The sequence below is a fragment of the Xenopus laevis genome, chromosome 2L (genome assembly GCF_017654675.1).
Source record: "Xenopus laevis strain J_2021 chromosome 2L, Xenopus_laevis_v10.1, whole genome shotgun sequence".
NCBI classification, from domain to species: domain Eukaryota; kingdom Metazoa; phylum Chordata; class Amphibia; order Anura; family Pipidae; genus Xenopus; species Xenopus laevis.
Window position 1 is genome coordinate 7,184,489 of NC_054373.1, and position 72,089 is coordinate 7,256,577.

At 41.6% G+C, this 72,089-nt stretch overlaps 1 protein-coding gene and 1 long non-coding RNA gene across 3 annotated transcripts; one reads left to right on the forward strand and one right to left on the reverse strand.

Moving 5' to 3' along the window:
• Nucleotides 1–5,729: 5,729 nt before the first annotated feature.
• LOC121399798 lies at nt 5,730–30,947 on the reverse strand. Of its 2 annotated transcripts, none has more exons than XR_005965269.1 (3): nt 30,863–30,947; nt 10,741–10,908; nt 5,730–5,818 (listed from the first exon to the last, which is right to left on the reverse strand). It is a non-coding gene; the product is annotated as an uncharacterized LOC121399798 (long non-coding RNA). The 2 variants fall into 2 exon arrangements; XR_005965270.1 differs by having other exon boundaries at nt 5,734–5,818; nt 10,746–10,908.
• Nucleotides 30,857–48,307, forward strand: nectin1l2.3.L (nectin cell adhesion molecule 1 like 2 gene 3 L homeolog). Its single transcript, XM_018245851.2, has 8 exons — nt 30,857–30,991; nt 32,145–32,474; nt 34,475–34,774; nt 37,029–37,134; nt 38,225–38,379; nt 39,757–39,879; nt 40,666–40,728; nt 47,904–48,307. The coding sequence occupies exons 1-8, from the start codon at nt 30,925–30,927 to the stop codon at nt 47,927–47,929; spliced, it is 1,170 nt and encodes a 389-aa protein (XP_018101340.1). The 5' UTR covers nt 30,857–30,924; the 3' UTR covers nt 47,930–48,307.
• The last annotated feature ends 23,782 nt before the right edge of the window (nt 48,308–72,089 follow it).

Genomic DNA, 72,089 nt, shown 5'->3' on the forward strand with positions numbered 1-72,089 from the left:
TGTATCTAATTACTGTAGTTCTCTTAAAAGGATTCTGTCATAAATTTTATGGTGTTGTTTTTATCTCTATATGACTGTTTACGCTGCAAATAGTTTACTCTAAAATATAATATTTAATTGCTGTGTATTTTGCTGTAATATTGGTATGTAGGTGCATCTCAGGTCATTTTGCCTGGTCATGTGCTTCCAGAAAGAGCCTGCACTTTAGGATGGAACTGCTTTCTGGCAGGCTGTTGTTTCTCCTACTCAGTGTAACTGAATGTGTCTCAGTGGGACCTGGATTTTACTATTGAGTGCTGTTCTTAGATCTACCAGGCAGCTGTTATCTTGTGTTAGGGAGCTGCTATCTGGTTACCTTCCCATTGTTGTTAGGTTGCTGGGGGGGGGGGAGGTTGGGGGTGATATCACTCTAACTTGCAGTACAACAGTAAAGAGTGATTGAAGTTTATCAGAACACAAGTCACATGACTGGGGACAGTTGGGAAACTGACAATATGTCTAGCTCCATGTAAGAATTCAAAATTAAATATAAAAAAATCAGTTTGCTCTTTTGAGAAATTGATTTCAGTTCAGAATTCTGCTGGAGCAGCGCTATTAACTGATGCTTTCTGAAATTTTTTTTTTCCCATGAGAGTATCCCTTTAAAAGAGACACTCCTTTTTTAAAAAAAATCCTACCCCCTACCCCACATAGACCCTCCCCCCCCCAGCCTAGCTGCTACCCTGGGCTAATGCCCCTTACTTTTTACTTACCCCTCAGTGCAGATTCAGGGATTGGAGTTCAAGGCAGCCATCTTCCGGGTCTTCTTCTGGTGATTGGGCAATTTACGTCAATTTCGGCGTATGCGCAGTTGTCGCTAATCATGAAATTGCTCCAACTGCACATGCGCTGTCATGCCGGTCTCATTATCAGATTACCGAAGACCAGGAAGATGGCTGCCGTGAATACCGATCCCTGAATCTGCACTGAGGGGTAAGTAAAAAGTTAGGGGCATTTGCCTGGTTTAGCAGCTAGGTTGGGGTGGAGGAAGGAGGGGGTCTATTTGGGGTAGGGTTTTTTTTAATAAGGGGTTTGCTTCTCCTTTTAAGTAGGCACAAGTTAAATATTTCTGTGTTTTGCTGTGAAAAAAAAAAATGTAGACTGGAACGTTTTGTAAAAGAAAGTCATATGGTTTGTAAAATGTTGTGCAAAAAAAAAAAACACCCGTTGAATTCAATTCATTCGGCCAATTTTTGTTGGTGAATCGAAACTGGTCAGGATTGCCCATCACTATTCTTGAGTTTGACTCCAATAACTGACTTTAGATAATAGGTGGGTATCAGTGGCGTAACTACCAAGGGGGCAGGGGGAGCAATTGCACCAGTGTCCGCTCCCCCTTGGGGCCCACCGGAGATTGCGATGCAGTGCAGTAGTCCCGCCGAAAATCACGGTAAAGGTGGCCATACACGGGCCGATAAAAGATGCAGACAGACCTAGTCGGCAGCTTATTGGCCCGTGTATGGGGCCCTCCGATGGGCTTCCCCGATCGAGATCTCGATCGGATGGGGCTAAAAATCCTGTTGGATCGCGGCTGCATCTGATAGTTGATGCGGCCCCGCGATCCGATCCGACCGGGGAGAGATCCGCTCGTTTGGCGACATTGCCAAATGAGTGGATCTCTCCATGTATGGCCACCTTTAGCCACGTGTCTAGAGGGGTGAGAGAGGGGCCCGGGTGCACATCCTGCACCAGGGCCCGGAAGACTCTAGTTACTTTACTGTTGGGTATTTTAATTAATGAGGGTGCACACGTGTAATGTCCATGCTATATGCTGGGGGATCATGAGTCCTGGCACCCCCTTATACCTCTCTTCTCTAGGCCCATCCCAATGTCAGACAGGACAGAGTTCCCTTACACTATAAGATATTCATCTTAGCTTTGCTCTTCAGTTAAAGCATAAAAGTACTGAGCAAGGGACATGCCCAATGCCTCTCTTGCATGAGAGCCCTGAGTGGCATAGGTTCATCCTTGCTGTATGGCTAATGTGTGCTTCACATGCGTTTGGTGGCAATTCATAATGAGACCTTTAAATTCCCCGTTATTCCCATGAGACTTGCTGGACGTGCCCTTGAGAGCTCCTGGGAACCTAAATTATCAATGTGGGAGCGGATTTATTTGTGCCATGTGAGCTGATGGTGGGAGCCACGGAATGGCAGGAATTTGCTGACCAGACCATAATAACATTTCCCCCATCCATGAGAAATTCTAGGAACCCAGAATGCACAGCTGTATCTTTTTTTTCCATAGATTCTACAGACAAAGAAACCAAACACCAAGGATAAGTGATGACTATAGAGTGCTATGTATGTCCACAAGCAGAGTGAGTGAGAGACATGACTGGCTGAGATAGGTGTTTGTGGCTTTTATAATAATAGCAGACAGTACGCTGCCTCTGAATGTTTATAATATCTAAATCTTTCTATGACTCAATTATAAATGCTTCATAAAGATTTAAATTATGGTATGGAAGCGCCATTTACCCAACTGTCTGGTGCCTTCCGCTGAACATAGACAACAATTCCCAGTCATTTTCAAATAGCAAAATAGCCCAAATTGTCCTACATTGGTCTTCCAGCCATAAAGCATAGTGTCTTAAAGGATCAGTAACACCAAAAACTGAAAGTGTTTTAAAGGAATTAAATTATAATGTACTGTTAAAATTGTGTTTGCTCTAAAAACACTACTATAGTTTATATAAACAAGCTGCTGTGTAGCTATAGGGCAGCCATTCAAGCACAGGATACACAGTAGATAACAGATAAGTACTACTATAGTTTATATAAACAAGCTGCTGTGTAGCCATGGGAGCAGCCATTCAAGCACAGGATACACAGTAGATAACAGATAAGTACTACTATAGTTTATATAAACAAGCTGCTGTGTAGCCAAGGGGGCAGCCATTCAAGCACAGGACACACAGTAGATAACAGATAAGTACTACTATAGTTTATATAAACAAGCTGCTGTGTAGCCAAGGGGGCAGCCATTCAAGCACAGGATACACAGTAGATAACAGATAAGTACTACTATAGTTTATATAAACAAGCTGCTGTGTAGCCATGGGGGCAGCCATTCAAGCACAGGATACACAGTAGATAACAGATGAGTACTACTATAGTTTATATAAACAAGCTGCTGTGTAGCCAAGGGGGCAGCCATTCAAGCACAGGATACACAGTAGATAACAGATAAGTACTACTATAGTTTATATAAACAAGCTGCTGTGTAGCCATGGGGGCAGCCATTCAAGCACAGGATACACAGTAGATAACCGATAAGTACTACTATAGTTTATATAAACAAGCTGCTGTGTAGCCATGGGGGCAGCCATTCAAGCACAGGATACACAGTAGATAACAGATAAGTACTACTATAGTTTATATAAACAACCTGCTGTGTAGCCATGGGGGCAGCCATTCAAGCACAGGACACACAGTAGATAACAGATAAGTACTACTATATTTTATATAAACAAGCTGCTGTGTAGCCAAGGGGGCAGCCATTCAAGCACAGGATACACAGTAGATAACAGATAAGTACTACTATAGTTTATATAAACAAGCTGCCGTGTAGCCAAGGGGCTGCCATTCAACTGTGACAGAAAATGACAGTGCTTAGTAAGGTTGTAAAATACACCATAGTATAGAAAGTACATAAACACTGTAAGGAACCACATGTAGGGGCCCATAGGGGGTTAATCTGCCCCTATGGCTTTAAGGCCCCAACCTTTGCTCAGTGTTATTGGCCAAGAGGTGATATGACAACTTCCTGCCACACTGCTATATAGTGTGAGTGTAAGGAGTGGCCTCTTCCTCTTTGGCCTCTGGATGCTGATCCAGCTGGGTGTGCCCAGGGGAGCCTGGGTGCAGCAAGGCCCAGAAAGTCATGTGTCCAAGTCAGGGACCAGGCAACCCCGTGAATGAGGAATAGAAAGTGACAGGTGAGCTCCCAGTACTAGTACACTCTAGGAGTGTAATATAGTAAGGTTTGAGCTAAATAAGAGCAGTTCTGAGCTCCAACATAGGAGTGATAGATTGGAGGTATCTCTCCCAGGCCATATTGCCTGTAGTATAGGGATCCCAGGAGAGAGGGAATCAGGAGATATGATTTGCCCTGAGGTTGATACAGAGACCACTATGTGAATATGTTGCAGAGGTGAAGGGGGATACCTGCCAAGTCTGTCCTAAGGTCAACATGTGTAAAGCTGCATGTGATGTGACTGCGCACTTTTCCTCTGATCCACTGGATGCAAGTAAACCTGGGGACATTGACTATGACTAATAAACAGTTCTTTGTTTGCATCATAAGAACCTCCTGGCGCCCAATAATTATTGTATGCAGAGTAGTCTGAGTGTTGTAGTTGTGTTACACCTTAAAGGGATAGCTTCCACTTAGCGAAGGCCCTGATCCTGATGTGTGAGTCCAATGTAACCCATGCTCATACCAATAGTTGGACAAGTTAACTATCTGTGGATAGGCCAGATTAGCGTTACACACATATACAGTTTAAATGCATTAACTGTGAGATAGACATTTGTATAAGAGTAAGACCTGAATGCTTGGGCAAGAGTGATCATTTGCTGGTATTACACAGGGTCATATGGTAAGGGTATGGTAGCCTAAGAAGGTGTCCAATATTGTGCAAAAACGGAGAACCACGGAAGCCAATGTTGAAAGGTAAACTGTATTAAACTGAAGCTGCTGATGAGGTGGCAGGGAGCCATGAAACGCGTTAAGCAGGCAGCACAAGTCACGTGACTGGGGGCACCTGGGAAACAATATGTCTAGTCCCATGTCATATTTCAAAATTAAATATTAAAAAATCAGTTTGCTCTTTTGAGAAACATATTTCAGTGCAGCATTATGCAGGAGCGGCACTATTAACTGATGTGTTTTTTTAAAAAAAAAACATGTTTTCCCATGACAGTATCCATTTAAAACCCACAGAAATGTGTTCAAACTCTCATAACCTGCCAAAATGTTGCTGATTTTGACAGAATGTAACAATTAGAATTATCCACGACTTCATTGTCCACAATGCCTTGTGCCCGTGTGTGGGGCTGTTTCTTTCCTGGTCTGCTTGTGCACAGAGCATGCAAGGCATTGTGGGAATTGTAGTCCTGGTAGTCAGGACAAGCAGTGGAAAGAATAGGAAGAAACAAGTTTTACTGCTGACTCTTATTGAATGCTTGGACTTTCGTAGCTGCAGAACTTTGAGAGCCAGTAATGACATACAAATTGTGGAACCCAGTGTAAGGTTATGCCTTGGAAATAAACCCCCTGATAGGTAATAAGGTTTTAATAGGAGCTGGCAGCAGCAGGAAAGGGCCAGGTACATTAGAGAGGGAACAGAGAGGAAGTGGGGGGTCCGGGGGGGGAGGGGAATAGAAAGAGGAGGAGGCATCCACCAGGCAGTGACATAGTTTGGGTTGTCCTGGGAAGCCTATATCTAAGTACAATGATAAATACAATGATAAGGGTAAAGGTGCTGTATACTGGCCAGCCGCCAATACATATAGGGTATAGTTCCTGTTTTCATGACATTAAAAAGAGGGAGACTCATTAGAAAGCAGGGTAACATCATCGCTAAAAACAGCAACCCCCCTCCCCCGCATATACATTTTTAAAAAATCTTTGGCTCTTCGGGACTTCGGCTCTTCAGAATTTGGGCTTTCGGGACATTGGCTCTTCAGAACTTCAGCTCTCCAGGACTTCGGCTCTTCGGCACAGCTTTTAGGCCCGGTACAACAGTACCCCATGTGCCTCCCTGATGGTGGCCCTGCATGGTGTGGGGGAATAGATGGTGCAAGCAAAAGACTTGTAAACTTTCAGTGGTAGCCAATTGTCAGTAATTCCTTTTGCTTTAGAGCCCTAAAGGTCAACAGCACATGGAGCATTTTGGTCATCAAACTTGCAATGGTCAAACACCCTTCTCTACCTGTAACCCATTCCCATTGCTTTAAGTAGTAAACAAAATCCCTATGGCAGGCGCTACAGGTTTTAGTAGGGGGGGTTGCCGTGTTTGGCGAGTCCACGTTGGGCGCAATGATTGACTTGCTATAAATACCTCCCCATCTGGCACACACAGACTGACTACATGAAACACAAGTTTGTTATTTCTTATCTATTGGAGCGATAACCATAAATGATTCTCTCACACACTGAGCAACATTCTCTGGCTATTTCATAAGCTGATTCAAGGGCAAGTTAAAGTACTGGATATAAAGCTGCTTTTGTTCTTTCACAGTAACAAAGATTACAGAGGTTTTCCCCCAGTACATCACACAGCATGAATATTGAATGTGTTTATTCTGAATTCATAGTTTTCTCATATCCATCTTTATGTCTAATAAAATGTATATTGCCATTCAGTTCAGTGGAAGGAACCATATGTTTTATCCTTACTGGCACTGACAGGTTAGATCTGCTGAAGGCAATGAGCCAAAACGGTCAGTTTCAGGTAGATATTCATAAATAATGAGCATGTGAGAACTGGAAAAAAAAAATTCCAGTGAAGCAAAATGTTGAAACCTTCATTTCTTTATAAAGAGATAGTGGGATGTGCGGCAAGGTGGGGAATGTAGGGAGTAGCAGGTCATGATTTACAGGGAATTTACAGAACTAAACCTGATGTGGCAGTTGCATCACTGATTTACTGTATTTTTATGGAATAACTTGGATATATAGTATGTGTATCAGTTGATCAGAATGAATTCCACCATGAACACCATTCTGGCCAACGGGGTGTTAGAGTTCAGTGGCTGGGAACCGGGCTCTAACACCACTCTGCTGAAAATTGTACCCATCAGTGTCAGACTAGGACACCAGGGGCCCACCCAAAAACCTTTGACCAGGGGCCCACCAATTAATCTTAGACAAGGGGCCCACTCTCAGTACTATTTTTCATACTCTCCTCACTCAACCTCTATTCTTCTAGTCTCTTTTCTTACATACTATACTCTGTTTTTCCCTCTATTTAGCCTCTCTGTTCTCATAGAAATAGGGAATGGCCATGAAATAGGCCAAATATTTAGCAGCATGAGGGGCCACTGACACCTGGGCCCACCGGGACTTTTCCTCGTATCCCGGTGGCCAGTCCGACACTGGTACCCATCATTACTTTTGTCAAGTCATTTAGTAAAGGCATTTAGTTTGAAATATTTATGACACTATGCTGAACTAATGCATACCTCCTATCTATTATATTGTGTCCGATACCCGGGGACCCTCATTCAGGCTGCGCACGTCAGGAGAGGGCTTGGGTCAGGTGCAGGTTTCTATGGAGAAGTTTATATCAGGGTTTTTGAATTTCTCCACAAATATTTGACCTGCGGGCAGCAGACTGTAGCCAAGAAACAGTAAATTGAAGGAAGCTGGATTATTTTCCATCTTGGCTGGATTCCTTATGGTATTAATATTTTAGAACAGAGGCTGGGCAAAAACAGCACAGGTGGTGACCTTATGGTGAATATACAAAGCTTCTTCTGTATAACTGTCTCACTTTCTTATGGTTCAACTGTAGAGCTTGAGGTTGTTGGATTATTTAAATTCTGCTTGGGTTCTGGAATGCTCAGAGACGTACTGGGGGTGTAAGTTCTTAAAGGAGAAATAAACCCTTAAAAGAAATATGGCTAAAAATGCAATTTTTCATATACTGCACTTACTGCACAAGGCTAAAGTTTGAGCTTGTCAATAGCAGCAATGATCCAGGACTTCAAACTTGTCACAGGGGGTCACCATCTTGGAAAGTGTCTGTGACACTCACATGCTCAGTGGGCTCTGATTGGCTGTTGAGAAGCTAAACTTAGGGCTCGTCACTAATTATCCAGCAGAAAATGAGCTTCCCTGGCTGTAATATAAGATGATGTTACAGGTTTGCTGATTATTAAATTCTGATGCTAATTGCACTGGTTTCTGTGCTGCCATGTAGTAATTATGTGTATTAATTACTAATCAGCCTTATATTGTGACATTTCTATTCTATGTGTACTGTATATTGTGAGTGGCTCCCTAAGTTCAGTAAGTGACAGTAGCACAGAGCATGTGCAGTGAATCAGCAGAAAAGAAGATGGGGAGCTACTGGGGCATCTTTGGAGACACAGATCTTTACTGGCTGCGTTGGTTGTGGTTGCCTTGGGCTGGTACAGAAGTACAAAACATCATGTACAACATTTCTACCTACTTTAGTTCTCCTTTAAGGACCATCCTCTAAGGGGCCTATTTATCATGCTGTGTAAAAAGTAGCTTGAAGCATTTATCGGTGATGTTGCCCATAGCTACCAATCAGCAATTAGGTCTCCATAGTTGGAAAACAAAAGCAAGGATCTGATTGGTTGCTTTGAGCAATATCACCAGTAATGCTTCAATCCACTTTTTTTACAGCATGATAAATACACCCCTAAATGTTGTTAGCGGCACCTATAAATACAGTGTTGTTGAATGCAGACAAGTACAGAAACATGGCCGTGCCATGCGATTGTTTGCACTTTGCACCAACACTTAGAAGGGGCCAATTCATCAAGGGTCGAATATCGAGGGTTAATTAACCCTCGATATTCGACTAGGAACTAAAATCCTTCGACTTCGAATATCGAAGTCGAAGGATTTAGCGCAAATTCTGCGATCGTACGATCGAAGGATAATTCCTTCGATCGAACGATTAAATCCTTCGAATCGTTCGATTCAAAGGATTTTAATCCAACAATTGAAGGAATATCCTTTGATCAAAAAAACTTAGGCAAGCCTATGGGGACCTTCCCCATAGGCTAACATTGACTTCGGTAGCTTTTAGCTGCCGAACTAGGGGGTCGAAGTTTTTTTTAAAGAGACAGTACTTCGACTATCGAATGGTCGAATAGTTGAACGATTTTTAGTTCGAATCCTTCGATTCGTAGTCGAAGGTCGAAGTAGCCCATTCGATGGTCGAAGTAGCCCAAAAAATGCTTCGAAATTCGAAGTTTTTTTACTTCGAATCCTTCACTCGAATTTAGTGAATCGGCCCCTTAGTAAGTGCACCCTAAGGTGTGGACAGTTTATTCCTTCTCTGAGAGCACAGAATGGAGGTCTAGTTAGTGTGTGTACAGAAAATTAAGGGCCTTAATTACAATAGGCAGGACAATGTGCAAAGTGCATCAAATGAGCTGAGCACCCATAGGCGCAGACTAAGACCTGGGTGTTTCTATTAAACACAGCAGCATTGTGTCTATGAGTGTTGGACTGGGGGAGGCACTTGTTGGGGGAGAAACAGACCCCCCTTGTACTCACCACTTGCTTATGACAGGAGCCCCTGTATGCTGTTGTAGTTTATTTTGCCACCTCTGAGCTTTCCGGAAAACCCAAGCAGAATATAAATAATCCAACAGCCTCCAGTTTTTGCATCTTCTTCCCGTATTCAGAACTGCATATAAACAAGCTCCTGACCAACAATAATAAGGATTCTGGGCTGAGCCTACAATTTTGTAGAAATCCAGTGCTGGGAAACTGCTCTTATCCGCCACCACAAAATCCAAGCTGTGTCTATGTTTAGGACATTTATTCTGGGATTTCACCTCAGGACCTAAAATGTAATATAGAATTCATTCCTTGTGTCCTTTGAATTCCTGTTGTCTATTGCAAAAGGACATGTCACTGTATTAGATGGGATCACAGGGGCCTTAATTAAATAGCAAGATAATACCCCAAGAAAAAATGAAATAATTATAAAAGTAAAAACAATATTTTATTAGGACATAGAGAGCCTGACGTGTTTTGTGCCTAATGGATCATGGGGCCCCAGTCTAATCAGCACAGGGGACATCTTGATACGCCGATGAAAACAGCATCCGAGGTCTGATGCATTTCATGTCACTGCACTTCCTCTGAGGAGGTCTCTGAGGAAGTGCAGTGACACGAAATGCATCAGATCTCGGATGCTGTTTTTATCAGTGTAGCAAGATGTATCAATAAAGTAACTATTTTTTACTTATAATCTGGAATTAAGCAATTCTTTGGAGAGGACCCTAGAGTGCGCCACTACAACGATCAGAGTGTGCAGTGGATACGCTCTTCTTAGTGACGGACTCAGGGCGGCAGCACCTGGGTCACAACACCAACTGGGTAAGATCCTTAACGGATGATTCATTTACCTTCAAGTGTGGGGAGATTCAACCGCTCCAAAGTATAAGCACCAGGTCCGGGGCTGGATGCACCTGGGCCATAAACTGGGAATGGTGAGCGGATCCCATGTTTATTATTGTTAATAAACATGGCTTAACAGATACGGGATTTATTTGGGAACCCCTAGTGTGGTGCTGGATTCATTGCTTAATCAGCACAGGTGCCCAATTTTGGATCTGGACCCATAGATGATAAGAATCACTGCCCTAACAGTTGAACGTTGGAGTTTTAATTCAACAGCACCCACAACAGACACCCCAAAATATTTTGAAATATACAAAAACAATAAAAACATGTTATATACATAATTCTATAGACTGGATACCCTGGCAAAATGCCCTTTCTTGTCCTAAATACCTGCCACTTTTTGTTTCGTGATTGAATTTATGAATTAAATAACTATTTGAAAGAAATAAAGAAAGAAAGAAGTCTATTGTGTGTTATTCACTGCCAAATCTCTGAATACACAATATTGTACAACAGTACAAGTAAACAAATTAGCAGTGTTACATGCAAAAAACACAAATAAATCAGAATTGTGCATACCATACCAAACGACATACAGGTACATCTTAGTGCCACGTGGTCCCCATACTCCTTGTGCGTTTCATGCCATTGGGTGCTTTCTTTAGAGGAGGTGTGGCTTAGAGGAGTCCTTTCCCTTATATATCCTCCATGTTTACTTTATGTATAATTTTGGGTCATAGCATCACCCTGCATCAGACATATGTAAAAAACAAAATTGTATTTACTTGAATAGGAGATGTATAATAAGGCAACATACCAAATTTCACAGCAAAGTGCAATAATCCCTAAATGCTAAACTGAGCAAAGGTACATAAAGGTCACTTACTTGCACTCATAAATCATACACACCAGTGCTAATGTCAAGTTAACATTTTACAGAACTCAGTATATCACGTGTCATTTTATATCACAGTTTCTATTTATACCTTTAGATCAGTGGTCCCCAACTAATGGCTTAGGAGGAACATGTTGCTCCCAGTGGCCTCAAAGCAGGAGTTTATTTTTGAATTCCAGACTTGGAGACAAGTTTTAGTTGTATAAAAACCATATGTACTGCCAAACAGAGTCTCCTGTAGGCTACCAGTCCACATAGAGGCTACCAAATAGCCAATCACAGCCCTTATTTGTCATGCTTGTGTAGCTCCCCAACTCTTTTTACATTTAACTGTGGCTCGTGGGTAAAAAAGACTGGGGATCCCTGCCTCAGAAAAAGTCTTTGAACACAGAGCATCAGTGGGAAATAGAAAATCATTACTTTATTGATGTTTCCAATACGTATCCTTAGACCAAACACTTTAATAGAGAGGCCTTAAAGGAGGCAGGAAAAATACAAGTGGGGGTAACAGTCAAAAGAGCAGGGGTACAGGTAAGTTCTTAGTCTGATTTTGGCTTCCCATCTTTTCATCCTTTTAAGGTCATCTTCAAATACACAGGACAATAGAAAAGGGCTGCATGAATGAATAAATGAATGAATACCATATGAGTAGCCATACATGTGTGTGTGTGAAGTGTGTCACCAGACTTTTGAGTTTAGTTGCCCTTTAAACACAGACCATGAACATTGGTGTATAAGGATTAGTTATATTTTTTATCTCCAGAATATGCTTTTTCACCAATTAATATGGCGAAGAATGTTATATACAGTATTGCTTGGAATGCCCCTGTGGGCTTCAATAAATTGGAAAAATGAATAGGGAATGTAGAACAAAAGGGTGATGGTAATCACAGTGTTTCTAGATATTTTAAACAGATACACAATAAAAATCCACAGGGCTTTCAATTTTGGAAAAAAACACGAAAACATTTTTAAAATCATACGAAAAGTACATATTTTTCCAGCACAGATCAGGATATTTTCGTGACTTCTTCCATTGACTTATATTAGGGATGCACCAAATCCAGGATTCGGTTTGGGATTCAGCCAGTGTTCGGCCTTTTTCAGCAGGATTCGGATTTTGTCGAATTCTTTTGCCTGGCCGAACCGAATCCTAATTTACCTAAGCAAGTTAGGGGCAGGGAGGGAAATCGCGTGACTTTTTGTCACAAAACAAGGAAATAATGTTTCCCCCTTCAGATTCGGTTCAGTATTTGGCTAAATCTTTTGCGAGGATTTGGGGTTTGGCCGAATCCAAAATAGTGGATTTGGTGCATCCCTAACTTATATACAACCTCGACAGGTCTGAGATGCTGGATTGGATTCTGACTTTTTCCATCCTTGGGGTATAATAAATCATGAAAAATTCAAGTTTTGATTTTATAGTAAAACAAAAATTCGAGGTTTTGGCATTCGGATTTTAATAAATAACCCCCTAAGTCTACATAAAATTAATTAAAAGATTAAATAAGCCCAATACGATTGTTTTTCCTATACTATGGATTCATTATATTTTAGGTGGGATCAAGTACAAAAATCAATTCTAAAAATCGGAATTATTTGATTAAAATTAAGTCTATGGGAGACAGCCTTCCAGTAATTCAGAGCTTTCTGGATAACAGGTTACTGGATAGCATAACCCGTACCTGTACACACTCAATGGAGGAGTGTAGTACGATTTGGACCAGAGGTGAGGCACTGAGGCTCCCTGTCTTAAACTGGGAACTATAGGGACCTTGCACTTAAATGTTGGCAGCAGAAGTGACAGTCAGGAGTGGGGGATGCTGGGACAGCACTAATGACATTTAATACATATCGTAAGGACTGAGCCCATGTCAGGATTCATGATGTTTTGTCACCTGGGTTACAAAATTAATAACAAAAAAAGAAAGATAACAGCAATGAGAGACCCAGACAGTTGGGCACTAAATCCCTGGTGGATAAGGTGCTGATGACTGTTTAGCATGGGTGGAGGAGCAATTAGGGACAAGAGACTGGAAAATCATTATGGAAGGAGACAGGAGACAAGGACTATTAATGAGTAGCTTGACATTATTTGGGAAGGTTAATGATGGTTGGTTAGTGTTACTGATTCACTCTGTAGTCTTAGTGACTCATTTATGCCGAGTGCTGGTACATAACAACCCCTGTGTTGCTGCTGAGTTTCGAGGGGGTAGATGTGCATGTTTGTATAGGAGCAGCTGGTGTTTTAGGGGGCAGTGTGTGTGTGTACGGGGGGGGGCATGTATAGAGTAAACCTTTGGTTAACCAGTTGTATTCCAAGGCTCCCACATAGTAGGGCAGTTAAAGGAAAACTAAATTATAAAAATTAATTTGACTAGACATGCTATATTTTATATAGTGAATAAAGTACTCCCTATTGTAAAATATAAGGCTATTATAAGTCATCGAGGAGTTCCATGACCATATAAAAGCACAAGGCTTTTATACAGGTCATGGAACTCCAAGGTGACTTCTAATATCCTCATATTTTATTTATTTATTATAATACACAAGTTTCACTGAGTCATGTGACAGAAATGACATTAGAACTCACCGTTTATAACTGATGACATCACAACTCACCGTTTATAAGGATATAATTTACAAGATATTCATGGCTTTTGTGTATTATAAGGATATAATTTACAAGATATTCATGGCTTTTGTGTATTATAAGGATATAATTTACAAGATATTCATGGCTTTTGTGTATTATATATTTTATAAACTTATTGCACCAGCCTAAAGGTTCAGCATCTCTATTTCTCAGAAGTGTCAGCGGCACTGCACATGCTCATTGTGCTCTGGGCAACTGATGAGAAGATAATTTTAGGGATAATGTCAAATTATCAGCCTTATATTGTACAGGTATAGGACTGGTTATTCATAATGCTCAGGACCTGGGGTTTTCTGGATAATGGATCTGTCCGCAATTTGGATCTTCATACCTTAAAGCTGGCCATAGATGTAAAGATTTTTAATCCAATCGTTATTGTGAGACCACTATTATCTCGAAATGATCGTTTAAATGTATGATGTGTCCATCAACTAAAAAGACCATTTCAGGCGATGTTGCCAGCAAAACTGAAGGGGAGCTGCCTGCTTGGCCCTGCAAACATAGATAGATTGCACTGGGACCGATAAAGATTTTTTAACCTGGGCAATCCATTTTCTAACAGATGTCGGACCAAAAATTGTAAGATGTACGATCGTTCGAATCCCACTAACTTCACTATAATTTGACAGATTGGTCGGACTTCGCTAAAACCGGTCGTTCGGCAAGAAAAATCTTTGTGTCTATGGGGACCTTAAGTCTACTGGAAAATCATATAAACATTAAATAAACTCAATAGACTGGTTTTGCTTCCAATCAGGATTAATTATATCTAAATTGGAATCAAGTACAATGTACTGTTCTAATACTACAGTGAAAAAGGAAATAATTTTTAAAAATTTGGATAATTTGGAGTCTATGGGAGACAATAAAACATATATTGCTTACGAATGCAATTGGTTAAAAATGTCAGTCTCCTAGATTACCGTATATACTCGTGTATAAGCCGACCCGAGTATAAGCCGAGGTACCTAATTTTACCTACAAAAACTGGGAAACCTTATTGACTCGAGTATAAGCCTAGGGTGCATTCCAGTACACACTGTGTTGTGATATCTGTACATACACACATGAGATGCAATGCGAGAGAGAGAGACAAAAGCACTTGACATTCCATACTCTTATTGGGAGTATATGCTGTTGAACAATGACCAGACAGGGTTATAAGTCACTAAGAGGACAATGTAAACCTGAAACTCAGCAGCTATTTAATAAAAACGTTATTACTCTATTATTGGTTCTATTCTTGGTCTGGAACCTGGAAGGAGCGGCGACTCCGGAGGAGGAACCAGAAAGGGCTTCTCTCTACATGCATAATACCACAGCAGTGGTTTGTAAGTAGGCAATCTGCACAGAAGGTGGAGGCGCTTTATTCCTGGAATACACCTTGTTTTATAGGAAAGACACCTTCTCTAACCACTTTTATTTTTAACCTACTCTTCCATCAATAGTTACCCAAAGGAAAGGGGGAACACACCTATCAATAATCTAATATATACACGGGGTGATATCCCTTTCTATCGGAGACAGCCTTTCTATAAATTTGAAGCTTTCTGGTTAACGGGTTTCTGTATAATGGATTCCATACCTCTGTATAAACTATATATATATATATATATATATATATATATTGTGAGTGGGTCCCTAAGCTCAGGTAAGTGACAGCAGCACAGAGCATGTGCAATGAAAAGAAGATGGGGAGCTACTGGGGAGTATCGTCAGGGGCACAGATCTGCACTGCAATTGGCTGTAAGTATCATGGGCTGGTACTGAAACCCAAAACATAAGGTGCAGTGTCTCTGCCCTACTTCTGTAGTTAAGCTTTAGTTTCCCTTTAATAACTACTGTGCAGGAATCCTGGGAAGGAACAACCAGAGTGGCTAGTGATCAGTACCATTTGGCACTATACAGTGGTGTAACTAGCGGGGGTGCGTAATCATGTTGTGCCGTCTCCAATACCAACTTGGCCGCCTGTTTTTATAACTCTTTCATTTCTATTTCTAACAAACTTCTCCCAAATGATTTGGCCTCTCCCACGTCATTCCCACAACATAATTGCCATAGAGCCAGGAACTGAAGGCCAACACCTCTGAGCACAAAAACATTTGGTCAGAATTAGTCTAACCGTTATTTAGCCTAAAAATAATATTGCGGCAAGTGGTTTATTTTTAGGACAAAAATGTTTGCTTGTGTAGCGCACCCGTAAGTGTAGCTTTTGCTGTGTATTAAGACTGGGGTCTTGTATCTTGGCACCGGACTTGGTCCTTACCTCACCCACTGTATCCAGCCTGGGGTCTTGGGTCTTAGTATCCTATCTGGTCCTCAACTCTGTAGTCCCTGCTCTAGTGGTTCAAATACCACGGGGTCCTAACCCTACTATTTCTTCTCGTTGGAGCCACATCTGCTCACTAGCTACCCGGTGCTGACTTTCACTCCTAGAGCGACTATTACTGTATTACTATCACTATCTTACACTTAACTAACTTTCCCGGCAGACCTGGACCTGTAGTACCTCTCAGTGAGGCAAAGTCCCAGGACAGACCCAGACCGCATGGTGCTAAACCCTTTTATATTGACAAACAGTGCCATCTAGTGGACAAACTCCATGAACTAATGTGGACCCAGCAAGGGACATAGCTGCCTGAGTTAACTAAAGAGCCCTTAGGTGTCCTTTACCAAGTGAAATGCCTGAGATAAATACACCCAAATCTCAGGGTCTCTACACTTGTGAAAAGTATTTGGCGCTTTTTTATACTTGTGTAACAGGTTTTTAGGGATACTTAGATCTCAGTTACCCCAGATGGATTACCTTAATCCAGGAGTGCCCATACTTTTCTAATCCGAGGTATACGTCTAGTGATGTTGTCCCATTAGGATCTACAGCCATAAAAGTATTGTTAGCATTCTGTTCCATGGAATATATTATTTAAATATTGATTTATGAGAATAAACATATATAGTGTTAGATTAAACCTCTATTTCTTATGTAGCCTTAATGTAATAAATATCTGAATGAAAAGCATGAAACAGGAGAGTGATTTAAATAAGCTGTTTGTTGACAGAGTCTTGAGATCTACTGATCACCAGCTAAAGGTCAACTGGTAGATCCCGATCTACCTTTTAGGCACCGCTGCCTTAATCTGACCAGACTGGTCTCAACTCCCAGTACAGCTTGTTTTGGAGACTTTGGGAGTGCTTGGTTATGATTTTTCTTATTTATCTCCCCTCTGCCTGTGGCTGCCTTTACTGAGCAATCGAGTTGCACTCGCATGCTGCAAATCATTTAATACATCAGCAAGGGTTACCCTGCTAGCAGTACCTGTGTGCCAGTGAATTTTGTTTGATCTCCCTTTACTGAGCAGCAATTGTATAAGTTGTATCTGCAGGTAATTGTCTTATTACCTGTCTATATAAGGCTTCCTACAAATCCTCATCTATGCTGGATCATTGAACTCTTCTTGTGATCTAACCTCTTTCCTGTTTTCCTTGTTTCCTGTGTTCTTGTCCTCTGAATACCTGGTTTAGCCTCCTCGTTGGAGCCTCTGGCTGCTCTACTAACTACCCTGATCCTGCCTCTCACTATCCTTGCACTTACTACTCCTACTAAAACCTATCCCAGGCCTTCATCACACCACCTCCTCCAAAAAGTGGAGATCAAAAGAGACGGAACATGTGTTGTCAGCTCTTTTTATCAACTAGTGAATCCTGACACATCCATGACCAAACACTGAATCAACTCACCCTCACATCAGAAATACAAGAGTTGCATGGTATATCAGGTATGTCCCCAAGAGGGTTTTGGCCAACTAAAGGCCCAACCTGATTAAGATTGCTAAAACCTTACCCCCTACATTTGCATTCCATTGCTGGCTGATCACATGATCCAGAGGTGCCTAAAGCAGTGCTCCCCAAAAGTGCCTGTAGTACAGGGCACCAAAGAATTTACTGGGGGGCATAGGGGTAGAGTAAGATTTGGGGAGAATGTATATTTGCTCTGTTTCAGAGAGGCTGCAGTTATTAGTTATTATTAACATGTATTTTTAGAGCACCAACATATTGGGTAGCGCTTTTACTGAAACAATGGATGAATGGCTGATATGGCAGTGTTTTCTTGTCTGTAACTTGCTTTTTGGCTCGTGGGTCCTTATACAAATCCTGGGACACAAAGGAGACTTGAACCAAAAAAACTCTAAAAAACACAGACCTTCACCACTATCAGCCCTTGGTGAAACCTAGTTATTTCTAAATCATACTCCCAACTATTAAAAGAATCTAAATATAAACAGCACAAATGATTGAATAAAATTGCATATATGATAGAAATACAATTACAATAAAAAAAAAATCCCCTAAAACTCTAAAACTTTGCCAAGGACACCTCCCATTGACTTCTACATGACCGCTCCCACTTTTTGTTGCCAACGTTTTGTATTAATGTTTTTAGTGTTTTTAGACTTAATAAATAACAAAATTCATCGTTTCAGAGTAACTATTTAACAATTCTTAACATTCCTGCCTGGTGATCGCAATTAGGAAACATGGGGGGGGGGGGAACGCTGTATTTTTGTTAAAAAAAACCCCATTCTGATTGGAGAGGACATAGGGAATAAAACCTCTGACATTCTGGTCCCACAACGATCATTAGTCATTGCCACTCTCTATGCATAATATACCTGATATACAATTGGTCTAGTTACCCTTAAATAGAACATGTACTAAAGGTTGACTGTTCTATACATTGCATCCTTTTCATCTTCGCCACCACATTTAAATCTACACTCGTTCTGCTCTCTGTTAGAATTAGTTGCACAATGGAACTTAAAGATTAAGTAAACCTTTAAAATAAGTGAATGTAAAATTAATGAGGGGGCTATTCTAAGCACTTTTGCAATGTACATTCATTATTTATTTTGTTTTTATTCCAAGATATTAAGGGATACATGTACTGTTAATATGAATGAATTTTGTTACAACAGCGCCACCTGCTGGTCATTTTCCCACCAGTCTGACCAGCAAGTAGTCAGTAGTAGTAGTAGGAATAAAATTAGAAACCTTTCTCAAATCTTTCCTAAGCAGAAGAACATCAGCCTCTTTCTTTCTCCTGACAACTTCCTTGACTACTTGCTGGTCAGACTGGTGGGAAACTGACCAGCAGGTGGCGCTGTTGTAACAAAATTCATTCATATTAACAGTACATGTATCCCTTAATATCTTGGAATAAAAAGAAAATAAATAATGAATGTAAATTACAAAAGTGCTTAGAATAGCGTCCTCATTAATTTTACATTCACTTATTTTAAAGGTTTACTTATCCTTTAAGTTAATTTTTATGGCCTGTGTCTGTTATGGATCCCGCAGTTTACATAACATAAATAACAAACATGGGTTAACCCTTTAAGTGCCACAGAACGTAGAATCTACGTTCTGTGGAAAAGTAACTTGAAATGCCACAGAACGTAGATTCTACGTTCTGCAGCACTTCCGGGTTCAGAAGCGGAGGAGCGGCTGTTAGAGCCGCTCGCTCCGTTCCTGCTCGATCCCCTGCCCCTAGACAACGAGCAGAGCAGGGGATCGAGTGGCCCCTGGGGCGCGATCGCCCAGGGGCCCAAAAACAGCAGCAGGCACGTGCTACTTACGTGTCCTGCTGCTGCAGCCTACACCGCGCCGGAGATCTCCGCCCCCACAGCACAGAGACACAGAAGACGTCGCAGATTTCTTCCAGGGCCTCTTCCTGATCGTGTGCAACAGTCTCCAGCGACTTTTTCAGGTTAGTGCAACAATTACACACACAAACACACCAACACACACTTATTACAGTAATACACACTTAGATTCACACTTACACACACTTACACATACATTTTTGGGGATTGGGGGGGTCACTTACACTCACTGCACTTACACACATGTGCACACGCACACACGCGCACATAACATGTAATTTACCATTTGTACACACGCACACGCACATACATGGCATTGTGGCTTTTTTTTTTTTTTTTCTTATCGCATCGTCTCTTTTTTTGGCTGAAAAAGATGTTTTATTGCCATTACGAATAGCGTATTCGCTAACCGTACTGTGCAATATCTTTTTTATGTTATTTCGGCGATTATATTGCAATTTTGGGTATTTTGGTGCATTTTTAGCCATTTTATTGAATTTTTAGCCATTTTATTGCATTTTCAGCTCTGCGTATGTTGTGTTCACTTGTTTCTAGCCGTATAACCTGTTTGGCCCAGCTAAAATATTCAAACTGTGATTCTGACGGCCGATAACACTAGTCTGGAAAAAAAACATTGATTTTTGTGGTTTTATTGGATTTTTTTGCATTTCACTCTTTACTGCCTTATTTTGTTTTACCTTGTAAATTTTATCTACTATATATCCATTTGGGGGTCTCTGTGCGCCACATAGTTTGGTATATCTATGCATATTGGGCATCAAATTGTTCAGTAGACCCCTGGCGTTCATATTTAGGATGTTTTATGCTGATACGTTACGAAATGTGGGGCATATAATGCGGTAGAGTTCAAGCTTTGTGACGATTTTCAAAAATTTGATAAAAACCGTTACGTTCAGCATTGCTTTGCAGTTTGGCAGTTTGCAGTAGAAACACTTATTTACCCATATTGGATTCGTCAGAATGTGTACTTTCTGAAAATATATGGTTTTCTGGGGTCTCTGTACTGTTATGGGGGTCTAATGTCGCATAATACACACACCAGGTGCTCATATTGCAGCAGCCAGCGCGTCAGCCGTGAAAATGTATATACACTATTGTCATTTGGGGGTCTCTGTGCGCCACATAGTTTGGTATATCTATGCATATTGGGCATCAAAGTGTTCAGTAGACCCCTGGCGTTCATATTTAGGATGTTTTATGCTGATACGTTACGAAATGTGGGGCATATAATGGGGTAAAATTCAAGCTTTGTGACGATTTTCAGAAATTTGATAAAAACCGTTATGTTCAGCATTGCTTTGCAGTTTGGCAGTTTGCAGTAGAAACACTTATTTACCCATATTGGATTCGTCAGAATGTGTACTTTCTGAAAATATATGGTTTTCTAGGGTCTCTGTACTGTTAGGGGGGTCTAATGTCGCATAATACACACACCAGGTGCTCATATTGCAGCAGCCAGCGCGTCAGCCGTGAAAATGTATATACACTATTGTCATTTGGGGGTCTCTGTGCGCCACATAGTTTGGTATATCTATGCATATTGGGCATCAAAGTGTTCAGTAGACCCCTGGCGTTCATATTTAGGATGTTTTATGCTGATATGTTACGAAATGTGGGGCATATAATGCGGTAGAATTCAAGCTTTGTGACGATTTTCAAAAATTTGATAAAAAACCGTTACGTTCAGCATTGCTTTGCAGTTTGGCAGTTTGCAGTAGAAACACTTATTTACCCATATTGGATTTGTCAGAATGTGTACTTTCTGAAAATATATGGTTTTCTGGGGTCTCTGTACTGTTATGGGGGTCTAATGTCGCATAATACACACACCAGGTGCTCATATTGCAGCAGCCAGCGCGTCAGCCGTGAAAATGTATATACACTATTGTCATTTGGGGGTCTCTGTGCGCCACATAGTTTGGTATATCTATGCATATTGGGCATCAAAGTGTTCAGTAGACCCCTGGCGTTCATATTTAGGATGTTTTATGCTGATACGTTACGAAATGTGGGGCATATAATGGGGTAAAATTCAAGCTTTGTGACGATTTTCAGAAATTTGATAAAAACCGTTATGTTCAGCATTGCTTTGCAGTTTGGCAGTTTGCAGTAGAAACACTTATTTACCCATATTGGATTCGTCAGAATGTGTACTTTCTGAAAATATATGGTTTTCTGGGGTCTCTGTACTGTTAGGGGGGTCTAATGTCGCATAATACACACACCAGGTGCTCATATTGCAGCAGCCAGCGCGTCAGCCGTGAAAATGTATATACACTATTGTCATTTGGGGGTCTTTGTGCGCCACATAGTTTGGTATATCTATGCATATTGGGCATCAAAGTGTTCAGTAGACCCCTGGCGTTAATATTTAGGATGTTTTATGCTGATACATTACGAAATGTGGGGCATATAATGGGGTAAAATTCAAGCTTTGTGAAGATTTTCAGAAATTTGATAAAAACCGTTATGTTCAGCATTGCTTTGCAGTTTGGCAGTTTGCAGTAGAAACACTTATTTACCCATATTGGATTCGTCAGAATGTGTACTTTCTGAAAATATATGGTTTTCTGGGGTCTCTGTACTGTTAGGGGGGTCTAATGTCGCATAATACACACACCAGGTGCTCATATTGCAGCAGCCAGCGCGTCAGCCGTGAAAATGTATATACACTATTGTCATTTGGGGGTCTCTGTGCGCCACATAGTTTGGTATATCTATGCATATTGGGCATCAAAGTGTTCAGTAGACCCCTGGCGTTCATATTTAGGATGTTTTATGCTGATACGTTACGAAATGTGGGGCATATAATGGGGTAGAATTCAAGCTTTGTGACGATTTTCAGAAATTTGATAAAAACCATTATGTTCAGCATTGCTTTGCAGTTTGGCAGTTTGCAGTAGAAACACTTATTTACCCATATTGAATTCGTCAGAATGTGTACTTTCTGAAAATATATGGTTTTCTGGGGTCTCTGTACTGTTAGGGGGTCTAATGTTGCATAATACACGCACCGGGTGCTTATATTGCAGCAGCCAGCGCGTCAGCTGTGAAATTGTATATACACTATTGTCATTTGGGGGTCTCTGTGCGCCACATAGTTTGGTATATCTATGCATATTGGGCATCAAAGTGTTCAGTAGACCCCTGGCATTCATATTTAGGATGTTTCATGCTGATAAGTTACGAAATGTGGGGCATATAATGGGGTAAAATTCAAGCTTTGTGACGATTTTCAGAAATTTGATAAAAACCGTTATGTTCAGCATTGCTTTGCAGTTTGGCAGTTTGCAGTAGAAACACTTATTTACCCATATTGGATTCGTCAGAATGTTTACTTTCTGAAAATATATGGTTTTCTGGGGTCTCTGTACTGTTAGGTGGTCTAATGTCGCATAATACACACACCGGGTGGTTATATTGCAGCAGCCAGCGCGTCAGCCGTGAAAATGTCTATACATATTGTCATTTGGGGGTCTCTGTGCGCCACATAGTTTGGTATATCTATGCACATTGGGCATCAAACTGTTTAGTAGACCCATATGTTTATATTTAGGATGCTTTATGCTGGTAATGATACATGGACAATACGATGCTGGAAAGTTGAAGCTTTGAGGCAATTTCCAGATATTTCACCAAAACCGCCAAATTTGGCAAAGCCTTGCGACTCAGTAGTTTGGAGCAGAAAGGCATGGGTACCCATTTTAGATTCTGTAGAATGTGTACTTTCCAAAAATATATGGGGTTGGGGGGTAAACACATATTTCTGTGTTTTTACCCCACAAAAATGCAGTCAATGTGTTGATTTTTCATTAGCTGAAGTTACCCACGGGACTGTTTGTATGCGCTAACTTCATTTTGGGGCCTCTAAATGCCAGATACTTTGGTAAACCTATGAACAATGGCCACCAAACTGTTCGGAGGAACCCTGGCAATCATATTTAGGGTGCTTTTTCTTAGTACGTAATGACACATGGGTGATATGGTGCTGGGAAGTTGAAGCTTTGAGGCAATTTTCAGATATTTCACCAAAACCGACAACTTTGGGAAAGCCTTGCGACTCAGTAGTTTGGAGCAATAAGGCATGGGTACCCATTTTAGATTCGGTAGAATGTGTACTTTCCAAAAATGTATGGGTTTGGGGGGTAAACATATATTTCTGTGTTTTTACCCCACAAAAATGCAGTCAATGTGTTGATTTTTCATTAGCTGAAGTTACCCACGGGACTGTTTGTATGCGCTAACTTCATTTTGGGGCCTCTAAATGCCAGATACTTTGGTAAACCTATGAACAATGGCCACCAAACTGTTCGGAGGAACCCTGGCAATCATATTTAGGGTGCTTTTTCTTAGTACGTAATGACACATGGGTGATATGGTGCTGGGAAGTTGAAGCTTTGAGGCAATTTTCAGATATTTCACCAAAACCGACAACTTTGGGAAAGCCTTGCGACTCAGTAGTTTGGAGCAATAAGGCATGGGTACCCATTTTAGATTCGGTAGAATGTGTGCTTTCCAAAAATGTATGGGTTTGGGGGGTAAACATATATTTCTGTGTTTTTACCCCACAAAAATGCAGTCAATGTGTTGATTTTTCATTAGCTGAAGTTACCCACGGGACTGTTTGTATGCGCTAACTTCATTTTGGGGCCTCTAAATGCCAGATACTTTGGTAAACCTATGAACAATGGCCACCAAACTGTTCGGAGGAACCCTGGCAATCATATTTAGGGTGCTTTTTCTTAGTACGTAATGACACATGGGTGATATGGTGCTGGGAAGTTGAAGCTTTGAGGCAATTTTCAGATATTTCACCAAAACCGACAACTTTGGGAAAGCCTTGCGACTCAGTAGTTTGGAGCAATAAGGCATGGGTACCCATTTTAGATTCGGTAGAATGTGTACTTTCCAAAAATGTATGGGTTTGGGGGGTAAACATATATTTCTGTGTTTTTACCCCACAAAAATGCAGTCAATGTGTTGATTTTTCATTAGCTGAAGTTACCCACGGGACTGTTTGTATGCGCTAACTTCATTTTGGGGCCTCTAAATGCCAGATACTTTGGTAAACCTATGAACAATGGCCACCAAACTGTTCGGAGGAACCCTGGCAATCATATTTAGGGTGCTTTTTCTTAGTACGTAATGACACATGGGTGATATGGTGCTGGGAAGTTGAAGCTTTGAGGCAATTTTCAGATATTTCACCAAAACCGACAACTTTGGGAAAGCCTTGCGACTCAGTAGTTTGGAGCAATAAGGCATGGGTACCCATTTTAGATTCGGTAGAATGTGTACTTTCCAAAAATGTATGGGTTTGGGGGGTAAACATATATTTCTGTGTTTTTACCCCACAAAAATGGAGTCAATGTGTTGATTTTTCATTAGCTGAAGTTACCCACGGGACTGTTTGTATGCGCTAACTTCATTTTGGGGCCTCTAAATGCCAGATACTTTGGTAAACCTATGAACAATGGCCACCAAACTGTTCGGAGGAACCCTGGCAATCATATTTAGGGTGCTTTTTCTTAGTACGTAATGACACATGGGTGATATGGTGCTGGGAAGTTGAAGCTTTGAGGCAATTTTCAGATATTTCACCAAAACCGACAACTTTGGGAAAGCCTTGCGACTCAGTAGTTTGGAGCAGAAAGGCATGGGTACCCATTTTAGATTCAGTAGAATGTGTACTTTCCAAAAATATATGGGTTTGGGGGGTAAACATATATTTCTGTGTTTTTACCCCACAAAAAATGCAGTCAATGTGTTGATTTCTCAGTAGCTGAAGTAAAGTCCTGAACAATTTGGATGTGCTAACTACATATTGGTGTCTCTAAATGCCAGATACTTTGGTAAACCTATGCATAATGGGTATCAAACTGTTCAGTGGACCCCTGGCAATCATATTTCATGTGCTTTTTCTTGGTACCTAATATAGTTTGGGATATGCGGAGCAGCAAAATAAAACCTTTGAAATGATTTTTCAGAATTTTGAATTTTTTGTTGAAAAACCGCTATGTTCAGACAAGCTTTTATGTTTGGTAGTTGGGAGTAGAGAGACATAGTTACCCATTTTGTAATCGGCAGAATGTGTACTTTTCAAAAATGTATGGTTTTCTGGGGTAAACCTACGGTTTCAGGATTTTTTGCCTTGGAATCTAAAGCATGCCGTTTTCTGCCTTAGTGCTTTCAAAATTTGGTAATATATTGCCGGGAGTTTTTGCTGTACAGAAATCCTAAATCTCCCTAAAACTATACATATCTGGTATTGGCACGTTCGAGAGACATAAGGCTTTCCAAATCAGTTGGATTTTCATCCGTAAAATGAAATATTTTTCTGGTATAAATTGATATACGATGAAAAATGGTAATTTTTCATTTTTTTTTGGTATTTAGCACTATAAATTTTTTTGCACAGGTGTAAATACATGAAAACTCAGGCTGATTTAGAAAGCTCAGTTTCTACCGAAAAAAACAATGTATAGTTTTCCTAGGTTAACTATAGGTTTCCCCTCAGAAAATGCCCCTAAAGTGAGAGAGCACAAAATGTTTCAAAAACGGCTGGCATTTCGCGTAACCAAAATGTGAAATTCTGCTGGCACTTAAAGGGTTAACAGGGTGAGAATATGATTAGAGGGCTCTACTTGTAAGGGCTTACAATCTAAACACAAGGAACACATTTAGCTCATACATGCCTGTAAGATCACTGCAGACAATTGATAATGAGCACTATATTTATCCCACATGTGATAACCACGGTCTTTTTCTTTTCTTTACAGTTTCTATTGAAGACATGCTCATAAACCCTGTCAACACGGCATGCTGTTATGGGATAAACAATGACTCCTCTGTCTCCTTCTCTGACTATATTAAAACCACGGTCAAAACCTGACACTACTTCTCATGCAATATTGACAAAATTCATCCATTAGCAGCTGACCCCCTGATCACTGTTCCCTATGAAGCAAAAATTTATAACAAGGCCCTAGCCCCTCCCCTCCACCCATAACCAATCAGTATCTTCCATTCCCAATTCATCATATTCTCCCCAACACTCCCCACACTTGTACCATTCCTACTCATCTCTCTGTATTCATTCCCTCCTTTCATTTGCACCAGGATTGTTTTTTTTGTTGAACTACTGCTTTCAGTTGAGCTTCAGAGAATACTGGGAGTTGTAGTTCAACATGTGGCATATTGCCGGCACACGCTTTCCCACATCCATGCTTTTCCCTTATGTACAATCCCAGCACCAACTAAATGTCAGAATTTCACAGACTTCTGCGTAAACACAATTAGATAAAAAGCAGCTGACTCGGAGTTGCCTAATCATTTAACATTAAAGGGATACTGTCATGGGAAAAAACATTTTTTTCAAAATGAATCAGTTAATAGTGCTGCTCCAGCAGAATTCTGCACTGAAATTCACTTCTCAAAAGAGCAAACAGATTTTTTTATATTCAATTTTGAAATCTGACATGGGGCTAGACATATTGTCAATTTCCCAGCTGCCCCAAGTCATGTGACTTGTGATCTGATAAACTTCAATCACTCTTTACTGCTGTACTGTAGGTTGGAGTGATATCACCACCCCCTTTTACCCCCCAGTAGCCAAACAAAAGAACAATGGGAAGGTAACCAGATAGCAGCTCCCTAACACAAGATAACAGCTGCCTGGTAGATCTAAGAACAACACTCAATAGTAAAAACCCATGTCCCACTGAGACACATTCAGTTACATTGAGAAGGAAAAACAGCAGCCTGCCAGAAAGCATTTCTCTCCTGAAGTGCAGGCACAAGTCACATGACCAGGGGCAGCTGGGAAATTGACAAAATGTCTAGCCCCATGTCAGATTTCAAAATTGAATATAAAAAAATCTGTTTGCTCTTTTGAGAAATGGATTTCAGTGCAGAATTCTGCTGGAGCAGCACTATTAACCGATGCGTTTTGAAAAATATTTTTTTTCCCATGACAGTACTCCCTGCCCATAGATTGTCAGAAACACTTAGTCACATGATAAATTATAAAATTGCCCAATTAGTAAAAGTAATTCTGCAGGTCGATCATTCGCATTACGTTCAGCAACTTTAGCAGTTTTTAAATTAATTTCTTCTTTTGTGTGTGTGTAAGTTATTGCACACTAGCAGGTCATCAGAAGGCTTAATCATGGATCCTGTATATTTGTATTAATATTCTTATGAATAATAATTAATACAAATATTAACAAAGGTTCCACCTTTATTACAAATATTGCCAAAACAGGCTCTCAATGATCCAATACACCCCCAGGCCCACAGGGTCTCTGTATTTGTTTCCCATCTCTGCAAATGGAAATTCCTAGATAGTAAATCTATACACCAGATAATGGCACTTGTAGCAGCCCAATGGGGATATAAAATGAACTAACTGTCATTTCATCATGTACACACCCACACAGTCAGTCCATATTAATGTACATATAAAGCAAATGAAGTGAGTGGATCTTTAATTTCATGCCCAGTGGGGCCGCTGGGATATAATCAGCTGTAACCCTATCCTCAGAGTCTTAGTAACCTTATTTTTACACTGTTCTTGTTGGTAAGCAGCTCCCTAAGGTTGTAAGGATGGGGCTGGCGTGTGCTCTTTGCAGGGAGAGATGGATATTTGATCTGGAATGCCTTGAAAAGAGCAGCACACCACTGGGCAAAGTGATCTTAGAATGAGAACTCTTGTGCCCCTTAGTTCTCTTGCACTTACACCAGGAGCTTGAAGAATGAGTTGTAGGGTCTCTAGTGGTTATTATTGGTACAACAGCGCTGAATTTACCAGACTGCCCCAAGTTGATGAGACCGTTGGGCAGATTCACTAACGGGCGAATATTCGCCAGCAACCGCTTCACACACCTTGCGCCACTTCACCAGGCGCAAATTTGCTACCACTACGCAAATTCACTAATATGCAAAGTTGCGTCCAGGGCGCTGTATGCTGGTGTCTTTTCGCTAGCGTTACTTCGGCAGTGCGAGCATTTCAAAGCGAACTACTGTTCATCTGTGCCTAGCGAAAATTCACTAGTGATCTTACGCTTGGGTCAATTTTCATAGAGCGGGTACATTAAAGTCATTTGGACGTCTTTATTAGAGATGTTGGTGCAAATGTTTGAAGTTACCAAATGTCCAAGGAACCTTAATAAAGTAGGGATGCACCGAATCCAGGATTCGGTTCGGAATTCGGCGTTTTTCAACAGGATTCGGCCGAATCCTTCTGCCTGGCTGAACCGAATCCGAATCCTAATTTCTATATGCATATGCAAATTAGGATTCGGTTTGGTATTAGGCCGAATCTTTCGCAAAGGAATCGGGGGTTCGGCCGAATCCAAAATAGTGGATTCGGTGCATCCCTATAAAAAAGACATGAGAGTTAATATAATGCCCTACACATCAGCCCACTGTAAAATTAATGTTCTATATGTTCTCAAATGTCTGACAAATGTTAAGACAAAAAAATGTATGCAAGGACTTTTTAGGGCAATCCCACTTAAAAAATAGGAAAAGTCGCCAGCGTTTTTTAAACTTTAATGGATTTTCGGCACACAGGATATGATGTAAGTGACATAAGATTGAGGAGGATGTAGCTTCATTTTAGCAGTTCGTCTGGTCTGAGATGACGAAGTAAACTCTGGCGAAAGAGGTAACGTTCTGTAAAATCTGCACTTTACTGAATTCGGGGATTAACAACCATTCGCCTGAGCGAAAAGTCGCCTGTCGATAAGAGTGTGAATGACCGCTAGCAATGGTCCTGTTCGCTAGCGAATTGTCGTCTGCGTCTGTTAGAGAATTGGCGATGTCCCTGCGGATTGGATTTCTGCGAAAAGTCACTAGCGTTAGCCACTTTGGTGAATCTGCCCCCATGAGAAGTCTGCATTATAATCAGGGACACCATCAAAAATCACGGGGCCCCGTACAACAACATTCTCTGGGAGCCCTGGTCCCCACCCAGCCCCCAAACCCCACCCCAGATCCCGCCCACCCACAGTAAAAAGGCCACACATATATCAGTGCTAAAAATGGTGACCCCCGCCACATACAAGTTATGAAAAGCCATTGGTAGTAAGGATCCCATCATAAGTTAAAAAAACATTGGTGGCCAGGGTCCCACATACAAAGTTTTAAAAATACATTGGTGGTTAGGGCCCCACTACAAGTAAAAAAAATCATTGGTGGTCAGGGCCCCCCCCATACAAGTTAAAATAAACATTGGTGGTCAGGGCTCCCCCTATAAATTAAAAAAACAAACAAACATTGGTGCCAGGGCCCCTCCATACAAGTTAAAATAAACCACAAAACCTGAGACTATAAGCCAATTGTTTTCCTCCTTTCCTCACTCAACCATTTTATTTTCCTAGTTACCTACATGCTATAATCTAAAAAAGTTTATGGTTAAAGGAACATAACGCTAAAAAATGAAAGCGTTAAAATTGGTGTGTTTGCTGTAAACATACAACTATAGTTTATATAAACAAGCTGCTGTGTAGCCATGGGGGCAGCCATTCAAGCACAGGATACACAGTAGATAACAGATAAGTACTACTATAGTTTATATAAACAAGCTGCTGTGTAGCCATGGGGACAGCCATTCAAGCACAAGATACACAGTAGATAACAGATAAGTACTACTATAGTTTATATAAACAAGCTGCTGTGTAGCCATGGGGGCAGCCATTCAAGCACAAGATACACAGTAGATAACAGATAAGTACTACTATAGTTTATATAAACAAGCTGCTGTGTAGCCATGGGGGCAGCCATTCAAGCACAGGATACACAGTAGATAACAGATAAGTACTACTATAGTTTATATAAACAAGCTGCTGTGTAGCCATGGGGACAGCCATTCAAGCACAAGATACACAGTAGATAACAGATAAGTACTACTATAGTTTATATAAACAAGCTGCTGTGTAGCCATGGGGGCAGCCATTCAAGCACAAGATACACAGTAGATAACAGATAAGTACTACTATAGTTTATATAAACAAGCTGCTGTGTAGCCATGGGGGCAGCCATTCAAGCACAGGATACACAGTAGATAACAGATAAGTACTACTATAGTTTATATAAACAAGCTGCTGTGTAGCCATGGGGGCAGCCATTCAAGCACAAGATACACAGTAGATAACAGATAAGTACTACTATAGTTTATATAAACAAGCTGCTGTGTAGCCATGGGGGCAGCCATTCAAGCACAGGGTACACAGTAGATGACAGATAAGTACTACTATAGTTTATATAAACAAGCTGCTGTGTAGCCATGGGGGCAGCCATTCAAGCACAGGGTACACAGTAGATGACAGATAAGTACTACTATAGTTTATATAAACAAGCTACTGTGTTGTAGCCAGCACAACAGTACATCATATTTTCAAAAGTTTGTTGTTACTGTTCCTTTAAGACAGAAATACATGCAGTAGTCAGACCTGTTAGCCTTACCCCTTTTTCCAGAGCTGGGGAAGACAACACACATGCTGCTGGGGTAGACCTGCTGCCGGACTATGTTGTTGGTTTTGTCTCTGGATATAACTCTTATCTTATTGTTGGCTGTGCCCGGGACTCCGCAAGGTGAGATGGGACAGGGGGAGGGGATCAGATTTGTTCTTAGCTTCCGTGGATTATGAGCTATCATATATATGAGAGAGAGAGAGAGAGAGAGAGAGAGAGAGAACGCTTATTTTTTGCCTAGCATAAGCCCTATTCATTGCATGTGTTGAAAAGGGGGGGTATACTGTCCCTTTTAGAGATTACATTGTCCAGACGCAACTGAACTGCAGGTCCAATTAGTACTTTAAAGACTATTTTATACTTTTTATGTTAATATGGGTCTGTTCCATTGCTAAAAATAAGCACTTGTGCCTCTTTGCAGGGCCTCCGTCCCTCTAGTTGTGTTTCCCTATGATAGTGCCCATGTGTGTTTTCTTTATTGCTCCACTGCTCCGGTATATGTTGAAACCAACACACAAAATTATCAGGAAATCTCTCATCCCTCTAAAAATGTATCTTAATAAAAGGCCATTATGGGTTGTTCTTGAATAGGGATGTAGCGAACTGTTCGCCGGCGAACTTGTTCGCGCGAACTTCGACCGTTCGCGTCCGCCGAATGTTCGCGAACGTCGCGCGACGTTCGCATTTTGAGTTCGCGTTCGATTCGAATACAAATCGTTCGACCATTCGACCATTCGAATTCCTTCGACCGCTAAAAATCGAACGATTTCCATTCGTTCGAACGATTGTAAGCATTCGATCGAATGAAAAGCATTCGATCGAATGCTTCGATCGTTCGATTCGAATGAAAATCGTTCGATCGAACAATTAAAATCCTTCGATCGTTCGAATCGAACGATTTTAGCGGGTGTTCGAAGTTCGCGAACGTTCGCATTTTTTGCCGGTGTTCGCGAACGGCGTTCGCGAACACCAAATCGGCAGTTCGCTACATCCCTATTCTTGAATTGAGGAAGGTCCCTATAAAATACCCCCATGTTTCCAGAACTATTAGTCTGGTGCTTTCCAACTACAGAAGCTTTGAGAAAATAGACAATTAAAGACAACCATTAGGAGATTATTCAGTTATGGAGAATCCCGATTTGAAGTCGTTTAAACATCAATAAGGATGGGACTTTTTCATGAGCTCTTTCAGTTTTCCTATGGCAGGTGCTGGGGCCATGCCTGGAAGCCAGAAACATGGTGCCACAGTAAGGTTTGTTTTGTGATTTTCCAGTCACAGTGATCGTTGACGGAAAGGTTAAGGCCAAGTTGGGGTCGGACATTAAGTTGTTCTGCAAAGTGAAAACCCTGGAATTGATATCACAAGTCACTTGGCAGAGGAAGTTGTCGCCCAACAATGAGAATTTCCTAACTTACAGCAAAGGAGAGGAACCCCTGCACCTGACTCCGTTTGGGGAGAGAGTGAGATTTCTGGGCAATGGGGATCTTGGAGGCTCCATACTGATACCCAATGTAACCCTGACTGATGAGGGCACCTACCTCTGTATCTACACAACATTTCCTAGTGGGACAATGGAAGGCGAGATTCATTTATCCATCTGGGGTAAGATAAGTTGTTTGTTCTATAAAAAAATTTTTGGACGCGCGTTTTTTTCGCCCATCCCTAAGTGTCACTGACTTTTTTTATACAAAGATTTAAACATTTTTTTTTACTAGTATTTAATTCGAACAATAGAGCAGATTTCAGTGCAATAATGCATATCTTCACTTTTCCCACAACAATATTCACTCTTTGTATTTTTCTCAGTGCGTTAAACACACAGGCTGCGGATCTGCTGTGATTGGCTTATTCTCCGCTTGCACGCACTTTTAAGGGCAGAGACACACACTCAGATTCGGGGAGATTTAGTCGCCCGTTGATAAATCGCCTCTTCTTCGGGGGACAAATATCCCCAAACTGCCTCCCGCCGGCTACAATCTAAATCAACCGCGGGATGGCACTTGGAGCGCTTCATTTTTTGAAGTCACCTGAAGTTTCCTCGTGAGGAGGCAGTTCGGGGAGATAAGTCGCCCGAAGAAAAGGAGATTTGACGCTGGGCGATTAATCTCCCTGAATCTGAGCGTGTGTCTCTGCCCTTAACTTTTGTTTTTCCAGTGGAGGTAAAAAAAAAAAAAAAACACTTCTTGATAATAACAAAAGGCCTCTCATAAGACTCTCAGCACTTTCTCATAACCTTCCTTGTATTTATATAAATTGAATAAATAAAGCAACTACACCTAATAATTGTAAGAGTTAATTGTAATCTGCAATTAAGTCTCTAACAGTAACCTATTCATGTGTTTATTTCCTGTATTTATATAGTGCTAACATTGTTCCATTGCACTTTACAAAGATTATGTGTCATTCCCATCAGTCATTGGCACTTGTATGTGGCCATCCTCTGTCTCTCCCAACTATATTTCATTCACTTTAATTAAAAAACAGAAGCCGGTAGGACCGTGTGATGTGTTGCCAAAATTCATAGTCTAGAATTAGGATGATGATAATGATTTTTATTTTATGACCTCCTGTCAGTCGGGACAGGAGCAAGAAGATAACCATAACTCCTGATGGGAACATAATAGAGAGATGATATTAAATTGATTTGTTATGATTTTTCCACTGGTTCCATACACACTAAACATCAATGCTGTGTGACCTGCCCCTGCCCAGATATTCCCATCAAATAGACCAAGAGCCAAACCTAGTCATGTTTGGACTCATTTGAAAGTGAATGTGCCATTGGATCCACAACCAGTTTTTCATAGTGGTATGGATTCTAGGGGTGATAAAAATGTTTCAGTGTATGTTCTAGTGTTCCCTACATATCACCTACGAGGGTCCTTAAAGGATAAGTAAACCTTTAAAATAAGTGAATGTAAAATTGATGAGGGTGCTATTATCAGAGCAGCCTCTGCTGACAACTTCCTTGACTACTTGCTGGTCAGACTGGTGGGAAACTGACCAGCAGGTGGCGCTGTTGTAACACAATTCATTCATATTAACAGTACATGTATCCCTTAATATCTTGGAATAAAAAGAAAATAAATAATGAATGTACATTACAAAAGTGCTTAAATAGCACTCTCAACAGTTTTACATTCATTTATTTTAAAGGTTTACTTATCCTTTAATGTGAACTCTAAGTCCCTCTTCCATAGGCTTCCACCCCTCCACATGGAATGGCTCTTATCATCTGGCCATCACAGATTATGATCCCTATCCCCATGGCTGACTCCAGACCTTAGTGAAGAGAGGCCCATTATGTATCTGATTTAGGTATTGGTAGAAATGGTTTTTCATGATACCTTGGCCTGTTTTATTAAATCTTTCAGGCCTGTATCATGGCAGCTGCTAATGTGTATATATATGTAAAATACAAGTATGCACAAGGTATTAAAGCAGGTGCAATGGAAATCAGTTCTCAGTCTCCATCTACAGACAGAGAAAGGCTGATTTAGCGAGTTTACCAGTTTCATTTGAGGTTCCAGTTGTCTCCAAGAGATCAGTGGCAGTCAGTACAGACCAGATATTCAGGACTGTCTCTTTTTATTAATTTTCAGTGGAGCCGTCAGTGGAAGTGCAGCTAAACCCAGTTCTGTCGGGACCAAATCCAGATGTTATTGCTGAATGTGTAGCCTTTGCCTCCAAACCCGCGGCTAATATCAGCTGGAATACATATGGTCTCCTCTATACGTCAAAGGAAATTCCAACACAACATCCTAATGGGACAGTGACAATAAGGAGTCAGCTATGGATGGTGCCTTCTCCTGGACTTAATGGGCGTCAGGCAACTTGTCTGGTTTCTCTGCCGGACCAATTATTTGAGAAGGTGATACATCGGAACATTACAAATATTCAGTGTAAGTGAAAGTCCAGGGTTCCTGGTCGATGAACTTCCTTTATATTTTACATGGGCCAATATCTGGCTATTCTGTTTACAGCTCGGGTTTTGGGCTTCTCTTAGTTCTGTTCTAGAATTCTGCTTTCTCTGCCAGCCTAGAAGTGAAGGAACTGGCAGTTAGAAGTGACAGCTGGTAAATTGGTGAGATTAGGGCACAGACCAGCTGATGAATTGGATACTAGGAGTGAATATATCCTGGGCTGTTACAGAAGGTGCACAAGTACTTCTTATACTTTTGTGTGTTGCCATTTTTAGTACAGAGAATTTCTGAATTGTGTTCCTCCTCAGAGAATAAGAGATACTTGATATAATAAAATATTTGTAAAATATTGGTCACTAAGCCATTATTATATTTAGGATATATATATATATATATATATATATATATATATATATATATATATATATATATATATATATATATATATATATATATATATATATATATATATATATTTTATCTTTCACTTTACCCTATAATACTATCACTGGCTAACACCCTCCCTCAACTTTACCTGAGTTACAATAGGTGGGGGGGGGGAATTAAAAAGAAGTTGGTGCCATTAATCTGCCTAGAACTGCATGCATTAAAGCTCTCTAACACTACAATTTATTGTAATTATATTATAGAAACATGGTATTATTCCTACTGTAAATAAGGATATTACTGAGTCACTGAGGGGTTGTTCTGTGACCATATAAAGACACAAGGCTGCAGGCTGAGTTATACAGGGAACTCTGAGTATCACTCATGTATTATAAGGGATAATGTACCCCCTACTGTAAATGATAAGGATATTAGAAGTCACTGAGGGGTTGTTCTGTGACCATATAAAGGCACAAGGCTGCAGGCTGAGTTATACAGGGAACTCTGAGTATCACTCATGTATTATAAGGGATAATGTACCCCCCCTACTGTAAATGATAAGGATATTAGAAGTCACTGAGGGGTTGTTCTGTGACCATATAAAGACACAAGGCTGCAGGCTGAGTTATACAGGGAACTCTGAGTATCACTCATGTATTATAAGGGATAATGTACCCCCTACTGTAAATGATAAGGATATTAGAAGTCACTGAGGGGTTGTTCTGTGACCATATAAAGACACAAGGCTGCAGGCTGAGTTATACAGGGAACTCTGAGTATCACTCATGTATTATAAGGGATAATGTACCCCCCTACTGTAAATGATAAGGATATTAGAAGTCACTGAGGGGTTGTTCTGTGACCATATAAAGGCACAAGGCTGCAGGCTGAGTTATACAGGGAACTCTGAGTATCACTCATGTATTATAAGGGATAATGTACCCCCCTACTGTAAATGATAAGGATATTAGAAGTCACTGAGGGGTTGTTCTGTGACCATATAAAGGCACAAGGCTGCAGGCTGAGTTATACAGGGAACTCTGAGTATCACTCATGTATTATAAGGGATAATGTACCCCCCTACTGTAAATGATAAGGATATTAGAAGTCACTGAGGGGTTCTGTGACCATATAAAGGCACAAGGCTGCAGGCTGAGTTATACAGGGAACTCTGAGTATCACTCATGTATTATAAGGGATAATGTACCCCCTACTGTAAATGATAAGGATATTAGAAGTCACTGAGGGGTTCTGTGACCATATAAAGGCACAAGGCTACAGACAAATACTTTGCAGTTGTTTTAATGGAAACAGATTTGATTTTCATGTATTTACTTAGATTGCAAGCTCTTGTGAACATAAAATGACTCTCTCTCTCTATATATTTATAAGTATCCATATATTTAAGGGTAAAGGCAAATGTTTTGACCTATGTTCCTTCTAGTTCTGTGGAAATCACATGAAAATACACTTATTTTAGATTTTTGTGCTGCATTAGTGTTGCAGGGCAATACAATCAATCTGTCTCTTCTAGGAAACCCAACATGAAGTACAAAATATACCTGCATATAAGACTAGATGCAAGCAGGGATCACCCGTGTGTTTAATCATGTGGGGAGAAATCCCCACTTGCATCTTGTCAGTCTTGTGTGCCGGAATATTGTTTATTTCTAGTGTATCTGGGAGGGTGTCGTAGCCTCATACTGATTAGCATTTTATGTAAGGCCAGGGTGCTGGTGGGTTTCTATTTGGACTTTGTTCACGTGCCCTTTTTATTGATATAATTAATTTTTAAACAGCTTTGGGGCGGGACAGTGTTAACAAAATCTTGTTTGTTCTCATTTAGACGCACCTCAGGCTGTACATATCAGAATACAGAGAGAAGAGAGAGACCCTCTGTTTGTTGAATGTTGGGCAGACGGCAACCCTCTCATCATCTATACATGGAGGAGGTACCATATGTGACTTGTTTGTGATGTATATGTGCCAGCAGGCCTGGACTGGGAGTCAAAATAGGCCCTGCCATTCCAAGTACACAGAGGTCCAAACAGCCTCCTACCAGCCCAAACAGCCCCCTACCAGCCCAAACAGCCTCCTACCAGCCCACTATTTGGTAACTTTCTATGGAACCATACAGCAGCCCCTCTGGCATTTGCCAGAACCCACAGATTGCCAGTCCGGGCCTGTGTGCCAGCATGATGTAAAGAGTCTTATATGTCATATCAATTTGTTCATAGAGAGCTAAAATAGAACTATACCTGAACTAAGCACAATTCAGCAGGAACAGTCCCCTAAGTTTGCTCATAGTCTGTACAGAGAGATCCCATAAAACTATGGCAGCATAGGTATTCCCTGTACTAAGCACAATTCAACAGGAACAGCCCCTAAATTTGCTCATAGTTTGTACAGAGATACCATAACACTATGGCAGCATAGGTATTCCCTGTACTAAGCACAATTCAGCAGGAACAACCAGTGACGTAACTAGAGGGGGGCGGGCCCTGGCACGGCCCTGACCCAATCACACCCCCTGCTCCCCCGGTAGTTACGCCACTGGGAACAACCCCTAAGTTTGCTCATAGTTTGTACAGGGAGATCCCATAAAACTACGACAGCATAGGTATTCCCTGTACTAAGCACAATTCAGCAGGAACAGTCCCCTAAGTTTGCTCATAGTCTGTACAGAGAGATCCCATAAAACTATGGCAGCATAGGTATTCCCTGTACTAAGCACAATTCAGCAGGAACAGCCCCTAAGTTTGCTCATAGTCTGTACAGAGAGATCCCATAAAACTATGGCAGCATAGGTATTCCCTGTACTAAGCACAATTCAGCAGGAACAGCCCCTAAGTTTGCTCATAGTCTGTACAGAGAGATCCCATAAATTAATTCCCCTGTATTATAGACATGAAGGCTCTTTAGGTTCGTACATCCATTTTACTGAATAGATATTTAAGGATATTGCAAGATACTCATTTTTGAATTAGTTATTTCCTCTCTTCAGTAACTTGTTTCACCCTTTTCTCTTTGTTTTCCCAACAGGGAGAATGGATCCATTCCTAATGATGTGGCCCAGGTAATGGGGAACACTCTGCATTTTTCCAGAGGGAATACAGATTATAATGGCCTGTATGTCTGTGAGGCCACAAACAGTATTGGGAGAAACTCACACTCAGTCTATTTATATAAATACTCAGGTAAGTGCACAGCTGTTTCCGCTCTATTGATTGCTTCAGTGGACATAAGATCATGTGACGTAGCCCTTAAAGATCAAGTACAAGCGAGTGGATCAACTCTACGTGGATAGACACATTATGCTTATTCTGTTTTTCAAGGGGTCAATGAATATATTTGGAAATTATTAAACAATTTGGTGAAGATCATATTCCCTTTCCTCACACCTTTAAGGCCGAACACATGTAGTTAAAAGGCTGCAGCAGTAAATTTAGATGTCAACTTCTGGTATTTTTAGTATTTCTAGTATTTTTAGTATTTTTAGTACACTGCTGTCTAATCATATTCTTCTACCATACCTCCCAACATTTTGGAAACAGAAAAGAGTGACAAAAAAGACCACGTGCTTTATTGTGGCCACATTTCCCCCTAATTCCCATGTTCATGTTACAAAAATTGGCAGGAAATTAAAGTTTGAACACATTTCTGTGGTTTTTATGTATTACAGTTTAGCTGACTACAAAGGAATACACCCAGGAAAACTGGTTCCTCTGATTAAAAGTGTTAGAAGGGGGCCCTAAAAAAAACTACTGTAGAGTGGTAGCTTAAAGGACCAGTAACATGAAATTTTTTTAAAAAATTTTTTGTTTCTTTGTAACAAAAAAACCCCCACCAAGACAGTTTTAACTTTAAAATCGCAAAGCTTTTATTAAGAAATTAATTACAGATTTTCTGCATGCGCTCCTCTTCAGAGATGGCAACAGGGCGAAGATCCGTTGTGCGGCCCTCGATTTCGCCTCCCTGACTTCTATAGGAGATAGCCAGGGAGGAGAAATCGAGAGCCGCACGATGGATCATCGCCATGTCGCCGTTTCTGAAGAGGAGCGCATGCAGAGAATCGGTAAGTAATAATAAGCTTTGCAATTTAAAAGTTAAAACTGTCTTGGTGTTTTTTTTCATTACAAAGAAACAATGTTTTTTTAAAAAAAAAAAAAAGCCATAAGGGCTCATTCACAAAACTGTGACTTGCAGTTTAAGGGTCAGGGCACACAGGCAGATTTGGGGAGATTAGTCGTCCGGCGACGAATCTCCTCTTCTTCGGGGAAATAAATCTACATGAACTGCCTCCCCTTTCTTTCCGGCAGCTAAAATGTAAATCGATGGCGGGATGGCACTCGGTGCGATTCATTTTTCGAAGTCGCCTCACGAGGAAACTTAGGGCGACTTTCGGAAAACTAATCGCGCCGAGTGCCATCCCACCGGCGGTTTACATTTTAGCTGCATGGAAGGCAGGGGAGGCAGTTCAGGGAAATTAGTCGCCCTGAAGAATAATAATCCCAATAATCCCCCCAGTGCCTCTCAGATGTGGTTGTACTACTGTATTTTCATTTATTTCTCAGGTGCTGCTCCCCAAGGAAACACAGGCGCATATATTGCAGTAATCGTTATCCTATGTGTTATAATTATTGGAATGGCTGCGTACTGCTACTTTACGAAGTTGAAGATGGAAAGAGAAATTAAAAGTAGGTGAGACTTTGCATTTATGATTATGGGTTGCGGGTGTCTAAGGCCAAGGGCACACATGAGGTTTTTCACTAGGGCAGGTGATTTCTGGGCTGCACAAGAATTAAGAGGAGCATGGAAAACTGCACCTACATTACCACTTATAGTTTTCTTCATTCACTGAATATCAATCCAAATATTCTTTAATGTCCATTAATAATAGTTTTAGACTAGGCTTGATCTCCTCTGACTATAACCAAAGACACTGATTTGCCTCAACCCACTTTTCAGCCAACTGTACTCTTTTCTGGTCAGCAAATCTGAACTGTCCTGCCCCAATAAGGATGTGCAGGGCCGGAACTAGGAGTAGGCAGAAGAGGCATCTGCGTAGGCCGCAAAGATGTGGGGGCGCTGGGCAGGTACCTATTCAAAAGTTGACTCGTTCCGCTGCAGCTTTCACCCTCCTCCTCCCTCCTTCCCTCGAGCACCCCCCCCGTCACTCCCTCCTCTGGCCTTCCCCTTCGTATTGTGTTCTTTTGGCAATTGCAGACTTGCGCGTGCGCAGTTGTGAGTGCATACATACATGGGGAGGGGTATCCAACCGGGTGCCTAGGGCGCCCTCTCGCCATGGCCTGGCACTAAGGATGTGTATCTGCGGAAGATCCCACTACTGATCACACAGTTTCCAATTAACTGCATAGAGTGGGAGGCTCCAACTGCCCATGTGCTGTATCATCTCATGTATTCCTCTTTATTATGAGTAATTACCAGGGAAAAGGAAACTGAAATCTATGTTTATCTTACAGGGAAAATAGAAGGATTGAACCCACCTGCGTCTAGTGAAGGTGAAGAAGCAGTACCTATAGCAGGTGATCAGTTATCCTTGTGGTGCGTGTTAACTGGGGCACAATCCTCTGCTCTTTGGTTTAGTAATATATTTATTTGAGTAGGCACTGTATTTACTAAGGGGCACATGTGTTGGTTATGAATACAATATAAGACTGGAGAGGGGTTTAGGTGGTCTCTGTGCACAAGGTACAGCTAGAAGCATTCTCACTCATTAGGCTGCAAGCTCCCATTTACCCAAATAGGAAAATCTCACCTCATTGCTGTTATTATTCACTTTCTTTCTATTAATTGGGTCCTCACATGTTGCTTACGTTTAATTGTCAACAGCCTTTAGCGTATAATCAGTAGTAAAAGCAAGATGGTAGATAACAGATAAGTACTACTATAGTTTATATAAACAAGCTGCTGTGTAGCCATGGGGGCAGCCATTCAAGCACAGGATACACAGTAGATAACAGATAAGTACTACTATAGTTTATATAAACAAGCTGCTGTGTAGCCATGGGGGCAGCCATTCAAGCACAAGATACACAGTGGATAACAGATAAGTACTACTATAGTTTATATAAACAAGCTGCTCTGTAGCCATGGGGGCAGCCATTCAAGCACAGGATACACAGTCGATAACAGATAAGTACTACTATAGTTTATATAAACAAGCTGCTGTGTAGCCATGGGGGCAGCCATTCAAGCACAGGATACACAGTAGATTACAGATATGTACTACTATAGTTTATATAAATAAGCTTCAGTGTAGCCATGGGTCAGCCATTCAAGCACAGGATACACAGTAGAGTGAGTGGGTCCCTAAGCTCAGTAAGTGACAGCAGCACAGAGCATGTGCAGTGAATCAGCAGAAAAGAAGATTGGGAGCTACTGGGGCATCTTTAGAGACACAGATCTTTACTGCTAAAGGGCTGTGGTTGCCTTGGTCTGGTACAGAAGCACAAAACATCATCATGTACAATATTTCTAGCTACTTCTTTAGTTAAGATTTAGTTCTCTTTTAACTGTAGTCAGGAATGGCATAACACTGAAGAAAGAGCCAAAATCATGCAACTACTATAAGTGAACATATCGACACCAGGTGAAGACTCCAGAAATAAATCTACAGGGATAGGAATAGGCTCTATACCACAGAGTGAGAGAGTGAAAAGTGAATCCAATAACAGATTGACACTTCCAGAAGAGAGAGATGAAGCCCCCCCCTTCACATTGTAAATTCAACAAGGTCACCAGAAAGCCTAGTTTCAGTGCGGAATGCAAAGCGCTTGTAAGAAACACTTGGTAGGCGCAAGAACCCCAAACAGACCCTTTGTAGGTATGACCTGCAGGCCCAGATCTGTGGCGAGGCCACAAAGGGCCGGGTTAAGGGTGGCAGAATAATAGAGGCGGCATGCTCCCCAGCGCTCCAGTGCAGGCGCGCTAGTGCGCTCACACCGGAGGGGGGTATACGGGTGGGTGCTAGGACCACGCAGACTCTGAGCGCCCAACCACTAAATCCGTCCCTGATGACCGGTTTAGAACATTACAAAAAGCACAGGGCATACAATGCACAATGAGGAAGGCTTGAGGTGTGTACCATAAACACCTTAACAGGACCGCCATCAGAAATCGCAGGGCCCCATACGACAAAATTTCCTGGGCCCCCTGGGCTACGCCCACCGCAAGCCCCACCTACAGGTCCGCCCTCCCCACCACACAGTAAAAAAACAAAAAATATATTGGTGGCTAGGGTTCCCACATGTTAATAAAAAATAAAAAGATATTGGTGGTCAGGGCCCCCCATAAAAAACATTTGTGGCCAGGCCCCCCCCATTAAAAAATATTGGTGGCTAGGACCCCACATGAGAAAAAAAAATAGGTGGTCAATATTGGTGGCCAGCCCCCCCCACATTATAAGAAAATTGGTGGCTAGGGCCCATTAACGTACATGCCTTCCCGAAGTCAGCAGCTCTCAGAAAGAAAGATAATCAAGTAAGTGTGTCGTGGCCGGGCCCCCCTGTCCCCCCCTGATGGGCGGCCCTGCACCTAAATATCTGATTATCCAGCAGTCAGATCTGTTCTAGCAGGAAACAAATCCCAAAGAACAGGGACAAAGGGCACCTGAGACCTTCATGGGGTGAGAATTACACTGTATAAAATCCTGTGTGAGGGAAAGTCAACTAACAATGGACCTGCTGGTACCAACCTCCTAATCCAGAATGATAATCCCAATGGAGACCAGAGCCACTACCTAAGGAAATAAAACCCCTGTTGGATGGCAGAACACAGCTTTGTGGGAAAGGTATAACTGGTTACCCATAAAGGTTTTCTGATCCAAAAATAAAATAACCCAAGTGATACTAAAGTAATTACATGAGGCATGGAGGCAGGCTGTAGAGTCACCTGGAGAGATGCTCAGAATCACACATGAAACCAGTGTCTTCATCCCGCATATAAGGAACATATGTAAGGAAAAGAAATCAACCATCCTACATCATATGAACTCCCTCAATAAAGCCGACCCTAGGACTTGACCGACCATAAGATATTCCAGTAAGTGTCAGATGGGCTTCTGATCCACCTGACTAGAGACATACTGGGTCAGATGAACTAGAGTGAACTCAAACCAGAGTGTATCAGAAGTTGCTGAGCCTCACAAGGAAGTCCTACTTATAAAAAACAAAACACTAATAGGAGTATCTAGAAGTAGCCTAGACAGAGAGCCCTGTGACTATGTATTTTAGACACACCACACCGTAAATGGGAAAACGCCATAGTATAGGAACAATCCCATTGGAAGCTAGACAAAGTTGCAGTACCGATTACTTAAAATTTCCCCAAATTATCCACCAAAATGAAATCCGCAAGGCTGATAGAATTAGGAGAAAGTCTATACTACAATAACTGCACACACCTCAAGTAAGGGAAGACTGATATTAAAGACAGTATTTAAAGGTGTGGTTCACCTTTAAAGTTACTTTTAGTATGTAATAAAATAGCCAGTTCTAAGCAACTTTTCCACTGGTTTTCATTATTTTTTATAGTTTTATAATTATTTGCCTTTTTCCTTTGATGCTTTCCAGTTTTCAAGTGAGTGTTGCTGACCCCATCTAAAAAGCAAACGCCATAGCAGAATATATGCAATTACTATTGGACAAACAGACTCAATAAGTCTGCATTTTACACAAAGAGCAGAAACGTGGCCTTTAAGCCCCTTTGCGGGCAGTATGACTGAAAGACTAAAAAAACTCCTATCCCAAAAGGTAGCCATCATCAGTGCCCCATACATCAAAATTTTCTGGGCACTCAGGTCCCTGCCCACCCCAGGTCAGCCCCAAAAGCCCCACCCCAGATCACGTCCACACCACAGTTATAAAAACACATTGGTGGCCGGGCCATTTATAAACCATTTATAGGGGTCAGGGCACCCCTATAAATAAAAAAATAAAAACATTGGTGCCAGGGCCCCCATTAACATTTTTAAAAAACATTGGAGGTCAGGTCCCCCTACAAGTTAAAAAAATAATTGGTGGTCAGGGGCCCCCTATAAGTAAAAACATTTGGCAGCCAGGGTCCTCTTCTTTGGCTCCAAACGGAGGCTTTTGGCTCCAATCGGTGGCTTTTAGAAACTTCAGAGGCTTTCGGTCATGCAAGGAGGGCCTGGCTAATCCAGAAATTTCAGCACAGCCGGGCCCCTTTAAAGCACCAGGCCTGCTACAGTTGTGCCCCCTGTGCCCTCCTGATGGTGGCCTTGCCCATCATATTTTATAACCTGGCAATCTAACTGCCAGAAGATCTTACATGGATAAGATTGAATAACAACCATTCAAACATAGAATTATGTATCCATACTACCTGCACAAAGGTCATCTCTAATGTCTAACAGACACTCTGCTTTGTTGAAGGACTCCTGTAACCTGAAACTGAGGTCTGGACTGAGAATTAAATTAGGCCCTGGCATTTCAGGTACACAGAGGCCCACTCAGCCAACATAGAGGCCCAAACAGCCCCACCAGCCCACTAAATACTGACTTTGCCAGAACCCACAGATTGCCAGTCCGGGCCTGCCTGAAACTGTGGTCTGAGAATAGACACTGGGCATGCAACCAGCTTTATTTACGACACACTCCTAAAAACTCCCAGAGTGGCCTGATGTCTTTATCAACACTGTTTCTATATAGGCATTATACGCTCCAAATGTCATCAGAATAGTGAAAAACAGATCAAATGGTCCATATGTAAACACTGTAACAGTAAGCTTATTAGTACAGGTATGGGACCCATTATACAGAATTCTTGGGACCTGGGGTTTTCCAGATAATGGATCTTTCTGTATTTTGGATCTTCATACCTTAAGTCTATTAGAAAATCATGTAAATATTAAATAAAGCCAATAGGCTGGTTTTGCTTCCAATAAGGATTAGTTAGATCTTAGTTGGGATCAAGTACAAGCTACTGTTTTATTATTACACAGAAAAAGGAAATAATTTTTAAGAAATGTGGAGTATTTGGATAAAATGGAGTCTATGGGAGGCAGCCTTTCCGTAATTATATATATCTATATATACTGATATATGCTGATGGCCTATATAAAACTACACACATATATGCATACATTTAAGACTCTTTCATACAACACTTACATGTTACAGTTAACCATTGGTTAAGCATTCATTCTGAAGGTATCGGCTCTCTTGGGATAAGCATACATTTTTCAGATGACTGTAGGCATCTATTTAAAGCAACAAATAAAATGATCCTTTAGAATCCACATACAGGGCGTGGAGCATGTATTCATCATTATTGATCATAGCAGATTATTACATATGCCTCTTTCAGGGCCCTGAAATATTGCTTTCTAGCAGAGTACAATGCCCAACCCCAATGCTGTGCAGGTTAGCATAGGAATACCTACATCCATTAGGGATACTGATAGTAATTAGCTAGCGTTCAGCGCACTGCAGGACAGAATAGGAACACGTTCCTTACTTGCTGCTCATTATACAAGGCTGTAAGCAGGCTGCTAAAAGTCATATTGCAGGATACCAGTTTCAATACCAACAGACAGGCCTCACAACTTACTGAAAACATCAGCATTGACCTGAAGCTGCTGGACCAGCATTATAGTTTGCTGAGCTAGGGCTCTTACTCATGAGCGTTTTTACCTGCGCTCCCCATGCGTTCCGTTTTTCGGCGTTCAGCCGAAAAACGGAACGCAGGGGAGCGCAGGTAAAAACGCTCATGAGTAAGAGCCCTTAGAGAATAGGTGGGACCACCCCCCCACTTGCTGTAGCTGGCAGTTGCACAGCAATCACCTGATTATACTCAGCTGGTGTCCATATCACCTGACTGCACTCAGCAGGGGGTTAAATATCCAGTGGAACCCATTGATTATACTGAGCTGGTGTAAAGGTGGCCATACACGGGCAGATAAAGCTGCCGATATTGGTCGTTTGGACTGGTTTGACAGCTTATCTGCCCGTGTATGGGGGCTTCCGACGGGTCTTCCCTATCGATATCTGGCCACGATATCGGTCGGGAAGGTTTGATTTTTAACCGACCGACCCGTCGGAGCCCCTTGGCGCATCGTAATTCGATCGTTCGGCCATACGCCCGAACGTTCGAATTACCCCCGATATAGCCATGCCGTTAGTGGCATATCGGGGAAAGATCCGCTCGTTTGGCGATGTCGCCAAACGAGCGGATCTTTGAGTCTATGGCCAGCTTAAGGCAGGTAACCAAAAGCAATTGGTGTTACACAAAGGCAAATAGAATACTTGGTGCCTCTTGCAAGTGCCCAAGTCTGCCACCATTTCTAGCTGAAAGGCTATAAAGCAGACTTTTTTTTGTAAAATTGATGAGGGTGCTATTCTAAGCACTTCTGCAATGTACAGTACGTTCATTATTTATTTTTTTAATTCCAAGATATTAAGGGATACATGTACTGTTAATATGAATGAATTGTGTTACAACAGCGCCACCTGCTGGTCAGTTTCCCACCAGTCTGACCAGCAAGTAGTCAAGGAAGTTGTCAGGAGAAAGAAAGAGGCTGCTCTGATGTTCTTCTGCTTAGGAATAAAATCAGAAACCTTTCTCACATCTTTCCTAAGCAGAAGAACATCAGAGCAACCTCTTTCTTTCTCCTGACAACTTCCTTGACTACTTGGTGGTCAGACTGGTGGGAAACTGACCAGCAGGTGGCGCTGTTGTAACAAAATTCATTCATATTAACAGTACATGTATCCCTTAGGGTGTAGGCGCCGAATGCAGGAAAAATGCAGCATGTTGAGTCTCAACCTGTGTACAGCCCCATTGAAAAAAGCTAAATACATCTATTTCTGCGCTCCCCTGCGGCTGAACGCTGAAAAACGGAACGCAGGGAAGATAGCTTCAACCGCTCGTCAGTAAGAGCCCTAAATATCTTGGAATTAAAAAAAAAAATAAAGAATGTACATTGCAAAATATCTTAAAATAGCACCCTCATCAATTTTACATTTACTTATCCTTCAAAAGACAAAGAATCAGCTTAAGTTACAGTGCGCCCATGATCCCAATTAAAGGGAAATGTATGTAATATTGTATATATGACATTTTATCAATATGGAGATGATGAGATCTTGTGTGTTAATAAAAAATTGTTTTTGGAAAAAAAAAAAAAGACTCAAAGAAAACAAAAAAGTAATAGGAGGCAGTAAGGCTTAGGCCCCTAACTAATCATGCCTAATTACTGACTGACCCTAATCTAACTGCCACCTCCCTCGCCTATCTGTAAAAGTAAAAGGGGGTGTAAGGGCCACCAGATGACTTTTGGGAAGGCCAGGAGGGCACATGGATGGGGGGACAAGAACTTACCTCCAAATGCTGTGACAGCAATACAGAAAGGCAACTGAAAGAGAGACAGACAAGGAGTATTAAACAATGCATACCAGTGCCTTACCTGATCCAGAAGCTGAAGCCCAGAAGACTCCAAGATATAAAGTAATGTGCTGGGGAACAAAAGGTCCATTAGGCCAAAACCCCTGTCCCTAGGAAACCTTATGGGCAGGCCTAATGCTTTTTCCAAGGTCTTTTAAAGATTTGGGATGTCCTTCTAATGGGAGCAGGTGGGTAGGACTATCCCGGTGAGTACTACATGGAGTTTGTCAAGGAAAAACCTCATTGCCAGCTTTTTCTCTGCTAAATGTTTTATTTTTATCTTTTCAAATTTTAGATCTACGATTATCTTCAGATAACTGACTGCCCTCCCAGCAACCAGGGAAAACAACAAGGACATTAACAGACCAACTGCAACTGCTCATAAAGGATTCTTCTACATCTTTCTCCCACCCCAAAGAGTCTGAAGTTGGAGAGAGAGAGAAGCAGGGCAGTGTTATAGGAGTGAGGCAGAACTGTTTCTAGGCACAGGTTGGGTTAGGGTTATATCAATCCTATGCAATTTTCCCAGCGCTTCCCTTAACTTTTAGTAAGTGGGCTCATCTTCTTAATTGGGTCACACCATAAAGACCAAAAGGTTCATCAATACACGTTGTATGCAGGAGGCCCCCATGGGGCAGCCATTAAAGGATCAAAGAAAACACTGGCATTCAAGAAAAGCAAATGCAGGGTTATACCCTTGTGTATTTTATTCTGCAAACGTGCAACGTTTCGGGGTCAGACCCCTTTGTCATGCTTCACAAAGGGGTCTGACCCCGAAACGTTGCACGTTTGCAGAATAAAATTCGCAAGGGTATCACAATGCATTTGCTTTCCTTGAATGCCAGTGTTTTCTTGGATTGTTTGCTGAGGAGGGTGCCGATCCCTCCAACACCATGCACCAGGCGCTGAACTTTCGAAGGCCAGGGTGTGCGAGCGGGCTACAATATACGGCAGCCATTCAAGCACAGGATACACAGTAGATAACAGATAAGTACTACTATAGTTTATATAAACAAGCTGCTGTGTAGCCATGGGGGCAGCCATTCAAGCACAGGATACACAGTAGATAACAGATAAGTACTACTATAGTTTATATAAACAAGCTGCTGTGTAGCCATGGGGGCAGCCATTCAAGCACAGGATACACAGTAGATAACAGATAAGTATTACTATAGTTTATATAAACAAGCTGCTGTGTAGCCATGGGGGCAGCCATTCAAGCACAGGATACACAGTAGATAACAGATAAGTACTACTATAGTTTATATAAAAAGCTGCTGTGTAGCCATGGGGGCAGCCATTCAAGCACAGGATACACAGTAGATAACAGATAAGTACTACTATAGTTTATATAAACAAGCTGCTGTGTAGCCATTACTTATCTGTTATCTACTGTGTATCCTGTGCTTGAATGGCTGCCCCCATGGCTACACAGCAGCTTGTTTATATAAACTATAGTAGTACTTATCTGTTATCTACTGTGTATCCTGTGCTTGAATGGCTGCCCCATGGCTATACAGCAGCTGGTTTCCCAATTGGTTAAGATATTTTTTTATTAAATTATTATTATTAAAGCAAAAGCAAGTTATTTAAAATGAAGGATTTTGTTTAAAAAAGAACATTATGGGAAGTGGCAATTCCTAATGTCAGGGCTTCCTGGAAATATAAAATTGATGGAAAGGTCAATGTTATTGACTTATTTAAAGCCAGCGTGCTGTTATTATTTATAGTCATGTGGCAACATTGCTGTCATAATCTATATATATATATATATATATACACTGTCTCCATAGCAAAATGTGTAGGTGTAATTGCTGTGTGAGTCATTAGCAGGTATAATATGGCACTAATTTGTAGCCATTTAGTGTAGAACTGAGACTCTAAATTGCATCTATTACTTAGAAGCCACTTTTATCAAACACATTTTAGTCTTTTTATATAATACCAAGGGGAAGTTTCTGTAGCTACATGTGTGCCCAAGCCACTGCAGTAGCTAAGCTTAGTGGTCATTGCAAGTCATTAAGCATACAATTAGGGGCAGATTTATCAAAGGTTGAAGTGAAAATTTGATTTAAAAAAATCGACTATCAAGCTAATTTTTGTGTACTTCACAAAAAAAATTTGATTTGAATTTAAAAAAAAATTAAAAATTCAAATTTTGAAATTGATCATGTACTCTCTCTTTAAAAATTCGACTTTGACCATTTGCCATCTAAAACCTGCTGAGTTGCTGTTTTAGGGCTCTTACACATGAGCGTTCTGACCTGTGCTCCCCTGCGTTCCGTTTTTTGGCGTTCAGCCGCAGGGGAGCGCAGGAATAGACGCAAGTCATTATTTGAAATGGGGCTGTACTCACTCAGGCGCGTGTAGGCGCCGAACGCAGGTTCAGACGCAACATGCTGCATTTTTCCTGCGTTCGGCGCCTACACACGCCTGAGTGAGTACAGCCCCATTTCAAATAATGACTTGCGTCTATTCCTGCGCTCCCCTGCGGCTGAACGCCAAAAAACGGAACGCAGGGGAGCGCAGGTCGGAACGCTCATGTGTAAGAGCCCTTAGCCTATGGGGGACCTCCTAGAACCTATTCAGAGTCAATTGGTGGACTTTGAAAAATTAAAGGTTTTTTTTTTGGGAAAAACTGATTCGTACGATACGAATTCGAACGATGGTCTTTTTGGATTGGAATTTTCAAAGTTTTCCAAATTTGAAATTCCACTTCGATGACATCACTAAGCACCATTTGCAAGATATAATTTACAGGATATCCATGGCTCTTGTGTATTATATACAGTATGTATATATGTATACAGAGCAGTGATCCCCAACCAGTAGCTCGTGAGTAACATGTTGCTCTCCAACCCCTTGGATGTTGAACCCAGTGGCCTAAAAGCAGGTGCTTATTTTTGAATTCCAGGCTTGAAAGCAAGTTTTAATTGTATAAAAACTAAGTATAGTGCCAAGTAGAGCCTCTTGTAGGCTGCCAGTCCACATAGGAACTACCAAATAGCCAATCACAGCCCTTATTTGGCATTCCAAGGGACTTTTTCATGCTTGTGTTGCTCCCCAACTCTTTTTACACTTGAATGTGGCTCACGGGTAAAAAGAGGTTGGGGACCCCTGATTTAGAGGATATTGTGAGTGGCTCCCTAAGCTCAGTAAGTGACAGCAGCACAGAGCATGTGCAGTGAATCAGCAGAAAAGAAGATGGGGAGCTACTGGGGCATCTTTGGAGACACAGATCTTTACTGCTAAAGGGCTGTGGTTGCCTTGGGCTGAAGCACAAAACATCATGTACAACATTTCTAGGCTACTATTAAGCTTTAGTCCATCTGTGTCTTCTTTCCCAGACTGCTCCCTCTATGCCCAAAGGGAGCCCATTTTCAGAAAGGGAAATTTGGCACAAACCAATTCATTCAGCCTCAGGTGATCAGCAAGTGACACTCAAGATGTAACACGGAAATATTTACTGATGTGTCACTTGTTAGAATATTAATTATCAATTTGTTAAAGTTTTGTTTCGAAAATATAGTCCTCCTTGGTAATGTAAATATGCTCCTCAGTGTCGGTTCTGGTCTTATCACGTGACTAAAATAATGACGATTAAAGGGTTATTTATATCACAAATATTTTGTTCATTTATATCCATTTCCTAAAATTCTAAATGAGTGAGAAAGTCTAGTGAAGTTACTGTCGGATCACAAATAGCATCTTGCCTGGGGGTGACTGTTACCCCAATGTTTCTATATATCTTTGACCTTATGAGCTAAGGGGGGCCAGTCTGAAGGTCAGTTAGGGGGAGATTTGGGGTGTGTGTTTATTTGTACCCTGGGTACCCCAGGAACTATAGCAGGGTGACACCCCAATGTTTCTATATATCTGTAACCTTGTTATGAGCTAAGGGGGCCCAGTCTGAAGGTCAGTTAGGGGGAGATTTGGGGTGAGTGTTTATTTGTACCCTGGGTATCCCTGGAACTATAGCAGGTAGGGTTGCCACCTGTCCGGTTTTGACCCGGACAGCCCGGTATTTTGAGGGGCTGCCCGGGTCTATACTTACTGCCCGGTTTTCCAAATAAGGAAAACCGGGTGGGATTCCCTTGATTGACACAACGATCGGCCAATCGCTGATTGCCGTGTCATAGCCCCGCCCACTGATGTCACAGATCCGTCCACTGACGGCACAGACACGCCCACTGATGTCACGGACCCCCTGCCCAGTCTCAGCCAGACATAAAGGTGGCAACCCTAATAGCAGGGTGACTGTTACCCCAATGTTTCTATATATCTGTAACCTTGTTATGAGCTAAGGGGACCAGTCTGAAGGTCAGTTAGGGGGAGATTTGGGGTGAGTGCTTATTTGTACCCTGGGTACCCCTGGAACTATAGCAGGGTGACACCCCTCAATGTTTCTATATATCTGTAACCTTGTTATGAGCTAAGGGGGCCCAGTCTGAAGGTCAGTTAGGGGGAGATTTGGGGTGAGTTTTTATTTGATCCCTGGGTACCCCTGGAACTATAGCAGGGTGACTGTTACCCCAATGTTTCTGTATATCTGTAACCTTGTTATGAGCTAAGGGGGCCCAGTCTGAAGGTCAGTTAGGGGGAGATTTGGGGTGAGTGTTTATTTGTGCCCTGGTCCAGTCTGATGGATTGCAATAGAATAATACAACAGTACTTTCTGTATGGCAGAACATCAGGTCTCTGTATGGCTGAGTAATTTCCAGTTAAACTGCTGGGAACAAAATGAAGACGCACTTGTTTCTCCGTGATTCTTTGTCATTTAAATGTTGTTATAAAGAACATGTGTCATTTTTTCCTCCCAACATCAGCAACAATGCCACATTCCCAAGGCTAATTAAGTGAACAGGGTTTCTCTAGAAGCAAAACAAAAGCATTCAATGTTTTTTAGAGGCCACACACCCACAAGGGCAGTTAGCTTGGCATTGTACCTGTTAACTCCAGTTATAAATGAGCCGCATAAGGTTTATAGGAGGTACAGCAGAGGTGGTGACTTCTCAGCACAGTACTTTTCGATATTTAAAGGACCCGTAACATCAAAAAAATTTTGTATACCACGAAAAAAAACATCAAGACAGGTGAAACTTTAAAATCGCACAGCCTATATTAAGAAATAACTGAGCAAAACTCCGCTTGCGCTTCTCTTAAGAAAAAGGCGATCTGTCAATCCATCGTGCGGCTCTCGATTACTCCTCCCTGCTCCTTATAGGAGATAGCCAATGGAGGAGAAATTGAGTGCCGCACGATGGATCGTCACTGTGTTGTCTTTTCTGAAGAGGAGCGCAAGCGGAGTTTCAGTCGGTTATTTCTTAATAAAGGCTGTTTGGTTTTAAAGTTTAAATTGTCTTCGTGTTTTTTTTTCATGGTATACTAACAACTTTTTTTATTAATAATACAAAATTTTGATGTTACTGATGTTAATAGTGGGACAACTTAGGTCAGGTCGTGATCAACCCTATCCATACCCCATACTTACATACAGGGTCGGACTGGGGGGCCCGGGGCCCACCGGGACCGCTGTCCAGGGGCCCCCTCTGGCCCCCGCTACATACTTTGAGCCGAATCGCCGAGCAGCATACTCGCTCAGGCGGCGCATCGTGCATGCGCAAAAATCACTAAGCACGCATGCGCAAACGAGGCTAGCCGCGCATGCGCAAATAGCGCTGCGATGCGCCGAAATTGTTTTTTGGGAGAGCGGGTCTGGTCCGACACTGCTTACATACAGGCCCTGCCCACTATCCTCTGTAGGTACCCACAAGTCAGTGCTGCCCTGTCTAATTTGAGACCATTGGGAAATATTCTGCAAGTACTGGGGTTGATACACATGGAGTCAGACACTGTATAAAGTATTTAATGCCAAAATAGAGTTGGCAGAAAACATAACGCAACTGCCGCTCTCTATAATTAACCCAGTAATTATATAGTTCCTCTGGCGCCTGCTAAAAGAGTGGTACAAAGCACATTCGGACTTGTAAAAGATACAAAAAATTTATGCGAAAAATCAGTCTTTTAGATTTACTTTCCCTTGCCGATCCTCGCACAGTCTCTCAGCTGCAGTCAAAAAATCTCCCAAAATTATATATGGCCTATGGCAACAGAAAACCCCAAACCAAAAATAGTGCAGGCAGGAAGTGACTTCACGCTAGGATCATTATTTATTTTTTATAGTTTTTGAATTATTTGCCTTCTTCTTCTGACTCTTTCCAGCTTCCAAAAGGGGGTCACTGACCCCACCTAATAACAAATACTCTGTAAGGCAGGGGTCCCCAACCTTTTTTTTCCCGTGAGCCACATTCAAAAATAAAGAGAGTTGGGGAGCAACACAGGCATGCAAAAAGTTCCTGCGGGGCCACATAAAGGCTGTGATTGGCTATTAGGTGGCCCCTATGTGTACTGGCAGAATCCCGGAGGCTCTATTTAGCAGTACACCTTTTTTTATGCAATCAAAAGTTGATTTCAAGCCTGGAATTAAAAAATAAGCACCTGCTTTAAGGCCACAGGGAGCAACATCCAAGGGGTTGAAGAGCAACATGTTACTCGCGAGCTACTGGTTGGGGATCACTGCTGTAAGGCTACAAATTTATTGTTATTGTTACTTTTTATTCATCACTTTTCCATTCAGGCCTCTCCTTATTCATAGTCCAGTCTCTTGTTCAAATCAGTGCATGGTTGCCGGGGTATTTTTGGACCCTGGCAACCAGATTGCTGGAACTGCAAATTGAGAGCTACTGAATAAAAAGCTAAAAAACAATTACAAATTGTATCAGAATATCCCTCTCTACATCATACTAAAAGTTAACTCAAAGCTGAACAACCCTTTTAACAACTGTCCTGAGCAGTCAATCCATACAGGGTTTCCTCTGTGCCTCTTGCCCAAAGGAGCTCCATCTTGCAGAATATCCTTCCAAGTAATGTCCCTTGAATTGTGGGCCTGTTGATCAACTGGAACAGAATAGGCCTTTGTTGGCACAATTAAAGGATCAGTTCAGTGTAAAAATAAAACTGGGTAAATAGACTGTGAACAATAAAAAATATTTCTAATATACAGTAGTTAGTTAGGCTAAAATGTAATGTATAAAGGCTGGAGTGACTGGATGTGTAACATAATAGCCAGAACACTACTTCCTGCTTTTCAGCTCTCTTGCTTTCCACTGATTGGTTACCAGGCATTGACTTGAGGGGGGGTTGGCACATGGGGCATAACTGTTGCTTTTGAATCTGAGCTGAATGCTGAGGATCAATTTCAAACTCACTGAACAGTTATGTCCCATGTGACCCCCCTTATAGTCACTGACTAACTCAGAGTTAGAGAGCTGAAAAGCAGGAAGTAGTGTTCTGTCTATTATGTTACACATCCACTCACTCCAGCCTTTATACATTACATTTTTGCCTAACTAACTATATTAGAAACATTTTTTAGTTTACCTAGTTTTATTTTTACATTGAACTGTTCCTTTAAGGGTGACATGCCACCGGCTGTCTCTTTGTTCCCCAGGGGACTGGACCAGCATGAAATTTGACTGCAGTTTAAATTTTGGGTGTGCCCCATCCCCAATGCTTCGGGACCCAACAGCTGAATAAATTTGCATGGGGGGGCGGTGGTGAGAGGCAACAGGGTAAACCAAAGTACTGGCAAGTTTACTGTATTGGGTAAGTGCCAGGGACAATTGGCAAAAAGATCAAACGTGGAGGCACAATGCCACGGGCCAGCGCATTTTCTATTCCAAAAATGATACATTTTACTTTTTGTAGGTACCAGACATTTGGCACCAGTGCTCTCCTCTAAAGCATAATGTGCACATATGATGTCTAGCAGTGTGTGTTGGTGTGTACGAGAGAGATCATGAAACTAAATCTCAGCAGGAATCCATCATCCTTAAATTACTGACAGCTAGACATGCGGGAGTTATGTAACAACATCTCATTAACTCTTTCTGGCCTTATTACTGGGTTCAACAGTGTTTTTCACTAATCACATCCTACACAGGGGCCAATATGTGCAAAGTGAAAGATCTTCCCCATCAAAAATGTTTTGCTCCTAAAATGACACTGCCCCATAGCCGTCTGTTTTGTTACAATAAGAATCCCTGCTGCTCAGTCCATAGGCCTGGGAATGGGATTAAACAAGAGATACACTCACAATTGAGTCAATTCATCAGAAAGGGAGGAATGTGCCGGATCTGGAACAGACGCAACACAAACAATTCAGTTCCTCGTAAATATTTTATTTACTGATTAAAGGATAGTTAAACCTTTAAAATAAGCGAATGTAAAATTGATGAGGGTGTTATTCTAAGCACTTTTGCAATGTACATTCATTATTTATTTATTTTTTTGATTCCAAGATATTAAGAGATACATGTACTGTTAATATGAATGAATTTTGTTACAACAGCGCCACCTGCTGGTCAGTTTCCCACCAGTCTGACCAGCAAGTAGTCAAGGAAGTTGTCAGGAGAAAGAAAGAGGCTGATGTTCTTCTGCTTAGGAAAGATGTGAGAAAGGTTTATAATTATTTTCCTAAGCAGAAGAACATCAGAGCAGCCTGTTTAGTACCTGGGGTTTTCAGGATAATGGATCTTTCCATAATTTGGATTTTCATATCTTAAATCTACTATAAAATCATATAAACATTAAATAAACCCAATAGGCTGGTTTTGCTTCCAATAAGGATTAATTATATCTTAGTTGGGATCAAGTACAAGCGACTGTTTTATTATTACACAGAAAAAAGTAAATCGTTTTTTAAAATATGGATTATTTGGATAAAATGGAGTCTATGGGAGACGGCCTTCCCGTAATTCTGAGCTTTCTGGATAATGGGTAACAGATCTTTCCCTAACATGGGTCTTCATACCCTAAGTCTTCTAAAAAATCATATAAACATTAAATAAACCCAATAGGCTGGTTTTGCTTCCAATAAGGATTAATTATATCTTAGTTGGGATCAAGTACAAGCTACTGTTTTATTATTACAAAATCTAGATTATTTGGATAGAATAGAGTCTATGGGGCAAATTCACTAAAGCGCGAAGCGCCGAACGCTAGCGTTAATTTGCTAGCGTTGGCCATTTTCGCTACTGCGCAAATTCGCTAACGAACGCTGGCGTAGTTTCGATAGTGTTACTTCGCAACCTTATGCCAGGCAAATCTTCGCTAGCGACGAAACTACGCAAATTCACTAACTTGCGCAGTGTAGCGAACGCTACCTTTTACGCTAGACTTCCTTCGCCACCTCAGAGCTGGCGAAGCGCAATAGAGTAGATAGGGATTGTTTCAAAAAAAGTCAAAAATTTTTCTAAGTCCCAAAAAACGCTGGCGTGTTTTCTACATGATGGCTGATAGGCTGAAAAAGATCGAAAATTTTTTGGGGCTCCCCTTCCTCCCCCTACATTTCCTGACTGATGGCAACTTACCTAGACAGTGGGCACATGTGTAGGGCAAAATAAAATTTTTATTTGCAGATTTGAAGGTTTTCTAGGCATTTGTAGTGCAGATACGTGTTCCTCCATTGAAATTTGAATTTCGCGCCGTATGCAAATTAGCCTTCGCTAGCGCAACTTCGCTTTATATAGCGAAACAACGCTAGCGCAACTCCGCAACCTTACGCTACCCCTGTGCGCAACTTTGGAATTTAGTGAATTTGCGAACCGCTGGCGAAACTACGCCTGGCGAAGTGCGGCGAAGTTGCGCCTGCCGCAACTTCGCATCTTAGTGAATTTGCCCCCAAGTGAGATGCCTATTCCATAATTCAGAGCTTTCTGGACCATGGGTTTCTGGTTAATGGATCCCATACCTGTATTACCTATCCACTGGAGAGACACTGACCATTATTCCCTGGCTATTTCCCAAGTTGATTAAAAGGCAAGTTCTAGTACTGGATTTGAAGGAGAACTAAACCACCTTAATGTGAAAAGTCCCTTCTACTACCCTCCATCGTGCCTCCTCCCTGCTTCTGCTCCTGCAGAGTAGCGCAGCGGAGCCCAAGGGCCCAATCTTTCACATCTTTTTTTTAACATTTTTTATTTAATGAAAATGCAGTACAGTACAATCTTTCACATCTTGGTTTTCTTCCCGAGAAGGGAATGCAGACACAGAGATATTTGGTGCATGCACAGTCTGGAATTTATGTCAACTGAGCCTGTGCTGGAAACTCCGTAACTGGCCAAAGGGAAGGAAGAGGATCTCATGTAACTATTAGGCTCATTTATTAAGAAGTGTTTATTCCTCTGAGAGCACAGAATGGAGGTAAAGTTACTGTGTGTACAGAAAATCCAATTGGCAATGTGCAAAAAAATGAACATAAAGCATCAAGTTTTTTTGCATTTTTCACCGTGCACAATGCTGAGCACCCATAGGCGCAGACTAAGACCTGGGTGTTTCTATAAAACACAGCAGCATTGTGTCTATGAGTGTTGGACTGGGGGAGGCACTTGGGCATAAGGAGAAACAGACCCCCTTGTACTCACCACTTGCTTATGACAGGAGCCCCCGTATTCTGCTGTAGGTTATTGTGCCCCAGTAGTACCTAGGCTTGGGCGAATTTAATTTCACCAAAAATTGCTGCTGGCGAAATGTTGACAACGCCCATTAAAGTTTATTGGCGGCAACAATTTTTGACGCACAGCGGGTTCTTTTTTTGACACATGTCACAAAGAAAAGACGTGTATCAAAAAAAATGGTGAGTCCAAAAAAATGTTGACCCCCATAAAATTTAATGGGCGTCCCCAACAGTTCCCCAGCGGCCACCCAAGCCTAGGTACTACTGGGGGCACAATAAACTACAGACATACAAGTCTATGGGCGTCATTTCCACGGCGAAACAAGGCGGAAAAAGTTGCCCATCCCTACGCCAGTACGTCTCTGAGCATTCCGGAAACCCAAGCAGAATATAAATACAGTACAACCCGCATTTTACGTTTTTGGGGGACTGGAAAAAATTATGTAAAATCCAGGAAAATGTAAAATCAGGGCAATGAATTATGCAAAATATATAGGTGGGACCATTAGTGATGGGCAAATGTATTCGGCAGGCACGAATTCCCGCAATTGGACACCGGCGAATAAATTTGTGAAACCACCGTAACATTTTCGCCAGCGTAAAAAAAAACGGACATCGGCGTCAAAAATGGACACCAGCGTCAAAAACGAGACGCCGGCACCGTTTCGTGAATTTTTCGCCCCAAATTCGCCCATCACTAGGGACCACAAAAGAACAATGTAAAATGAGGGAAAACTTGAGGATGTAAAATTAAGGTTTCACTGTAATCCAACAGCCTCCAGCTCTTGCATCTTCTTCCCGTATTCAGATAAACAAGCTCCAGACCAACAATAATAAGGATTCTGGGCTGAGCCCACAGTGTTAGTTTATTCTGAAATCTAATTTTGCTTCGAAGTAGAAGGGGAAATTCCGTTCTGAGAAACTGCGCTCATCCTCCATGACTGATGCGACACACCACAAAATCCCAGCTGTGTCAATGTTTGGGACATTTATTCTGGGATTTCACCTCGGGATTTTAAATTAAGATTTAATGTATAATTCATTCTCTGTGTTTTTTTAATTCCTAATGTCTGTTGCCAAAGGAAATGTCACTGTATTTAATGGGATCACAATGTCCCCAATTAAATTCCAAAAATATGGATGCCCCAAGAAAAAGTGTGACATACAAATAATTATAAAAAGTAAAAACAATGTTTAATTAGGACATAGAGAGCCTGACGTGTTTCGTGCCTAATGGATCGTGGGGCCCCAGTCTAATCAGCACAGGGGCCCAAGTTTGGGTTTGGATCCAGGCAAAATGCCCTTTCTTGTCCTAAATATCTGACACTTTTTGCTTCATGATAAAACATATAAACAAAATAACCATTTAAAAGAATGAAAGAATTGTGTATACTATACCAAATAACATACAGGTGCAGCCTAGTGCCACGTGGTCCCCATACTCCTTGTGTGTCTCACACCATTGGGTGCTTTCTTTAGAGGAGGTGTGGCTTAGAGGAGTTGTTTCCCTTATATACCCTCCACGTATACTTAAAAGGGTGGTTCACCTTTAAGTCAACTTTTAGTATGTTATAGAATGGCCAATTCTAAGCAACTTTTTAATTGGTCTTTATTATTTATTTTATAAAGTTTTTGGATTATTTGCCGTCTTCTTCTGACTCTTTCCAGCTTTCAAATCGGGGGTCACTGACCCCATCTAAAAACAAACGCTCTGTAAGGCTACAAATGTATTGTTATTGCTACTTTTTATTACTCATCTTTCTATTCAGGCCTCTCCTATTCATATTCCAGTCTCTTATTCAAATCAATGCATGGTTGCTAGGGGAATTTGGATCATAGCAACCAGACTGCTAAAACTGCAAACTGGAGAGTTGCTGAATAAAAAGCTAAATAAATCAAAAACCACACATCATAAAAAATGAAAACCAATTGCAAATTGTCACAGAATATCAATCTCTACATCATACTAACAGTTAGCTCAAAGATTAACAACCCCGTTAAAGGATAAGTAAACCTTTAAAATAAGTGAATGTAAAATTGATGAGGGGGCTATTCTAAGCACTTTAGCAATGTACATTCCTTATTTAATTTCTTTTAATTCCAAGATATTAAGGGATACATGTACTGTTAATATGAATGAATTGTGTTACAACAGCGCCACCTGCTGGTCAGTTTCCCACCAGTCTGACCACCAAGTAGTCAAGGAAGTTGTCAGGAGAAAGAAAGAGGCTGATGTTCTTCTGCTTAGGAATAAAATTACAAAACCTTTCTCACATCTTTCCTATTATTTTATTTATTAATATTTTTTATTATAATTATTATTTATTATTATTATTTATTATTTCCTATTATTTTGTATAATATAGGGTCATAGCATCATTTTGCACATATGCAAGACTAAGACCAAACACTTTAATAGAGAGGCCTTAAAGGAGGCAGGGAAAATACAGGTGGGGGTTAACAGGTAAGTTCTTAGTCTGATTTTTTTTTTTTGGTTTTCCATCTTTTCATCCCTATAAGGTTGTCTTCAAATATAGAGAATGATAGTAAAGGGCTGAATAAATAAATAAATGACATATGAGTAGCCATACATGTGTGTGATCCTCAAATCTTCATAGTAAAGGTCAGTACAATGTAGGGACCACTTTGAGAGGTTACTTTTCAGGACAACCTGTGAGATGAAGTGTTAATTATCCAAAATGCCCAGGACCTGGGGTTTTCCAGATAAGAGGTCTTTCTGTGATTTGGATCTCCATACATTAAGTCTACTTAAAATTCATTTAAACATAAACTAAACCCAATAGGTTGTTTTCCTCTAATAAGGATTAGTTAAATCTTAGTTGGGATCAATTTTATTACAGAAAAAAAAGAAAATCTTTTTTAAAAATCTGATTTTTAGATTTTTTTTTAGATTTAAGATCTATTTAATTAAAATAGAGTCTACGTGAGACGGCCTTCCTGTAATTCAGAGATCTCTGGATAATAGGTATCCGGATAACAGATCCCACACCTGTATATACTTAAAGGAGGAGTGTAGTACAATATGGACCAGAGGTGAGGCACTGAGGCTTCAACTGGGAACTATAGGGACCTTGCACTTACAGTTAAAGTGTTGGCAGCAGAACTGGCAGTTGGGCAGGTTGAAAAAAGTAAAAAGGCTGAACTTGATGGACGTGTGTCTTTTTTCAACCTAACTTACTATGTTACTATCAAGTCAGGAGTGGGGGATGCTGGGACAGCACTAGTGACATTTAATACATTTAGGGGCCTATTTGTTGACCAATCGATTTTCTGACCAATGTTGGACAAAAACTTGTTAGACGCACGATCATTGAGTGCCCACTAACTTCATGATAATTAGACAGATTTGTCGGATCGAACTAAAATTAGTCGTTAGGTAGAGAAAAATCGTAACTTCTATGGCCACCTTTTAGTTAAGGGGCGAATTTATCCCGAAAAATTCAGAAAAAAGTGAAAAATCTGAACGTTTCACGAAAAAATCGTGAAAATCGGAAAAATTCCCGAAAAAATCATGAAAAATCAGAACGTTTCACGAAAAAATATTGAAAAGCAAAAATTTTCAAAAAAAAATTGTGAAAATCAGAAACATTCGCTCGCATCAATGTTGATGCTGGCGTTAAAGTCAATAGGCGTCCGAATAGTGTTGACGCACGGCAATTTTTGATGCAATTTTTGATTTTTTTGATGCTGGTGAAATTTCGCCGGCGAATTTTCGTGGGAGATCACCCGCAAATTCATGGCAGCCGAATTTTTTCGCCTATCATTACCACCTTTAGCCACTCGTGTGTCGTGTGCTGGTACATAACAACCCCTGTGTTGCTGCTGAGGTTGTGCATGAGTGTGCGAGGGGGTAGATGTGCATGTTTGTATAGGAGCAGCTGGTGTTCTAGGGGGCCGTGTGTGTGTGTACGGGGGGGGGCATGTATAGAGTAAACCTTTGGTTAACCAGTTGTATTCCAAGGCTCCCACATAGTAGGACAGTTAAAGGAGAACTAAATTATAAAAATTAGTTTGGTTAGAAATGCTAAATTTCATATACTGCACTTATTGCACGAGGCTAAAGTTTGAGCTTGTCAATAGCAGCAATGATCCAGGACTTCAAACTTGTCACAGGAGATCACCATCTTGGAAAGTGTCTGTGACACTCACATGCTCAGTGGGCTCTGATTGGCTGTTGAGAAGCTAAGCTTAGGGCTCGTCACTAATTATCCAGCAGAAAATTAGCTTCCCTGGCTGTAATATAAGATGATGCTACAGGTTTGCTGATTGCTAATTGCACTGGTTTCTGTTCTGCCATGTAGTAATTATGTGTATTAATGACTAATCAGCCTTATATTGTGACATTTCTATTCTATGTGTACTGTATATTGTGAGTGGGTCCCTAAGCTCAGTAAGTGACAGCAGCACAGAGCATGTGCAGTGAATCAGCAGAAAAGAAGATGGGGAGCTACTGGGGCATCTTTGGAGACACAGATCGTTACTGCTAAAGGGCTGTGGTTGCCTTGGGCTGGTACAGAAGCACAAAACATCATGTACAACATTTCTTCCTACTTTTTTTAGTTAGGTTTTAGTTCTCCTTTAATAACTACTGTTCATTAATCCTGGGAAGGAACAGCCAGGATGGCTAGTGATCAGTACCATTTGGCACTATATACAGTGAATAAAGTACCCCCTATTTTAAAACATAAGGATATTATAAGTTACCGAGTGTTTTTATACAGGTCATGGAACTCTGAGGTTACTTCTAATATCCTCATATTTTCCCAACAAGGGGAACTTTATTTCTTATAATACACAAGTTTTAGTGAGTCATGTGACAAAAATGACATCACTACTCACTGTTTTTAACTGATGACATCACTAGTCACCGTTTATAAGGATATAATTTACAAGATATTCATGGTATTTATGTATTATATTTATATATACATGTATATGTAATTGCTGTGAGGCTCAGGGTGTCATGTTCACTGGGGGTCCTAGGAGACCCACTCTACTCTCACTATATCCAATCCCACTGTAGCTTATGAGAACCAGCTAAGTGCTATATATTTATAATGTAATCTTTACAGGGCAGGGGAATAGAGATGTCGCGAACTGTTCGCCGGCGAACTTGTTCGCGCGAACATCGGGTGTTCGCGCTCGCCGGAAGTTCGCGAACGTCGCGCGACGTTCGCCATTTTGGGTTCGCCATTGTTGGCGCTTTTTTTTGCCCTCTCACCCCAGACCAGCAGGTACATGGCAGCCAATCAGGAAGCTCTCCCCTGGACCACTCCCCTTCCCTATAAAAACCGAAGCCCTGCAGCGTTTTTTCACTCTGCCTGTGTGTGCTGAAGAGATAGTGTAGGGAGAGAGCTGCTGCCTGTTAGTGATTTCAGGGACAGTTGAAAGTTTGCTGGCTAGTAATCGTTTTGATACTGCTCTGTTATTGGAGGGACAGAAGTCTGCAGGGGTTTGAGGGACATTTAAGCTTAGGTAGCTTTGCTGGCTAGTAATCTACCTTCTACTGCAGTGCTCTGTATGTAGCTGCAGTGGGCAGCTGTCCTGCTTCTGATCTCATCTGCTGACTGCTGCAATAACAGTAGTCCTTGTAAGGACTGCTTTTATTTATTTTTTTGTTGTTTTACTACTACTACTACTACTACTATAAGAGCCCAGTGCTATTAGTCTAGCAGTGTTGGGGAGTGGGACTGGTGTGCTAATCTGCTGCTCCTAGTAGTTCAGCAGCACCAACTTTAATTTTTTTTTTTAATATTCATTTTTTTTTTATTTTACTTTTTTTTATTTTACTACCGCTGTAGTAGTGTATAAGTTGACCTTTTAGGCATTATTTGCCCTGTAGGCATTATTTGCACACTGTTTTCTTCAACCCGCCATCTAGCTGTGTGACCTTGTTCACATTCTGTCTAAATATCCATAATATTACCGTCTCCAGAAAAAACACCGGAGTGACTTTTTTCAAGCAGCATTCATATATTTTACGTAATCCGTATCCACCGCTGTAGTAGTGTATACGTTGACCTTGTAGGCATTATTTGCACAGTGTTTTCTTCAACCCGCCATCTAGCTGTGTGACCTTGTTCACATTCTGTCTAAATATCCATAATATTACCGTCTCCAGAAAAAACACCGGAGTGACTTTTTTCAAGCAGCCATAATATATTTTACGTAATCCGTATCCACCGCTGTAGTAGTGTATACGTTGACCTTGTAGGCATTATTTGCACACTGTTTTCTTCAACCCGCCATCTAGCTGCGTGACCTTGTTCACATTCTGTCTAAATATCCATAATATTACCGTCTCCAGAAAAAACACCGGAGTGACTTTTTCAAGCAGCCATAATATATTTTACGTAATCCGTATCCACCGCTGTAGTAGTGTATACGTTGACCTTGTAGGCATTATTTGCACACTGTTTTCTTCAACCCGCCATCTAGCTGTGTGACCTTGTTCACATTCTGTCTAAATATCCATAATATTACCGTCTCCAGAAAAAACACCGGAGTGACTTTTTTCAAGCAGCCATAATATATTTTACGTAATCCGTATCCACCGCTGTAGTAGTGTATACGTTGACCTTGTAGGCATTATTTGCACACTGTTTTCTTCAACCCGCCATCTAGCTGTGTGTATTATCGTTTCCAGAAAAACCAACTGAGTTTTTGTTGTTGTTGTTGTTTTTTAAAAAATAATGCCAGGCAAAGGCAGGCCGCCACGCAGAGGCCGTGCTAGGGGCCGTGCTATGCAATCCTGTGGCCCTAGCAAATTGCCCAGTTTTAAAAAGCCAATGACCCTGAACTCCCAAAATGCTGAAGAGGTAGTTGACTGGCTTACACAGCACACCCCATCCTCTACCGTTTCTAACTTTACCACAACATCCTCCTCATCCTCCACTGCTATGGCCACCCCACGTAACACTTCCTCCACCACCGGTGCCCCTTCTTCACTGGGGTCAGAGGAGTTATTTTCCCATGAGTTTCTTGAACTGAGTAATGCGCAACCATTATTGCCAGAAGAAGATGAAGGAGATGAGGACCTTACACCAGATTTAATTCTGGCAGAGAACACGACAGAGATGGACATAATGAGTGATGAGGAGGAGGTCCCCGCTGCTGCTTCCTTCTGTGATGTGTCAGAAGAAATTGATGCATCTGAGGAGAATGATGATGAGGAGATTGATGTTTTGTGGGTGCCTAGTAGAAGAGAGCAAGAGGAGGGTAGTTCAGATGGAGAGACGGAGAGTCAGAGAGGCAGTAGGAGAATAAGACTTAGAAGAAGCAGGGAGGACAGCCCGCAGGGATCAGTAGGGCAACAACATGTATCGGCACCTGTGTTCAGCCGGCCAACGCACCCGCCATTGCCGCCAATGCCGCCAACTTCTACTGTTACCGCCAGATCGCACACTTCCAAAAAGTCAGCAGTGTGGGATTTTTTTAATGTGTGTGCCTCTGACAAAAGCATTGTAATTTGCAATGAGTGCAGTCAGAAACTGAGCCTTGGTAAGCCCAACAGCCACATAGGTACAACTTCTATGCGAAGGCACATGAGCGGCAAGCACAAAGCACTTTGGGAGCAACACCTCAAAGGCAACAGGCAAACTAAAAGCCACACTCCTTCTGGTCCAGCATCTTACTGCTCTACCTCTGCTCTCCTTGACCCGTCTGAACCACCCTCCACTCCGCCTTCCACCTTGACCACCTGTTCCCATTCCCAGTCATCTGCCACCAGCCAAGTTTCTGTGAAGGCCATGTTTGAGCGTAAGAAGCCAATGTCTGACTGTCACCCCCTTGCCCGGCGTCTGACAGCTGGCTTGTCTGCACTCTTAGCCCGCCAGCTTTTACCATACCAGCTGGTGGACTCTGAGGCCTTCCGCAAATTTGTAGCAATTGGGACACCGCAGTGGAAGGTACCCAGCCGCAATTTTTTTTCTAAAAAGGGAATACCACACCTGTACCAACATGTGCAGAGCCAAGTTACCGCATCTCTGTCACTTAGTGTTGGACCAAAGGTCCATATGACTACTGACGCATGGTCCTCCAAGCATGGTCAGGGCAGGTATGTCACCTACACTGCCCACTGGGTGAACTTGGTAATGGCTGGGAAGCAGGGAATGGGTAGCTCAACAACAACAGTGGAGTTGGTGTCACCGCCACGGATTGCACGCGGTTCTGCCACCACCTCTACTCCTCCATCGCTCTCTACCTCGTCTTCTTCTTCTTCTTACTCTGCTGCTGGGTCCTCCTTCTCCTCCTCCACACCTGTGCACCCCCAGCTCCCCCTAGGCTATTCGACGTGCCAGGTACGCCGTTGTCACGCTGTCTTGGGGATGACGTGCCTGGAAAGCAAAAACCATACCGGATCTGTACTCCTGTCATCTCTGCAGTCACAGGCCGATCGGTGGCTGACCCCACACCAACTGCAGATCGGAAAAGTGGTGTGTGACAATGGAAGCAATCTGTTGGCAGCGTTGAGACTAGGCAATTTAACACATGTGCCCTGCATGGCACATGTGTTAAATTTAATAGTCCAACGTTTTGTCTCCAAGTACCCAGGATTCCAGGACGTTCTCACCCAGTCCAGAAAGGTGTCGGCCCATTTCAGACGTTCCTACACAGCCATGGCACGCCTTGCTGACATTCAGCAGCGCTACAACATGCCAGTCAGGCGTTTGATTTCTGACAGCCAGACTCGCTGGAATTCAACGCTCCTTATGTTGGAACGTCTGCTGCAACAACAAAGGGCCGTCAACGAGTACCTTTTTGAACTGGGTGGTAGGACTGGATCTGCACAGCTGGGGATTTTTTTCCCCCGTTACTGGGTGCTTATGCGCGATGCCTGCAGGCTCATGCGACCTTTTGAAGAGGTGACAAATATGGTCAGTCGCACCGAAGGCACCATCAGCGACCTAATACCCTTCGCTTTCTTCCTGGAGCCAAAAAAACTGGGAAAACAATGCCTACAAGGTCAACGACGTTGACCTTGTAGGCATTGTTTGCCCAGTTTTTTTGGCCGCAGCCACTGAAGCACAGAGGCCAGAAAAAATATGCCATATAAATGCTGAAAATAGTCATTTTTTGCCATACGTTGACTCAACGTATATGGCAAAAAATGACTATTTTCAGCATTTATATGGCATATTTTTTCTGGCAACTGTGCTTCAGTGGCTGCAACCAAAAAACTGGGCAAACAATGTCTACAAGGTCAACGTATGGCGAAAAATGACTATTTTCAGCATTTATATGGCATATTTTTTCTGGCAACTGTGCTTCAGTGGCTGCAACCAAAAAAACTGGGCAAACAATGTCTACAAGGTCAACGTATGGCGAAAAATGACTATTTTCAGCATTTATATGGCATATTTTTTCTGGCAACTGTGCTTCAGTGGCTGCGTCCAAAAAACTGGGCAAACAATGCCTACAAGGTCAACGTATGGCAGTTGTTTAAAGAGAACAGTAGATTACTAGCCAGCAAAGCTACCTAAGCTAAAATGTCCCTCAAATCCCTGCAGACTTCTGTCCCTCCAATACAGAGCAGTATCAAGCAGATTACTAGCCAGCAAACTTACTATCATCTGTCCCTGAAATCACTAACAGCTCTCCCCCTACACTATCTCTTCCAAGCACACACAGGCAGATTTTTCAGATACATTTTTGACCTTGATCCCCCTCTGGCATGCCACTGTCCAGGTCGTTGCACCCTTTAAACAACTTTAAAATCATTTTTCTGGCCAGAAATTTTTTTTTTAGATGTTAAAGTTCGCCTTCCCATTGAAGTCTATGGGGTTCGCGAACCGTTCGCGAACCGCTCGCGTTTTTGCGCAAGTTCGCGAATATGTTCGCGAACTTTTTTTCCGACGTTCGCTACATCCCTACAGGGGAATCCGTTCCACCCAAATCTCTCAACCCCCTTTCCTATGACTGTATTTCTGCATATTTGCTAAATGATCGTAGTAGAGTAGCAAAGGTCTTACTGATAACATTGGGGCTGGTGTGGGAATGGGCAGGTTGTTTGGTGGAAAATACGCCTGAATAATGGACGTTTCTTGCTTGAATTTGGAGAGCAGATGTATTTTCAATAGGCCCCTGTAAGACACACACACCCTTAGTAATAGTTCAGCCAGAGTTCTGACATCTGAGACATAAACTGGAAAACATTTAACATTTTCCAGGTACAAAGAATTAATAGTTCTGTGTGGTTAAACAGCTTCCTTCCATTTGAGGAATGCCATACTTATATTTACAGAAAACTCTAACACTTTCAGGCTGAAGGTGCTCACAGGAACCCATCAAATTCCTCAGTGAAGAGACACATCTGTACAAACAGTGTCAGGCAGAACTACTGGAATTACTTGGGCAGGAGGGATAAGGGGGATTTACCCAGTGCCCAATAAGTAAGAGTCCCATCATCAACTGCAATAACCGTTAAAGAGACTGCCCAGAAATAGCAGGGCTTTGCAATTTTCAGTTATATATATGTCGAAGTTTCGGTCATGCACAGAGGACCCTTTTGTCTTCATAAAGATCCTCTGTGCAGGACCGATATTTGTCTTAAAGTTTTGCACATAAATGAAGTCCCATGAGTGCTCTGCGTTCTTTATGAGGGTAGGGATTTTGCCAATGTTTATTTCAGGTAGTCTGCTAGTTGGGTTTGGGTCTGATTTACTGTTGGAAATGGGAGATGTTTCCCATTCCAGTAAGAATAGGAAACATCTCCCATTTCACTGACCAGGAGTGTCAGGGTTCCCTAGTCTTTAAAATGGGGAGTCACCACATGTTCTGTCTCTTTTGGTCCTCACTTGCTGGAGGAGGTGGTGCCCTGAAGAGCCTGAGGAAGAGGTAGGCCTCAGTAGGAGAAGTAAATCCAAGGATAGTTTTGTAATAGAGAGAGGCAGGATCAGGGTAGTTAGTAGAACAGCCAGAGGCTCCAAGAAGGAGGCCAGGTGGGTCAATGTTACCAGTATAGGGTCTCAAGTGGTCCTGGAGTAATAAACCACTTTTGTGTTATAATTCATTGTACTTAACTGTTACCTCGACCAGTAAAGTGAGGGTCCAGCTGGGAGGAAATCTTTGCATGTAACACGTGCTCTATTGTTGTAATTGCCCAAGGTAATCCATCTATAGACATTACAGAGTGGCAGTACCCCATTTCCTAGACAGAGTTGCATATAGATAAGCAGTGTAGTATTTCTTTAGAGCATTCCATCCTTACTGTGGTACGGAAAACTCCATACAAACCTGAGCCTTTGGACTATTCCCCCGCCTCCAGCCGGCCACTCGCAGCTTCTTCTGCCTTAGTCCTAGTAAGTGAACATGGCCCTCAGTGGGGAAATGTAATATAACTGGCACTTCAGGGTCCCAGGGTGATGTCAGCCATTTTTCCATAAAAGTCATTCTTGAGCCTGGAGGTCTTTGGGAATATAGGGGTTTGGGCATGGCAAGAAGGGGATCCTAGTTTGCCTTGTTACCCCTGATACTCTGGAAGAATTATGGGTGAATAAAGAACCAACGAGTTTATTGTATTTACAAAATAATCACGTTGAGCCTCTTCCAGTGCAATGCCAGTGTGATTAACTTCAACAAAACATCAGAGTTTACCAGACACCTCTCCCGAATTCTTTTGCCTCTCCCACATCATTACGTGGGAGAGACAAAAGAACATAATTGTCGTACAGCCAGCAACTGAGTGCCAACAATGTTGAGCAGAAAAACATTCGGTCACAATTCAGTCTATTTAACAATTAACAATTGTTTAAAATATTTAATATTGCGTTAAGTGCTTTATTTTTAAGAAAAAATGTAAAAAAGTTCTTGTTGCTTTTTTATACTTGTGTAACAGGTTTTTGGACATGTGGGTACCTAGATCTCAATTACCCCAGACGGATTAACTTAATCCTGACCAGCCTGGTCTCAACTCCTGGCAACTCCAGGTACAGCTCGTTTGGAGTCTTGTTATTTATCTCCCCTCTGCCTATGACTGCATTTACTGCGTAGCAATTGTATGAGTTGCATTTTCAGGCAATTGTCCTATTACCTGTTTATATGAGGCTGCCTCCCAATACTGCTCAAAGCTGCATCATTGAACACTGTTTGTGATCTAGTCCCTTTCCTGTGTTTTTGCCCTCTAAATACCTAATTTTGGCATCCTTGTTGGAGCCTCTGACTGCTCTACTAACTACCCAGATCCTGCCTCTTACTCCTATTACTATTACAAACCTATTGTTGCACCTACTTCTCCTACTACAACCTACCTCCATCCCAGGCCTTCAACAAAGCACCTCTTCCAGCAAGTAGAGGCCAAATATGTGGTGACATCTCTTTTTATTAGGGATGCACCGAATCCAGGATTCAGCAGGGTTTGAATTCAGCCGAATCCTTCTGCCCTGCTGAACCAAATCCAAGCCTACAGGATTTGGTGGGTTTGGCCAAATCCAAAATAGTGGATTCGGTACATTCCTACTTTTTATCAGCTAGTGAAACCCCTATGGCCAAACGCTGTACTATCAACTCTGTAATACAAGAGTAGCATGGGCCAGCTAAAGACCCAACCTGAATAAGGTTGGTAAAACCTCACCCCCCCCTACATTTGCATGGATGAATCCATTGCTGGCTGATGAAATAATACAGAAGTGCCTAAAGCAGTGTTCCTCAAAAGTGGCTTCCCCCTGTAGTGCAGGACCCCAGAGAAGTGACTGGGGACACAGGGATGGAATAAGATTTGGGGAGAAGGTATATTTACTAGATGGCTCTGCTTCAGTGAGGCCAGAGTTTGGGGTAGATTTTAGATATTCTTGGAATGATGGATGAATGACTGATATGGCTGAGTTTTCTCAGGTCTGTAGCTTGCATTTTTGGCCCGTGGGTCCTTAAACAAATGCTGGAACACAAAGGGGACTTGAACCAAAGAATCAGGGCCGGAACTAGAGGTAGGCAGAATAAGCACGTGACTTGGGTGCAAAGCTGGGGTTCCCGGCATCTTCTCTGTCTTCAACCCCTAGTCTGGTCCCCTCTCTCTTCTCTGCCTTCAACCCCTAGTCCATTCCCCTCTCTCTTCTCTGGCTGGCCATGGACTGTGCACTCACGCCTATTCACACTAGCCTATTCAGCACCGCAATTGGTCAGGTTGCCTAGGGAGCCTGGCCGGCCTGGCCCGGTGCTGCAAAGAACTCTAAAGAAATCTTTATCTTCACCCATTTTCCCTATTGGCCAAACATAGTAATTTCTAAATCATACTCTCTATATTTAAGAGCTTCTGAAGGTGAGACCCTGAGGGTAAGAACATACGGACAATGTTAGGGCCCTATTTATCAAAATGCGTATTTGTTTAACTTTAGAGGGTTTTTTTTTTCAAACTCGACTAAACTCACATTTTTTAAAGGTTTGAATGTTTCTGTATTTATTAAAAAAAAGCCTAATATAAAAATCAAAGATGCTTGAAGAAAAATGCCTAACCAGTATGAAGTAAAATACCTTAAAATCCTCGTTTTTGTAAGAATATTTGTGTGATTACAAGCAAAAAAAACAAAAAATCCAGGACAACTGTAAAACCTCAAAGTAAATAGATATTTTACAAGTTTTCTTTACACTTTATAAATAACAAAATTCATCGTTTAGGGAAATTATTTAATTACACAATTTGTTTTAGCATTTCTTGGTGACTGCAATTGCCAGCATCATAGTGGGGAGGCTGCATTGTTGTGAAAAACTTGGAGATTGTCTAATTTAATATACGTTTTGGGAACCGGCAGCCCCTCATCTGCCTGAGGGAAAAAGACTGTGTGTGTTGGACTTTATGTGCTAGTGCGGCGTCTATGTAAGTACAACTAATTGCTGAAAATCATTATTTTTTCAACAAATAAATACCACTTCTTCAAACCTAAAAGGGAATGTCAACCCCAAAAAATATTTTTTTGCATGATAAAAGAAACACAGTTCTAAGCAACTTTG

Coding starts and splice junctions, on each gene's coding strand:
- nectin1l2.3.L (XM_018245851.2), top strand. CDS start 30,925: ATGTTGTTGGTTTTGTCTCTGGATATAACTCTTATCTTATTGTTGGCT. Junction 39,880..40,665: donor GATGGAAAGAGAAATTAAAA/GTAGGTGAGACT, acceptor TTTATCTTACAG/GGAAAATAGAAGGATTGAAC. Junction 40,729..47,903: donor AGAAGCAGTACCTATAGCAG/GTGATCAGTTAT, acceptor TTCAAATTTTAG/ATCTACGATTATCTTCAGAT.